Here is a 72,089-nt window from a genome sequence, read left to right as displayed (position 1 = left end):
TGTGGCCTGTCATCTCCGAATGATAATCGCAAACTTTGAAATAATCAGCCCATTTAGCATATGTATTCATTACAATTTTAGGAAGTGGAGTAATGTAGCCGTCAACCCTTAATCTCTCATAAAGTTGGTCTATAGGCTCAGCCAAAGGAGTGTACTATCTTGACTAATTTTTCTGAAGCTTGGCTTGAGGATTGATGAATTGATTAGGTCATATATTTTTTAGTGGATTTTGATAAGCTAATGGTTGCTGGATAGTAGTTGGAAGAATTTCTGAGAGCATAGGTTGTGCGAGATAGTTGGTAGGATTATAAGATAGTATGGGGTAATTGTATGTCGTTGTGGGGAATGAAGGTGCTTGATATATGGGTGTTTGGTATTGCAGTGGAGGAAGTGGTGTTTGTTTTTTAGGATTTTGTGTAGTCAAGACAGTATTTACCTCTTTTATGTTGTTGTTCTCATCAGCCTGTGAAGACTTAATCGCTTGCAGAGCCTCCAAATTTGTTATCATGCTGTTTTTAATGCCTTCTTCAATTCTCTCACCCAATTTGATGATGTCAACAAGCTTTCAATCCTCTATAAGAATAATCCTTTCATAATATTGTGGCTCTTGGGCATGTATGGAAAATTCTTTTATTTGACTTACCTCTAAATGAGGATGCACTTTAAAAGCTTCACGTATCTATCTTATTCCATATTCTCAAAATGCTTCTGTAGGTTTCTTTTTTATCTTCTGAATGTAGAACCAATCAGGCATATTCTCAATATTAAACCCAAATCTTTCTATGAAATCAGAGGCTATATCGGTCCATTTTGACCATTTTGTTGCATCTTGTGTGACATACCATGATAAAGCATCTCCAGTGAGGCTCCTCATGAATAACTTCATAAGAATTTGCTCATTTTTACCAATTCCAACTAGCTTGTCGCAGTATAGTTTCAAATGGACTTTCGGGTCTCTAGTCCCACTATATAATTCAAATTTAGGAGGCTTGTATCCCTCCGGCAGTTCAACATCAGGGTGCATGCATAGGTCCTCGTAACTTAGCCAATTCGACCCCTTATTGCCTTCAAGTTGTTCCAATCTTTCAACCACATATTGCATAAGGGCTGTATTTTTTGGTGGTTTGGATTTGTATTAATGGTGGATAAATGGAGTCATTTTTCATAACTCAGATCTAAAGTATAGCTGCTTGGGTCATGAAAATGAGGCATATTTGTGGTAAACATTGGCGGTATATTGTGGACATATGATGTTGTTTGTGAATTTAGTGGGGCTGGATATGAGTTATGTTTAGGAGACGTGTATATGTGATTTAAATTAAGTAGGGGTTGTAAAATAGGAAGTGATTGTAAGGGATGACTCGTGAAGGTGGGATGGGATTTAATAACATTTTTACCCTCAACTTGTAGTTCGAGTGAAGCATTCAAAGCAAGGGGTAAATTAGATGAGTTATGGTCTTGTGACAATTTTCCTTATAGTTGAAGGATTCTTTGTTCCATTTGTAAGATCATCTCATTAGGCTCATTTCTAGTTTCTTTGTTATCACCCATTTACCTGTCTTGGCGATTAAGCTTTAAGAGAAGGAGACCGAGCCTTTTTCAATTGATGTGATGGGCAAGAGAATGCATAAATCAATCTTTAGGGTATGGGAGAAAATAAATAATCAAAAATAAAAAAGAGTCAAGTTAGTAAGGTAAAGGTGACATATAGGGAAAGAATAAACATGTTATTAAAATGTTCTGTAATGGAAAGAGCCTTATATTCCTATACCACTCAAAGAAAACATTAGTTCAAGAAAAATGGTCATTCTACATTTGAATATCTTAGCTTCAATTGTAATCTTCCCTTAATATGCTCTGGAGTTGGGCTTATTAGCCCAACACTTTGGAAGTGCAAGTATTGAAAGAAAGTGGGGAAAGAAAATGTTCTATTAGATTATGACCAGACCCAGAGTGGTCTTCCTACGTATCCAAATGAAAGTCAGGTCGAACGTAGTTTCTGAGTACAAAGAAAGGTAGAGGAAACAAGAAAATGTTCTAAGCCATAAGATGAATAAAGGAGAACAGTGATGGAAAACAATAAGGGTTTGCACGTCAACTCATGTAATCTGCTTTACGCTTCTTTTGTGAATGTCTTGGAAGTATTCTTGTTGGATCACCTTGAACATGGATTTCATTTGTAGTGACAGGATCATAGGATTGAAACCTCATTCTTTTCGATTGATGAAAAGAATTGCATACTAAGTAAGGCCCTTGTCGAAAGTTGGGTTGTGTTCAAGGTGCCTTATTTTGAGAACCTTGCTGGAGAGAGTAGGATTATATCTGATAAGCCTTATTTCGGGAATAAAAAACAGTGTGGTCTCTTCATTATTTCAATATTCTTGTGTTTGAGGTACGGAGGGTAATGAATCCTCTTTTTCTCCCTCGGATGGATTCTTCGTTTTATGTTCTAATTTCTTTCCAATCAAAATTAGACTCTCAAAGCTGTGACTGACCAGGAAGAACATTTTCTGAAAGTATATTCCATCTAGTGTCTTGAGGAATATTTGAACCAATTCCTCCTCAGGTACAGAAGGACATTTTGGAATCCTCTAGCCTCCATCGATTGGAATATTCCTCAAAAGATTCATGGGCCGTTCTCTTCATCTCAAGTAATTCCCGCATTGTTGGACCAATATTGATGTTAAACTTGTATTGCCTCACAAAATCTTATGCCAATTCTTCCCAATTTTTCCATTTGTTGAAGTCTTGTTGGGCTAACCATGTGAGTGCCATTCCTGACAAACTTTGAATAAACAATCTCATAAGGAGAGCCTCATTGTACCCTATGCCAATCAGTCTACCTCAATAGTCCTCCGAATACATGATTGGATCCCCAGGCCCAGCAAACATATTGAACTTGGGAACTTTGTATCCTGGAGGCAAGTTAATCCACGGATGTATACATAATTTCTCATACCTCAGGTCGTAGATACCCCTAGAATGCAATTCCTCAATTCACCTTTTTCTCTAAGTCACAAAGGCTTTGTCCACGTTAATCCAAATTGATCATTTCACTTTCAGAAATGTCATGTGTAAAAGAAAATTACTGAGAAAGTGTGTGGGTAAGGAAAGGATAAGGAGTCATAGTGTTTTGTCTTGGGCGATAAGAAAGGGGACTGAAAACTTTTTTGATATTGACCATATTTGTCATATTGCAGATTCTCACTTAAGTTCGATGTTCAAATGCTACACAACCCTTTAATAAAATAAGCAAATCAAACAAAAATTAATGTGTAAGTTCAAAGCGTAATAAATATAAAGCAAACGACATTCTAGGATGAATATTAAGCCTTAATAAGCACTCTAGGCATAAAGATTTGAGCTCCTAATGCACAAAACATGATAGCGATAAAATATGATATCGATTGCAAAGAGGATAAGAATGATAGGAAATGGACAAGTCGACTTTTGTTGAACATCAGATTTATTGATTCATAACATATTGTAGATTCATCCAACTCCATATAGAAAAAAAATTATAAAGCAGGGAAAAAGAAAATTTTATTATAGTAAGAACGAACTCATTAAATGAGCGTCTACGTATCCCTCTTAAACGAGAATTAGGTCGACTGTAGTTCACATTACATTAGCAAAGAAAACTGAAAATTGTAAAATTTGAAGGAATTTCAAATGTTGGAGAGCCTGGAGCAAAGAATCAACATGACATCCTCTTCACCATTGTCAACAAGTGTAATTTAAGTTTAGAAAATCAATCGTCAACAAGTGCAAGTCAAGCTTAGACAATCAATCTTTATCGAAATTTGAGCCCATCACATTTATCACTTTGGCATCAATAAACTTTTGGATTATGTTCTTCAACACAAAGCACGCCTTAGTTGGATGTCCTCTCATCCTAAAATGGTAGGCACACGTTAGGTTGGGGAAATACCTCATAGACTTGGTATCTTAAGGCATAGTAGCAATGGCCATGATGTAGCCCGCATTTTTGAGTCGTTCATAACACTATTCAATGGGTTCATTTAAAGTAGTGGATTGTTTTGGTGGATTTTTCTGAGGTTTATGTTGAGGTTTGGTTATTTGTTGCTTTGTTGATTTATGGGTAGGTTTTGACAAGAAACTAGAATATAGTTTGTTTTTGAAGCAGAGGATGGATATGGGTACCAAACAGTATAAGGAAGAGGTCTTGTGAAGGATTATGGATAATAGGCTTGGATGTAATTAGAGGTTGGGATGACTTCTGGAGCTGGGTACCATATCGGTTGATATTTGGGCATACTTACTTCAAGCTTTGAAGGTTTTGATGTCTCATTGATGATTATCTTACCCTTATCTCTGGATTGTGGCTTAACTAAATTTGCCTCGACTGTGAGCTTCCTTTTTAGCTTATTATCGAACCGCCTAACAAAGTCAATTGCCAAATGGTCCCAAGAAACCCATTTTCTAGTATCATTTTCAGCATACTACATCAATGCTGGACCTTTAAGTGAACTAACAAAGAGTTTCGCCTTCAGGCTATCACTTTTTCCTATAACCGATAGCTTGTGGAGGTACTCCTTCAAATGGGATGAGGGTTTCCCGACCCATCATAGAATGGAAAGTCCAAACCGTCGATTCTCGCCTTGTCTTCTTTCCTTGATTTAGATGACTTATTCATTTTGGGTTGTTGAGATGATCCTGCCTCATGGTTAGGAACCTGTCCTTCTGTCTCCTTGTTCTCACTCGTATTTGTTAACTCAATAAGTTCTTATAGTAATGCAATTGAAAACGGTCTTGGAGACATGTGTGTCACAATCAGGTATAGGTGAAGTTTTCAGTGCAGAGGACACCGTGGTGTGGATGGGAGGGTTGAGGTTTGCTTTAGGTAGCGGCTCTGGAAAACCTAACGGCATCTCGATCGAACATCAAATATCAGTCATTATTCCCCCAATTAGCTCTATTTTGCTTCCCAACCTTCTAATGCTCAAAATAACTCTACTTTGATGCAACCCCAAACTCTCGTGCTTAGCTTAGCTGTTGACAAGATCAATAAGCATCTGTAATACCCCGAATCTGGTACCTAGAATGTTATACGGTGCTCATGACCCCAAAAGGCCACAAGCTAGCCCATGACTGATATCTGTACCTAAACACTGCATAATATACTGTATAAATAAAGAAATAAAGGCTGAGAGGCCATAAGGTTCAAAAACTGATAAAACATAACATCTTAGAGTTCGGTATGTGAATACCAAAAAGAAAACTGAAATAAACTGTTTGAACATACTGTAGTCTAGAAGCCTCTAAACTATCTAAAAACTGTGGAGTTGATGGGATATGTCCCCAACTAACTCCAAACTACTAAAATAATAAAGTAATAAAATAATCATGCTATCCTCGAATGATGAGGACTCACTGCTAGTCTGGCTGCTGAACGGTTATGAGTGACCCTCATCTGGCAAGTACTCTAATGGGAACGGTTGGACCCTCATGTGACAGGCCAACACACTTCATCAATCCTCGACTGACAGGTTGATGTCTCAACTTACGCTGGCTACGCAGTTCTAGAATTCAAGGATTGTTTTTAAGAATCACACCCTCAACGTGCAGGTGAGTTCCCATCTTTGGGTTCACTCAGTGCTAAATCCTACTCCCATTTGAATAGACACTGAACATGATTATTTGAAATGAACTACACTGAGTTCATTGAGTTCCATTGACTAATGGAATACTACTGAGATTTCAAAATCACTGAGCTTTCTGAGGTTTCTGGATTTATTGAGTTTACTGAGTTTTCATGAGTCACATGACTGACAGAGTTCTATGGATCATGGCTTGACTGAGAGTATCTTGAAAACATGACACTGGCTCTAGGCACACAACTAAATTTTCAGGTACAAGTACCCCTAGGACTCGATAGAAGGAAACTAACAAGGCATGACATTCTTGAATACATGTCCAACAATCCATAATATAATAAGTTGGGGATTTCATGAAGTACATGGTTATCATAATCTTGTACTTGTTAGGAATGCAAATAATCAATGTCATAATTTCATACTCTAACATCATGAGCATTCCAACAAACATATTCATTGCACTACAATAGCATGGGAGTCATTACACCATAAGGGTAAAACATACATTTATCGTATGGGTCACAATTGAGCAATAATACACATAATTTATCCTCTTAGGCTTTTATCAAATACCATTCATGCACGATTTAGGGCATAGGTGTAATCATCAAATTACACATCATAAACAACTCAATTCATGGATTTCAACTTACATGTTAACATATTTCATGAAAAACACGTAAAAATTCCAACTTGGGAATCGTACAACAAGATAACCATGGTTACAAAACAACCCACAACATAAACATCATGATTTATAATTTGAAATAGGGTTCTTGAGCTTTATGGATGAAAGAAATCCATAAATCAACACTATGCATACCTTGGATGGAAGATTCTTGAAAAAAGATGGTGAAATTCTAGAAATTGGATCCTCAGTTGAAAACCCTGAACTTATTCTTGATGGATTTTGAGAGAGATAAGTGTATTTAGTTGAATTGGGGCTCAATCCCGTATTTTAGACTTATATAGGGGTGGGAAATTGACCCTTTTGCCCTTGAGGACACAGTCATTTAATGAATAAAAGTTGGGTGCCGACGCTACAAGCGACGCGACACGTTGATGGCTGTGATGCGATACTCAATGTGTTGCACTATGATCCTGTCGAGCCTCAGAAGTTTTGGCTCTGGCTGCCTACACAAATATTGACCAACACGGTTGGTGATGCGGTGCACTATGATCGCGTTAGTCCACTATTTTGGGACTCCGAACATGATATAAACGTGTTCCAAGAAAACCAAAAATTGCCCGAGAACACCTATTGACCTTCTTAATCATGAATTAATAAAAATACAGACTATTAAAGGACATTCAGGTGGCAAAATGAAATTGCCAACTTTGGAAGGCCAATAATAGGCTAAGTCTGGGAACCTAGCTAGAATTTTCCAAGTCTGGGACCCCTTGACAAGCTTAAAGGACTGAATTGAGCTTTGGGATTTTATGGGGACTTACAATATCTCCCCCTTGAGAACATTCATCCTCGAATGAGATGACTGAGAGGGGACAAAAGATAAACTGATGAATATACTGAACATGAACAACTGAAGCTTGATTCCATGACTGACATGACTGATAACTGAATACATCATACTGAGCATGCATATCTGATGCATGTGTAATTGATTCATGAATACATGATTGAGTATTCTAATGAACTGAGTTTCTCACAATGAGAATACATATCTGATGCAAGATCATATGACTGAACTGATACATGAATGCATGACTGGATATGTAATGATAATCGATGCCGAGTTTATAATGGAATTCTGATCATGAACTAGATACCAAGTTGTGGCTGAATTCTGAACATAAAACTTAAAGCTTAAGGATAACTATTACCTTGGGCTGAGTTTGAGTTAGCGGAGAAGAGTGAGGATACTTGGTACACATGTCAGCTTCTTCTTCCCAAGTAGCTCCCTCAACGGACTAATTCCACCTTAGAACTTTGACTAGAGGGACTTCTTTGTTCCTCAGTCGACGAGTCTGATAGTCAAGGATTTCGAATGGAATCTCCTCATAAAAGAGGCTATTCTGAACATCTATGCTCTGAATAGGGACTACAACTGTTGGGTTACCTATGCACTTCTTGAGCAAAGAGATATATAAAATTGGATAAACTTAGGCTAGATCTGAAGGCAACTCAAACTCATAAGATACTTTGCCGAAGCGACTGAGAATTTTGGAGGAACCGACATATCGGGGACTAAGCTTTCCCTTCTTACCGAATCTCTTCACTCCCTTCATAGGAGAGATCTTTAGATAGATATAGTCGCCAATCTCGAACTCGAGATCCTTTCTATGCACATCTGCATAAGACTTCTGTCGGCTCTGAGAAGCTCGGAGTCTTTCTCTGATCAACTGGACTTTTTCTAAGGCATCTAATACTAAGTCAGGCCCTATGACTGAGGACTTACTAACTTCAAACCAACCAAATGGAGATCTGCACATCCTACCATAAAGAGCTTTGAATGGAGCCATTCGAATGCTGGAATGATAGCTGTTATTGTATGCAAACTCAATCAAAGGCAAGTGGTCATCCCAACTAACCTTGAAATCAATATCACATGCCCTTAGCATATCTTCTAAAGTCTAAATGGTCCTTTCTACTTGACAATCTGTCTGAGGATAGAAGGTTATAATAAGATAAACTTGGGTGCCAAGACCCTTTTGGAATACTTTCAGCTATGAAAGAAGAACCGAGTACCTCTGTCTGAGATAACATACAATGGAACACCGTGTAAATTAACCAACTCCCTGATATAGAGTTTGGCATAATCCTTGGCTGCATAGGAGGTATGGACTGGAAGAAAATAAGCAAATTTGGTCAGCCTATCTACAGTGACCCAAACTGAATCATGTTGATGACGAGAACGAGGCAAACCTGTCACAAAGTCTATGTTCACTTCTTCCCACTTCCAAGTAGGAATGTTGAACCCCTGCATAGACCCACTAGGTTTCTAATTCTCTATCTTAACTTGTTGACATTTAGAGCACTAAGCCACAAACTCTGTAATATCTCTCTTCATCCTACTCCACTAATAGATCTCCCACAAATTGTAGTACATCTTTATGGACCCTGGATGAATAGAGTAACGCGCCCCATGCACTTCTATAAGAATCCGTTGCCTCCATTTACCTACACCAGGAACTCACATACGACCCTAAATACGCAATAAACCATCTCCCCCTTAGGAGAAAACCTCTACTTTCTGATCCTTGACTAACTCTTTCAACCTGAATAGACTAGGATCTCTTCCTGGCTTTTCTTTCACCTCGAAAACTAGAGATGATTCTGAACTACTCTAAACCCATATATTACCCTCTTCTGTATCGACTAAGTGAATACCTAGTCTGGAAAGCTAATGGACTTCCTGAGCTAGCTTCTTCTTATTGTCCTCAACATGATCAACACTACCCATAGATAGTCTACTAAGAGCGTCGGCCACTACATTGGCCTTGGCCGAATGATAAAAGAAACTTATGTTATAGTCTTTCAAGAGCTCTAACCACCTTCTCTGACGGAGGTTAAGATATTTTTTAGAGAATACATACTAAAGGCTTTTATGATTCGTGAACACATCTACATGAACACCGTACAACAAAAGCCTCTAAATCTTTAAGGCAAATACTAGGTTGCAAACTCAAGATCATGAGTTGGATAATTCTTCTCATGAGGTTTAATCTATCTGGAGGCGTAGGTTATGACCTTACCATGTTGAATGAGGAAATAACCCAAACCTACTTTGGAGGCATCACAATACATTACAAACCTATTTGAACAATCTGGAAGAGCCAAAACTAGAGTTGAGGTGACTCGACTCTTCAACTCCTGAAAACTCTTCTCACACTAAAACTTGACTTTCTTATGAGTCAATCTGGACATAGGGGATGCAATAGAAGATAATCCCTCAATAAACCATCTGTAACAGATAGCTAAACCTAAGAAACTCCTGATATCTGATAGAGAGATAGGTCTGGGCCAGTTTCTTACTACTTCAGTCTTTTAAGGATCTACTCTAATGCCATCATCGAAAATGATATGGCCAAGGAATGCTACTAACCTTAGCTAAAATTCACATATACTCAATTTAATGAACAAGTAATGATTTCTAAGAGTCTGAAGCACTATCCTGAGATGGTCTGCATGATTATACTAACTGCGAAAATAGACAAGGATGCCATCTATGAAGACTATGACGAACATATCCAATTACTACTTTAACACCCTGTTCATCAAGTCCATGAAAGTTGTTGGGGCATTGGTAAGACCAAAGGACATGACTAAGAATTTGAAATGACCATAGTGAGTTTGGAAGGCGATTTTTGGAATGTCACATTCCCCGACTCTGAACTGATGATAGCCCGATCTGAGGTCTATCTTACAGAAATAGCTAGCACCCTAAAGTTGGTCAAACAAGTCATCAATTCTGGGAAGTGGATACTTGTTCTTGACCATGACTTTATTGAGTTGGCGGTAATCAATACACATTCTGAGAGAACCGTCTTTCTTTTGCATGAATAAGACTGGTGCACCTCACGGGGAAATGCTGGGTCTGATGAATCCCTTATCTAAGAGATCATTCAACTGCTCTTTTAATTTTCTGAGTTTTGCTGGTGCCACTCTGTATAGTAAAATAGATATAGGCTGAGTATCTGGAAAATATCAATGCCGAAGTCTTTCCCTTTCGGGAGGAATTTCTGGAAGATCTTCGAGAAAGATATCTGAATATTCATTCACAACTGGGACTGATTCAAGACTGGAGTTTCAAAACTAGTATCTTTAACTCGAACAAGATGATAGACACATCCTTTAGATATCATTTTCCTTTCCCAAAGGTAGGAAATAAGTTGGCCTCTGAAAGCTAAAGTACTACCCCTCTATTCTAGGACAAGTTCATTCAAAAATTTAAACTAGACAACTCTATTTCTATAGTTCACTATGGCCTAGCAGGAATAAAGCCAATCTATGCTAAGAATGACATCAAAATTAGCCATCTCTAATTCGACTAAGTCTGCTGAAGTGACTTTTTGAGATATATTAACCGGGTAGTTCCTGTATACCCATCGGGCTATGATGGTTTTGCCCACTAGGGTAGATACTGAAAAGGGCTCTATTAGAATTTTGGGGCTGACTCCAAAATCAACTGCTATATAAGGAGTAACAAAGGACAAAGAAGCTCCTAGATCTAGCAAAGCATAAACAAGCAAGTGAAAAATCTATAACGTACCAGTAACCACACCAAGAGAATTTTCTTGATCTTGTCGGGACTGGAGAGCATAAAATCTGTTTAGGCGTTGCCCACTAGTAGCACTAGAAGTGGCACCCTGCTGATTTAGGCGATCGGTCTGAGTTGAGGAACAGTCTGCTGACTCTGGGAACTTATCAGAGGGCAATCTCTAACTCTGTGGCCTGGCTTGCCACATCCAAAAAAAATATCGCTGCCAGCTCTGCAAATACCCTGATGGTGTTTGCCACAAGTCTGACAAAGAGGATTGATTCGGGAACTGCTAACACTGCCCTGAGACTTTGAGCCCGGAGCCCTATCTCTGCTTCCATCCCTAAATTTCAGCACTGGTGCACTAGCTGAAGAAGGAGCTAAAATTGATGACTTAGGACGAAACTAAGAACGATTCCTCCCTCTGACTTAGGCTGAGAAAAGTTAAAACTACCTGTCCTTGTTCTCTTATTCTGCTTCTCTCTCATCTTCTCTGACTTAGGATGAGCAAAATTAAAACTACCTGTCCTTGTTCTCTTATTCTACTTCTCTCTCATCTTAATCTTTTGTTCTTCTATCTGCTGAGCATGCTTCATAAGCCTAGCTACGTTTATGTCACTATTTAACATCGTGGACCTAAACTCATTGACCACACCATCGTTCACTCCAGAAACAAACTTACTCATCTTGGCCCTGCTATCTGCAACCACATGAGGCGCATATCTAGCTAATTGAGTAAACTTAAGAGAATACTCTTTCACCGTCATGTTGCCCTGCCTGAGGTTCATAAATTCTATCACCTTAGCTTCTCTCAGCTCTAGGGGAAAGAATCTATCTAAGAATCTGATAACAAACTCCTCCCACTCTCTGGATCTTGCATCAACTGACCTCTCTGACTTCCACTGTTTGAACCAAGTGTGAGCAACGTCCTACAACTAATATCCAGCTAGCTCAGCACTTTCACTAAAAGTAAATTCCATGATGTCTGTAACTTTCTGAACTTGGTCAAGGAATTCCTAAGGATCCTCTTCTGACTTAAACCTTAAAAAGAATGAAGGATTCATTCGGGTGAAGTCCCGAATCTTGGCTGCTACTTAATTAGCCACTAGGTTGGTCAGAACACTAGTTAGTCATTCATTTTGAGCAGCAACTGACTGAGCAAGAGCAATGAATACAACTTTGAACTCTGCATGAGAGACATGTTCGCTCAAAGGATCTTTAGGCTGAGGGGCTGACTGATTTCCAGTTCTCTTCTTAGCAGGCGTGTTCTGTAAATGGAAGAGAAAAAGATTAGACTGAGATATTAACTTGAGACTATGCTCACTGGCATGACATGAACACTGAAAGAAGGGAATGTATTCCTAGAACATCTTATAGCCTCCTTCACATAAATAAGGCGTGCAACACACCATGTACAAGACTCTACTAGATGTGGCTTTCATACTTTCTAGGACACTGTTGAACCTTAGGCTCTGATACCAACTTTGTAACGCCTCGAATCTGGTACCTTGAACTCTACACGGTGCTTATGACCCTGAATCGCCATAAGCTAACCCATGACAAATATTTGTACCTGACGCGACAAGTGACGCGACACGTTGATGGTTGTGATGCGATACTCAACACATTGCACCATGATCCTGTTGAGCCTCAGAAGTTTTGGCTATGGCAGCCTGCACAAATATTGACCAACACCATTGGTGATGCGGCGCACCATGATCGCGTTGGTCCACTATTTTAAGACTCCGAACATGATCTAAACGTGTTCCAAAAAAAACAAAAATTGCCCAAGAACACCTATTGACCTTCCTAATCATGAATTAATAAAAATACGGACTATTAAAGGACATTAAGGTGGCGAAATGAGATTGCCATCTTTGGAAGGCTAATAATAGGCTAAGTCTGGGAACCTAGCTAGAATTTTCTAAGTCTGGGACCCCTTGACAAGCTTAAAGGACTGAATTAAGCTTTCGGATTTTATGGGGTCTTACAATATCTCCCCCTTAAGAACATTCATCCTCGAATGAGACGACTGAGAGGGGACAAAAGATAAACTGATGAACATACTGAACACGAACAACTGAAGCTTGATTCCATGACTGACATGACTGATAACTGAATACATCATACTGAGCATGCATATCTGATGCATGTGTAACTGATTCATGAATACATGACTGAGTATTCTAATGAACTGAGTTTCTTACAATGAGAATACATATCTGATGCATGATCATATGACTGAACTGATACATGAATGCATGACTGAATATCCAATGGTAATCGATACCGAGTTTATAATGGAATTCTGATCTTGAACTGGATACCAAGTTGTGGCTGAATTCTGAACATGAAACTTAAAACTTAAGGATAACTATTACCTTGGGCTGAGTCTGAGTTAGCGGAGAAGAGTGAGGATACTTGGTACACATGTCAGCTTCTTCTTCCCAAGTAGATCCTCCAACAGACTGATTCCACCTTAGAACTTTAACTAGAGGGACTTTTTTGTTCCTCAGTCTACGAGTCTGATAGTCAAGGATTTCGATTGGAATTTCCTCATAAAATAGGCTATTCTGAACATCTATGCTCTGAATAGGGACTACAACTATTGGGTCACCTATGCACTTCTTGATCAAAGAGACATGGAAAACTAGATGAACTGAGGCAAGATCTGAAGGCAACTCAAACTCATAAGCTACTTTGCCGAAGCGACTGAGAATTTTGAAGGGACCAACATATCGGGGACTAAGCTTTCCCTTCTTACCGAATCTCTTCACTCCCTTCATGGGAGAGATCTTTAGATTGACATAGTCACCAATCTCAAACTTCAGATCCTTTCTGCACACATCTGCATAAGACTTCTGTCGGCTTTGAGAAGCCCGGAGTCTTTCTCTGACCAACTGAACTTTTTCTAAGGCATCTAATACTAAGTCAGGCCCTATGACTGAGGACTCACTAACTTCAAACCAACCGACTCGAGATCTGAAACTCCTACCATAAAGAGCTTTGAATGGAGCCATCCGAATGCTGGAATAATAGTTGTTATTGTATGCAAACTCAATCAAAGGCAAGTGGTCATCCCAACTACCCTTGAAATCAATTGCACACGCCCTTAGCATATCTTCTAAAGTCTGAATGGTCCGTTTTGCTTGACCATCTGTCTAAGGATAAAAGGTTGTACTGAGATGAACTTGGGTACCAAGACTCTTTTGGAATTCTTTCAGAAATGAGAGGTGAACTGGGTACCTCTGTCTGAGATAACATACAATGGAACACCGTGTAAACTAACCAACTCCCTGATATAGAGTTTGCCATAATCCTTGGCTGCATAGGAGGTATGGAATGGAAGAAAATAAGATGATTTGGTCAGCCTATCTACAGTGACCCAAATTGAATCATGTTGATGATGAGAAAAAGGCAAACCTGTCATGAAGTCTATGTTCACTTCTTCCCACTTCCAAGTAGGAATATTGAACTCCTGCATAAACCCACTAGGCTTCTAATTCTCTATCTTAACTTGTTGATATTTAGAGCACTTAACCACAAACTCTGTAATATCTCTCTTCATCCCACTCCATTAATAGATCTCCCACAAATTGTAGTACATCATTGTGGCCCCTGGATGAATAGAGTAACGCGCCCCATGCACTTCTGCAAGAATTCATTGCCTCTAGTTATCTACACCAGGAACACACAGACGACCCTGAATACGCAATAAACCATCTCCTCCTTGGGAGAAAACCTCTACTTTTTGATCCTTGACTGACTCTTTCAACCTAACTAGACTGGGATCTCTACCTTGCTTTTCTTTCACCTCAGAAACTAGAGATGATTCTGAACTACTCTAAACCCATATATCACCCTCTTCTGTATCGACTAAGTGAATACCTAGTCTGGCAATCTGATGGACTTCCTGAGCTAGTTTCTTCTTATTGTCTCAACATAAGCAACACTACCCATAGATAGTCTACTAAGAGTGTCAGCCACTACATTGGCCTTGCCCGAATGATAAAAGAAACTCATGTCATAGTCTTTTAAGAACTCTAACCACCTTCTCTGACGGAGGTTAAGATCTTTTTGAGAGAATCCATACTGAAGGCTTTTATGATTTGTGAAAACATCTATATGAACACCGTACAACAAAAGTCTCTAAATCTTTAAGGCAAATACTAGGTTGCTAACTCAAGATCATGAGTTGGATAATTCTTCTCAAGGGGTTTAAGCTGTCTGGAGGTGTAAGTTATTACCTTACCATGTTGCATGAGGATACAACCCAAACCTACTTTGGATGCATCACAATACACTACGAACCTATTTGAACAATCTGGAAGAGCCAAAACTAGAGTTGAGGTGAGTCGACTCTTCAACTCCTGAAAACTCTTCTCACACTAAAACTGGACTTTCTTATGAGTCAATCTGGACATAGGGGATGCAATAGAAGATAATCCCTCAATAAACCATCTTTAATAGATAGCTAAACCTAAGAAACTCCTGATATCTGATGGAGAGATAGGTCTGGGCCAGTTTTTTATTACTTCAGTCTTTTAAGAATCTACTCTAATGCCATCACCAAAAATGATATGGCCAAGAAATGCTACTGACCTTAGCCAAAATTTACACATACTGAATTTAATGAACAACTAATGATTTCTGAGAGTCTGAAGCACTATTCCGAGATGGTCTGTATTATTATACTAACTGCGGAAATAGACAAGGATGTCATCTATGAAGACTATGACAAACATATCCAAGTACTACTTGAACACCCGGTTCATCAATTCCATAAAAGTTGTTGGGGAATTAGTAAGGCCAAAGGACATGACTAAGAATTTGAAATGACCATACCAAGTTCGGAAGGCTATTTTTGGAATGTCATATTCCCAAACTCTGAAATGATGATAGCTCGATCTGAGGTCTATCTTACAGAAATAGCTGGGAGCCTAAAGTTGGTCAAACAAGTCATCGATTCTGGAAAGTGGATACTTGTTCTTGACCGTGACTTTATTGAGTTGGCAGTAATCATTGCACATTCTGAGAGAACCATCTTTCCTTTACATAAATAAGACTGGTGCACCTCACGGGGAAACACTAGGTCTGATGAATCCCCCCTTATCTAAGAGATCCTTCAACTGTTTTTTTAATTCTCTGAGTTTTGCTGGTGCCGTTCTATATGGCAGAATAGATATAGGCTGAGTATATCAAAAAAATCAATGCTAAAGTCTTTCTCTTTCGGGAGGAATTTCTGGAAGATCTTCGAGAAAGACATCTGAATATTCATTTACAACTAGGACTGATTCAAGATTGGGAGTTTCAAAACTAGTGTCCTTAACTCGAACAAGATGATAGACACATCCTTTAGATATCATTTTCCTTTCCCGAAGGTAGGAAATGAGTTGGCTTCTGAAAGCTAAAGTACTACCTCTCCATTCTTAGACAGGTTCATTTGAAAATTTAAACTGGACAACTCTATTTCTATAGTTGACTGTGGCCTAGTATGAATAAAGCTAATCTATGCTAAGAATGACATCAAAATTAGTCATCTCTAATTCGACTAAGTCTGCTGAAGTGACTTTTTGAGATATATTAATCGGGCAGTTCCTGTATACCCATCGGGCTATGATAGTTTTGCCCTCTAGGGTAGATACTGAAAAGGGCTCTTCTAGAATTTTGGGCTGACACCAAAATCAACTACTATATGAGGAGTAACAAAGGACAAAGAGGCTCCTAGATCTAACAAAGCATAAACATGTAAGTGAAAAATCTATAACATACCAGTAACCACATCAAGAGAATTTTCCCGATCTTGCCAGGACTGGAGAGCATAAAATCTGTTTGGGTGTTGCCCACTAGTAGCACTAGAAGTAGCACCCTGCTGATTTAGACGATCGGTCTGAGTTGAGGAACAGTTCCGCTAACTCTAGAACCTATCTGAGGGAAATATCTAACTTTGTGGCCTGGCTTGCCACATCCAAATTAAATATCGCTGCCAGCTCTACAAATACCCTGACGGTGTTTGCCACAAGTCTAACAAAGAGGATTGGTTCAGGTACTGCTAACACTGCCCTGAGACTTAGAGCCTGGAGCCTTATCTCTGCTGTCATCCCTAAATTTCAGCACTGGTGCACTAGCTGAAGAAGGACCTAGAACTTATGACTTAGGATGAAACTAAGAACAGTTCCTCCTCTGACTTAGGCTGAGCAAAGTTAAAACTACCTATCCTTGTTCTTTTATTCTACTTCTCTCTCATCTTAATCTTTTGCTCTTCTATCTGCTGAGCATGGTTCATAAGCCTGGCTACGTTTATGTCACTATTTAACATCGTGGACCTAAACTCATTGACCACACTATAGTTCACCCCAAAAACAAACTTACTCATCTTGGCCCTGCTATCTGCAACCACATGAGGCGCATATCTAGCTAATTGAGTAAACTTAAGAGAATACTCTTTCACCGTCATGTTGCCCTGCCTGAGGTTCATAAATTCTATCACCTTAGCTTCTCTCAGCTCTAGGGGAAAGAATCTATCTAAGAATTCGATATCAAACTCCTCCCACTCTATGGATCCTACATCAACTGACCTCTCTGACTTCCACTGTTTGAACCAAGTATGAGCAACGTCTTACATCTAATATGCAGCTAGCTCAGCACTTTCACTAAAAGTAAACCCCATGATTTCTGTAACTTTCTGAACTTGGTCAAGGAATTCCTGAGGATCCTCTTCTAACTTAAACCCAGAAAAGAATGAAGGATTCATTCGGGTGAAGTCCCAAATCCTGGCAGCTGCTTAATTAGCCACAGGATTGGCCAGAACATTAGCTGGTCATTCATTTTGAGCAGCAACTGACTAAGCAAGAGTTGTGAATGTAGCTTTGAACTCTGCTGAGAGACATATTTGCCCAAAGGATCTTCGGGCTGAGGGGCTGACTGATTTCTAGTTCTCTTCTTGGCAGGCATATTCTGTAAATGGATGAGAAAAAGATTAGACTGAGAGATTAACATGAGACTATGCTCACTGGTATGACATGAATACTAAAAGAAGGGAAACTATTCCTAAAACATCTTATAGCCTCCTTCACATAAATAAGACGTGCAACACAGCCATGTACAAGACTCTACTAGATGTGGCTTTCATACTTTCTAGGACACTATTGAACCTTAGGCTCTGATACCAACTTTGTAACGCCTCGAATCTGGTACCTAGAACTCTACACGGTGCTTATGACCCTGAATCGCCACAAGCTAATCCATGACTGATATCTGTACCTGAACACTACATAATATACTGGATAAATACGGAAATGAAGGTTAAGAGGCTATAAGGTTTAAATAACTGATAAAAAATAACATTTGCGAGTACGATATATCAATACAAAAATGAAAACTAAAATAAACTGTCTAAACATACTGTAGTCTGGAAGCCCCTAAACTGTCTAAAAACTGTAGAGTTGATGGGACATGTCCCCAAATAACTCCAAACTATTGAAATAATAAAGTATTAAAATAATTATGCTATGCTCAAATGATGAGGACTCACTGCTAGTCTGGCTGCTGAACGTCTGATCTACTAAGAATGCTCTACATTGTTATCATAATCTAATATAATTAGTGACCAACAATCCATAATATAATTAGTTAGGGATTTCATAAAGCACATGGTTATCATAATCTTGTACTTGTTAGGAATACAAATAATCAATGTCATAATTTCAAACTCTAATATCATGAGCATCCCAACAAATATCTACATTGCACCACAATAGCATGGGAGTCTTTTGAACATAAGGGTAAAACATACATTTATCATATGGGTCACAATTAAGCTATAATACATAATTTCTATCCTCTTAGGCATTTTATCAAACACCATACGTGCAAAATTTAGGGCATAAGTGTAATCATCAAATTACATATCATAAATAACTCAATTTATGGATTTCAACTTGCATGCTAACGTAGTTTCATGAAAAACATGTAAAGATTCCAACTTGGGAATTGTACAACAAAATAAACATGGTTTCAAAAGAACCCACAACATAAACATCATGATTTATAATTTGAAATAGGGTTCTTGAGCTTTATGCACGAAAGGAATCCATAAATCAATACTATGCTTACCTTGGATGGAAGACTCTTGAAAACAAATGGTGAAATTCTGGAAATTGATCCTCAGTTGAAAACCTTAAGTTTGTTCTTGATGGATTTTGAGAGAGATTAGTGTATTTAGGTTGAATTGGGGCTTAATCCCGTGTTTTAGACTTATATAGGGGTGGGAAATTGACCCTATTTCTCTTGAGGACGTGGTCATTTAATGACTAAAAACTTAGTACCGACGCAACAAGCGACACAGTGCGTTGATAGCTGCGATGCGATACTTGACGCATCGCGCCATGATCGCGTCGAGACTCAGAAGTTTTGGCTCTGCCAGCCTGCACAAATATTGACTAACGCGATTGGCGATGCGGCGCGCCATGATTATTTTTTTCCACTATTTTGGGACTCCAAACATGATCTAAACCCGTTCCAAAATATCCAAAACTTGTTCGAGAACACCTATTGACCTTCCTGATCATAAATTAGTAAAAATACGGACCATTAAAGGACGTTAAGGTGGTAAAATAAGATTGTCAACTTTAGAAGGCCAATAACAGTCTAAGTCTGGGAACCTAGCTAGAATTTCTAAGTCTAGGACCCCTTGACAAGCTTAAAGGATTGAATTGAGCTTTAGGATTTTATGGGGTCATACAGTATCACTTGACTGGCCATTTCTCATGTTCAACTTTAGTCAAACTTAGAAGAAAGGATTTATAATTAGGAACAAAAAGCATGCGTGGATATCTAGAATAAATATTCTACTCATTTGAAGATAATGAGTTATGCTCATTCAGAGTGAATAGACGTTATGAGAGCTCTATGTAACTTAGAGGTTGTAAGAGCTGGAGTATGACATGGGTACGATAGTATCTAAAGGATCATGTGGGACATAGTATGTAAGCATTGAAAGCATTAAGAAGAGAAGATCCTAAAATGATAAGTTCCTAAAATGATAAGTTGTACTACAAGATTATGAATAAGACTAAACCCCTTTATTAAAGCAAGAATTGAGCCTAAAGATGATTAATATACTAATGGATGAGTCAGGAGGATAAATTGAAGGTAAGTATTGAATAGGACCTAAGAGTGTATTGTAGGGACCTATCATGATAAGAATTTTAAGTGTAACAAACTCTAAAGTGAGGAACACTAAATGTAAGGAGTGCTTAAGGCAAGAACGGAAACAACAAGATAGGCAAGACATCAATACATTCATAGAAATGCAAAACATAGCAAATAATTGTGAGTCCCTTTGAAGCCGTAAACCTCTTTAGACTTTGAATGAGACTAACATTCAACGCATCAAGGATGCCAAGGCATCCTACATTGAATGGGACATATATTCTTTAGTGGAAGAAATATGTAGCCAGACCAAAAGGACAAGAGTGAGTTTGTGATATGGTTCCCTCGAGTGGACTACTAGAGAGTGGGAAAGCTTATGGCTATCGATGAACCACTGATCGATCGATCCAAAAGGCATTTCCCGAAGGGCGTTTTAGAAAAGAATGTCTATGTATCCACACAACCATTTATAAACGAAAAATAAAAGAGGCTCAAAGTGGAGGAAAGTATGAACGGAATGTCAATTAAATAAAATAGTAACACATAGCACATAGCAAAATGTAACATGCTAAACAATATATATATATATATATATATATATATATATATATATAAACATGATAACACATAAGAAATAAAAGGGAAAAAGAAAAAGGGATAGACATAGGGACAAATGAAAAACACGTAAAAAGGGAAAAATGAGAAAGGACTAATAAATCATGATGCAAGTGAACAATAAAAGAATAAATCAAGATGTCAAAAAACAAACATAATCAAAACGAATAAAGAGAATCCCACATAAAGCACAAATTCATAGTGGTTAAAACCTAAGATCACCAATAGAGTCGTCATTCTGTCGCACCCTATTTTTCTCGTAAAAAGCGAAATTCGACGTGACCACTCTTTTTGGGATTGTTTGAAGGGTGAATGTGAAAATTCGCCACCTAGCGAATTAAGGTGTGTTAGGGCACCGATCTAGGCCAACTACGAACCTATTTTGTTGTTTTATCTTAGTTCACCAGAAATTCAGGTAAGGGTTCAAATTACCTCGAAAGAAAGGTTTTAGGTACCTTTCGAGGTCCACAAAGGTGGTTCCCGACCGAATGCATATTTTATGTGGGGATTCTACGTGATCAAATAAAGGTCGCTATTTTATTAACTTAAATGTTAACTAAGTGATAAAGTAATTAATAAACAAACACATGTTATTTTATTATTTCTAATTTTTGATTATCTAAGTGATAAAATCAGAAAACATATAATAAGACAAGCGAGGGGAAAGAAATGACATAATTTATAACAAAATGGAACTACTTATGTAACGATCTAATTACCCCAAATAAATAAGCATGTAAGGTAAATAAAAGAATAAAAAGAAATCATCAAATCAAACAAATAAATGTTTTAGATCTTATTCGGATCAGAACCCAACTTGTTTAGTCATCATCTGACCATTGGCCGAACTCTTTGACAAGTCATATGTCTTACCTTTAATATATGTTGGAGATCATCATTTCTGAATGTCCGCCCCACCTCACCTAGGCTGGTAGTTAACTCTAAAGGCAATCTAAGACAAGGATAAAACTAGCGTCTTTAGTAATTCCTATCATCCCACCTATAGTCCAAGAGGCATTGGACTTTGCTATTTTGATTTTGTGGTCTAAACAAAATAAAGTTATGTTACCTAAGACTCGAAACATGTAACAAGTAGGACATCACGTAGCACATAATTGTCCCAAGTTAGCCTCTTGGTTAATTAAAATTGATTAATGTGATAAACATGCAAAGACAAATAATAGCTTGTTTTTGTGTCATTAATCTATAGGCATGATATCTAAGTGTTCAACAAGTGTTAGTGTGACAAAAATGTAACTGTGATTCGTGTATGTAACAATATATTGTCAAGTTGTTAAAATAGAATGTCAAAGTGTGGTAAATATGTGAAAAAGTTGTGCTCACGAATTTCATTGTGCAAGACATATTATAGACTAATGGTAAGTGAGAAATTATGAAAACACATGGGAATTTCCTTTCAAATATTTTAATTCTAAAAGTCTATTAACATGCTGAAAATTAGTTCTAATATGCTAGAAATTAAATCTAACATGCTGGAAATTAATTTGTTATGCTGAAATTGTACTTTTTAATGTGGGAACATACTGAAATTGAATGCGAATATGCTAGAAAGTGTATTATCATGCAGAATATGCCTTAACATGTTGATTATTATATTAATAGTGCAGGAATTTTATATTGACATGCTGAAAATGCGATAACATGCAAAAATTGGTGTTAACATGTTCGAAAAGCTTTAACCTACTGTAATCTATATTGACGTGCTAAAGTATTACTATTTAGCATATTTAATTTAACATGTTGAAACTGTATCGACAGGATCAAATGCATATTAATGTGCATAAATTTAATGTGCAATGTAGATTAAGTATTTGACATGAAATGCTAACATGTTCTAACACTATTAACTTGCTGAAATTTTGTGTCAATGCGCAAGGTCATGTTTAATCTAGTATTTGACAGTTTTAACATGCAGAAGAATACATTAATATGCAAAAAGAATGCTCAGAATATGATCATACTTAAATTCGTGTTAACATGTTGGACATACAATGACATATTAAAATAGTTTAAGCCTAATGTTCAACATGCTAAAGATGTGTTAGTATGCCAAAATTGAATTAAATTAGTTAATAAATAGATTAAACATCGCATGTGTTAATAAATACTAAATTTGTGTGCCTAGATGATCCACATAACACGTATCACACATAAAACTAAGTTGTGCCTACCTATATTATTCATAGAGCACATAAATTCCCACCCCTCGAAGCAATCCCTAAATTTTATTATTACAATAATAATATTTGTACAAGATTATTACAGGTCATATGAATAATACACTAAAATTAAGAGAAAACAAAAGAACATTCCGCCCTCATAAATTCCCGCGGCAACTCTTCAAATCCCATAATCGTCAATTTAAACTTGCGAGATAGGATGTAACAGCAAATGAAGGAAACATATAGTAGCAAATGTTCCTATAGACATGCTTTCTAAAGGTTTTCACAACATGATGCAGTCAGCACACAAACAATGAAAAATTATATTGATTTGAGGACTTACCAATAAGCGGCAAATAAAAGAAATAATGAGAATAATAAGGTCAAACACTTGTAAGAATAATAGCAGGGTGCTCCAGTAAGCCTCGAAGGAAAACCAAAAGAACCTTTAAAGTATCTAATTGCTTTGTATTAAAATAGATGATGAATTTTATATAAGAGAGTAGTGATTGTAATTGAAGAGCTACCCCTTAAATACAAAGAGGGGGGCTTTATATAGTGTGAAAAAGAAATCCACCTAAGTGCAAAAAAGGAAAGAAAAACATATATCAATTAACGAAAATTTTTCTATCAATATAAAATTATATTTATGTCAATTGACTATTAAGAAATAATCACAAAATCAATCCAAGCAAGTAAAAGGAAAAGAAATATTAGTCAACCAAATTTCCTTTCCAACATAATATCAAAGACAACCATATATGCACAATACCAACAATTATGTACCAAAAGGTTGACAACCAATAGAAATTTTATGAAATCACTGAACATCATTAAGACAAAAATTTGGGGCGTAAAATGGGCAAATAATGCTCAACATTAATGCTTACCATATGTGACTAAATCAGTAAAATAATTAAAATTATTTCCTGATTTAATTTAGCAAAGTGCAAAATCAAATCCAAAATACCAAAAATATATTATACACCATGTCAAAGTAAATCAGATGTTCAAGATTGCCGCAAACTTATCCATTTCAAAGCTAGAGTGACGGGAATTAGGGATAGAGCATAAAATCAGTCAAGACATCAGAACAACATGATTTAAGGCATATTACTATTGAAAAAATAGAAGAATTAAAGTTTACGAGAATTATGGCTTTTAACATGTGATAATTTGAATAAGTTAACTAACTGAAATCACAATAAATTAGAACAAAAATGCCTAATGAGTTTCGTTAACTTCAAATCACAGATTTTGTCAAAAGAAAGATAAAAGAAGGGGGTGGAATATGAAATTAAACCTAGAAACCAAACCTGGAACAAATCTGGAACATATTCTAATAAATCCATCATTTCCCGATGACGAATGGATTGCATGGTCAGTCGAATTTGGTGGTGGTGTTCTGGCGGTTTGGGCTATTGCACAGCGGAAACGGGCCAACTTCTTTTCTGGTGGAACGGTGGAGACGTGGAGAAAGGAACGGCGGTGCGGCTGGTTACTGCCCGAAGAGCCTAGCTCTGGTTGATAGCAGTAAAGGCTGGCTCACCGGTGGCTATTCATCGCTGGCGACAGCGACTTGAGGGATTTCACTGGGAAAGGGGTAAGGCAACAAGGAGGAGAGAGAGGGGGGAGCATTTTGTGGGACTAATCTTTAAAGAATGGGAAGTTAGGCTTTTTGTTTTGAATTTTAAAAAAAAAGAGTGGGATAGATCTCAACCATTAGACCAATCTTGAACAATGGTTGAGATTAAAAGGATAATAAGGTGAATTAGAATTTTTAAAATTGAGTTAAATATGGCTAAAATTGTAATAAGTTGGATAAAATTAGGCTAAGGGTGTTATAAATTGGATAAAAAGGCTAGAATTTAAATAAATTAGGCAACCAAATTAAAATTGACTGCTATTTGATAAATGTTATAAATATATAATAATAATAATAATAATGATAATAACAATGAAAAACTTAGGCATTGTATTTGTAAGTCGTGAGTGTGTACATTTACGAGAAAAAATAATTCAATAAAATTATATAAAATGTTGTATTTGAATTGATAATTTATAAAAAATGATAATAAAATAATTTGTATACTTTCAAATCATAAATGTGACATATCAATATCCGCTCGAGATAAGGATAATGGGTAAAAAATAATAATAATTAAAATTAAATAATTTTAATAAAATAACAGCCTAAATGGAGTATCGAGAGGTCAAAATTGGGTGTCAATAACATGTAAGGAAAATAACGGATAAGTCAATAAGGTTTAGATTATGAAAATATAACTGAATTTACAAGTCTGGAAACATCTGTCAAGACTGATAAAGCTGATAAAACTAACTGACTGTTTGAATGTCTAAAAAGCCTCTAACTGACTGACTGTGGATTTGATGGGAAAACCCCCCAACTAACTCCAACTAACTGTAATAAATGAATACTGAAATAACTGGATGAAAGATAAAGTTATCATCGAAGGATGAGGACTCACCACTACTGCTGCTGCTTTATCGTTGAACTATCTAAGTGCGGTTAGGAAGCTGAGCGTCTGAATCTATGATATAAGACATCATAGTGCAAAAAAAGTATATGATCAGTACTTTCAACGTACTAGTATATAAGATAAGGTTAGGCTAAAATGCATGGGTTAACTATGCATGAAGTAATGACGGACTAAATAGCATGAGATAAGTGAGTACGCATACATGAAAACTAAAATACTCAGAATGCAAAACCAAGAATATAATTTTTCTAAAATAAACTATAAACTGAATTACTGAAATATGATAACTAAATAACTGGAAGTCTGCATGCTATGGTCAAGCAAAACTGAACTGAATTCTATACTGAACACTGAACTAAGACTGTGGGAGGTATCATCTATTCGACATGCCCCAATCTGAGCTAATTGGGGTCCAACCTACAATCCTAGTTAGAAGGGTGTCAGTACCATGCCACAGGTACTAACATATGGCTATGTGAATCCACTAAACTGGTGTCTCGAAGGACTAAGGAGTAACCCAATACTGGCAGAAAACTCATGAGATATATGTCAACCCTAAGCTGGCAAGAAGACATCTCAAACCTATGCTAGTTACGTAGTTCTATAACTCAAGGATTGCTACTAAGGATCAAACTCTAAACTGGCAAGAATGACCCCATCCATAGGTTCCCTCGGTGCTGAATCCTACTCCCAACTGAACTGACACTGATTATTGGATGAACTAAGCTTAACTGAGCAAACAACTTATCATAATAACTGACTGAATAATAATGCTCATGGTATATCTGAAATTATTCTGAAGATACTAAAATTATGTAAACATCTAAGTATTGGGTATTCATAACCCTCCAGAACTAAATGGAAATAAAAATACAGACATATAAAAGCATTGAAACCATAGTAGGGAATCATTATTCAAAATCCAACACTTAGGCATTTCATCAAACACTTGAGAGTCATGAATTTAAGCATGGGAATGAGTAAGTCATGTGATAATAACATAGTTGCAATACTAAAACCATGAATTAAGTTTTTAAATGACAAGAGTTCAATGTTCAAAATAGGCAATGGCTTCCATCAAAAACACGTGTAATCATAACTTGAAATTAAATTATCAAGATGTTCCTGGGCATAATTCAACTTAATCATGTAAAATTCATAAATTAAAACAGAAAAAGAGATTCTTGGAATCCATGGGTGAAAAGGGCCCATGGATGAACATCACACATACCTTAAACCCTTAAGCTTGAAAGAGAAACACCAATCTTAATGCTTTCTTGAATGTTCTTGGATTGGAAACTTGAATTCTTAGTTTTCTTGGAGAGAAAATAATGAAATTGGATGATCTTAGGGGAGGATAGGGTTTGTTTTTGAGAGAAAATTAGAGATGATGGGCAAATAATACCCTAACTGAAGCTTTAAGTCATGAATTTATGAAATTGGTTAAGGGGGAAAAGACATAATTTCCCCTCAGACATTTAAATTCGCAACTGAAGTGTGGATTATAAGGTCAGCATGATGCGATGAGAGATCCATAGCTATAACCATCACGACGCGACGCTATCGCGATGAGCTACTTGAATTGTGATCCAAACATGACCTAATCCTCATTCAAAAAATTCAAAACTTCTCCGAGATATGCTCATTACACCCCTGAACATAAATTAACTCAAAAACCAACATCTCGGGGTTGGGCAGACTAATTTAAAAATTCTTGAAGTTGAGGGGCCTTAAAAATGACTAAGTCCCCAACACTTAGTGAAATTTTCAGGCTTTAAGCCTCTTATGCATACAATTAGGAGCTGAAATAAACTAAGAATAGTACGAGGTATTACATTAATGATATGTATAGGCTGTCAGATGCCAATAAGAGACTGTTCAAAGAAAAAATTTGTGCTCAAAAGAGTTAGTTTCCTGCACAATAGAGCCCGGGAAGGGAAGAACCTTGGGCAGCCATGGAGATAGGGATTTACTTGAATGATTTCATAGCTGAGGTGAGAATTTGGATGACCACCATTTGTAGCTGTGTGTCTTTAACCACTAATATGACAAATATCCCTGTCATGAGAGCCCAAATGGTAGCATACATCCTAGACAATATTCTATTGAATATTGGTCAATTTATGGTCTCAGAGCTGAGGTACTACAAAAATCAAGGAGGGCCATAACTCATGTTTCCATACCTTATCATTGAACTATGATGGAGGGCCGGAGTTAAGGAATATTTGGGGGATAATTGGATATCTCCAAAAGCATCCACATACACATTGAAGATGGGCGGTGAGAGCGCCACATCTAAGAGCAAGAAATGGATGATTAATTTGGGTAAGTTAGTGAATGATGATGATAACTCTTGCAGGCCATCCTCGAAAGGGCCATTTGAGGAGCTCTCTAGTTAGATGTGAATAATGTGGGAGTTGGTATCTAATTTTTCTTAGAGACCAGATGTATCTTCTAGAGGTTGCACTTCATATGTCTCCAGGGGTAATTATGAGATTCTCTTCAAGGACCAGAGAGAAAATAGAGGTTTACTATATCTAGGATGAAGCAGACCTACACATCTTTGGCACAGTCACATCGACATTTGTTCGACTCTCATGACAAGATGAGGAGAAAGGAGTAGGAGAGATATAAGTTTTTCACCAATATTTGGAAAGAGGTGAAGGGATTGTTGAAAGTCCTGAATCTATGAGAGATAATTCCTTCCCTAAGAGCAGGTGCTGATGATGAGGTCCCGATAAGTGGTCCGACGATGAGGAGCTGGATGCTGATGAAGTTGATGATGCTGATGAGAAGACAGAGAGTAATGGATGCACTTGATGTAGTTTCAGGAAGCACTTTTTACTTTCTTATTCTTTCATTCTATGCAGTAAGGACACTATAGCTTTTTAGTTGGGGGTGTCCGTCTCTTCGTATTTTATATTCATTATTTGGTTTATATTATTTGGATAATTACTTATATATTTTTTATGTTAGTTGGACGATTTGTCTTTTATTTGTTATGGATAATTTGATGATTTCTTGTTGCAATATTGGGTATCCTGATGGTGCCTATGTTTTGAGGATTAGTCATTTTTGTTTTTCATTTTTAGATTTTTATGTTTCTCTGATAATAATGTTGGACGAGCATTTCTTTATCATTGATTGAGTGACAACATTCTTAAGGAAAATCATTGCGTTTTGGCATTGAGGCATAGATGCAGGGGAAGTCTAAGTACCTATGGGAATATAGATTGGGATTGCCTTCATTTCTATGGTAAATTCTGAGTAGCCATATGGTTTTCCCTTGCGAGATCCAAAATGTGAGTTAGAAGCTTGATTTGCTGCTAACGATATCTAATCTTGCATGGTAAAATGTGAAACAAGAATCCCCCTCTATCTAAATTTTTTTGTGAATCAAGGGCATATAGTTGAATGATTATGTAACAACGCTTTACCTTTTTTAGTGACTCTAAATTCTTTAGTTGGTAGTGATGTGATAAATAACTCTTTTTGCTCTCACGTAGGAAATGGAATTGATCCTCCTAGAAAAGTTTGCATTCCAAGTGTGGTGAGCATTAGTTAAATAATTATTGTACCTACTTGTGTCTTCTATAGCTTGACTCGTTGGTCCTTCAAAGCTAATATTGATTACACGTGGTTGGTTAAATAATCTTAGGCCTTCTTTGTGATTATTGAAAACCACTTTAGCCAAAAAAGGCCTACCCATATGCGAACATTATCCCTAGTCACCCCTCTTGAGTTAATCAACCTTTCTTTGGCAACTTCATTACAAGCCTTGAATCATTTGAATTTATACCTCTGTTGAACCACACCCTCCTTGAACTTAAAAGTTCCAACTTAAGGCTAAAAGCCTAAGCTAAGGGTGGTGTATCTTAGAAGAGGTGATCATGGTCCATGGTCTTGTAAGTGAGTGCCTAGTATCAAATTAATGATGAAAATTAAAAGAGAAAAGAAGGGAGTAACAAAAGAAAGAAAAATCATTAACTTACAAATAGGAAATATATGAAAAGAGAGTAATTTCAAAAGGTGGACGAACTAATATGGTAAAATAGGCACATGTGTGATTTAGAAATGAATTAAGTGGACAATGATCCAAAGTTTGATCTAAGCTAGAGTGTTATGTGGAGTTTAAGGAGGGTGTAGTCATTTTATCCCAAATGTTTATCCTACCTTTTGCCGAGCCTACATTATAATCTTGAAAAAGTCCTTCGAGATCTCCAACCAAGTGTCTTCAAGTTAGTAATGATTTAAAATAAAGGAAAGCATATGGCATGATACTTGTAAGCATTAAGAAATTCTTTTTGAGTATGAGTTCTTTCACATTAGTCCCTTGTTGCATGATTGAAATTATGGTGTGTTGGGACTTTCTTTCGTGCGAAGGCATGTAAACTAAGCTAGTTTGGCGATATTTCATGTTCCAATAATAAGGCAAAGGAGTGTAGTTGAGTTACTTTTGATAGAGACCCACCTCTTGAGAGTTAGTAGTTGTTACTTGATTATTTGTAAAAGTCCTTTACATCCTTGAGAATGTGATTGATTTTGAGGGGAGTTGTATGGATATAACTTCTCATTCTTGGTGACTAATTGTTAGTGCTAATCAAGTTTGGTGATTATTTGGTTAAAAGTGTGGGCTTAAAAGTTAGATAGTCTCATTGAGTGTGAAGTAGTGTTGCTTGAGGACAAGCAAAATCTATAAGTTAGGGTTGTTGGTGAGTGGTACATTTTCCACTCATTGGTACCTCATTTCTTGCACTATGGTAACTAAATCCTACAGGGAAATCTAATGAAAATGAGTCGAGGCTAAGATGGAAAGGAAGAAAAGTGAACAAAGTTGGAACAAGGGTTAAAAGTGAAGCTTAGGTTGGGGTATGTTTACTTTAGGCTTTGAAGGTTTTGATGTCTCATCAATAATCGTATTTCCACTATCCAAATTGGTCACGACTGTGAGCTTTCTCTTAAGCTTATTGTCGAACCGCCTAATAAAGTTACTTGCCAAATTGTTCCAAGAGATCTATTTGCTAGTATCATGTTCGGTTTACCATATCAATGCTGGACCCTTGAGTGAACTAACAAAGATTTTCATCTTAAGGTTATCACTTTGCCCTATAATCGATAGCTTGTCAACGTACTCCTTTAAGTGGGAATGGGGGTTTCTAGACCCATCATTTAATGGGAAGTTCAAGTCCTTAATTTTATTATTATCTTCTTCCTTAGCTTTAGGCGACTTATTCATCTTAGGCTGTTGAGACAACCATGCCTCATGGTTAGGAATTTGTCCTTCCATTTCTTTTTCTTTGCCCATAGTGGTCAACCCATTGAGGGCTTTCAGCAGTGCAACTGAATACCGACTTGAAGATCCTTGTGCCCCATAATCAGCATGGGTGAGGTTGCCAATATAGGAGATGACACAGTGTAAGTGACAACAATGAAGTCAGTTTCGGATAGTGGCTCAGGAAAATCTGGTGGCATCTCAGCTAAACCTTGGAGATCAGTCATTATCCCCCTAATTCTCTCTATTTTTCCCTCTATTCTTCTAATGCTCGAAATAACTTTGTTTTGACGCCATCCCAAATTCTCATGCTCATCGTCGCTATTGACAAGATCGATACACATTACTTGACTAGCCATTTTGATGTTCAACTTTAGTTAGCTTTAGAGAAAAGGATTTACGATTAGAAACAAAGAGTACGCACAGAAGTCTAGGATGAATATTCTACTCAATCGAAATTAATGAGTTATGCTTATTCAGAGTGAATAAAAGTTATGACAGCTCTATGTAACTTAGAGATTGCGAAAGCTAAGGTACGACACGTATATGATGATATTAATGTACGAGGATCGTGGTAGTACAATAGTATGTAAACGTTAGAAGCATTAGGAAATAGATATCCTAAAATGATATGTTGCATAAGAGGTAGTAAATGAGACTGAAGCTCTTTATCGAAGCGAGAGTTGAGCCTGAAAATGAGTAATGTACTAATAAATGAGTCAAGAGGATAATTTGAAGGGAAGTTTTTGGATAGACCCTAAGAGTGTTTGTAGGGTCCTAACATGACAAGATTTTTTAGAGTAACGAGCTCTAAAGTGAGGAACACTAAATGTAAGGAATGACTAAGGTAAGAACGGAAACAACAAAATAAGTACGATGTCAATACATACATAGAAATACAATACATAGCAAATAATTGTGAGTTCCTTTGAGGTCGTAAACCTCTTTAGACTTTGAATGAGACTAGCATTCAACGCATCAAGGATGCCAGGGCATCCTACGTTGAATGGAACGCATATTCCTTAGTGAAAGAAATATGTAGCCAAGACCTAAAGGACAAGAGTGGGTTTATGACATGGTTCCCTCAAGTGGACAACTCGAGAGTGGGAAAGCTTGTGACTGTCAATGCACCGCAGCTCAACCAATCCATAAGGCATTTCCCGAAGGATGTTTTAGGAAAGAATGTTCGTACAACCACGCAACTGTTCATAAAAGAAAAATAAAAGAGGTTCCAAGTGTAGGAAAGTATGAGCGGAATGCCAGTTATATAAAGCAATAACATATAACACATAGCAAAATATAATAGCATGCTTAGCAAACTAATAATTATTAAAACATATAGCTAACAAAAGGGAGAAGAGGGAAAGGGACAGGTGTGGAGAAACATGAACAACACATAAAAGGAAAAGGAGACGAGACTAACATGCATAAATGAATCATGATATAAACAATAAAAGAGAAAGAGCAAAATTAATTACGAAAAAATAAATAAACAAAACTAAAGAATCCCATATAAAACACAAACTCTCAATGGTTAGAACCTAAGATCCCCAGCAGAGTCGTCATTTTATCGCTCCCCATTTTCCTCACGAAAAGAGGGATTCAACGTAACAAACTCTTTTTAGGATTGTTTTGAAGGAAGAGTGTAAAGAGTCGCCACCTAACGAGTTAAGGTTCGTTAGGGCACCGGTCTAGACTACTACGAACGTATTTTGTTTAGTTTTAGTTCACGAGAAATTCGAAAAAGGGTTCAAATTACCTCAAAAGAAAGGTTTTATGCACCTTCCGAGGTCCACAAAGGTGGTTCCCAACCGAATTCGTATTTTACGTGGGGATTCTATATGATTAAATAAAGGTCTCTAATTTTATTATTAATTTAATGTTTAACTAAGTGATAAATCAATTAATGAACAAAACACATGTTATTTTATTATTTCTAGTTGTTAATTAGCTAAGTGATAAAAATAGTAAACACACATAATAAGACAAGCGAGGAGAAAGAAATGACATAACTTGTAATAAAAGAGGACTACTTATATAATAAATTAACTACCCCAAATAAATAAGCATTCAAAGTAAATAAAAGGATAACAGAAATTGTCAAATCAAACAAAGGAATGTTTTGGTCTCATTCAGATAAGAAACCCAACTTGTTTAATCATCACCCAACCCTCCAGCTGAACTCTTAGACAAGTAACAATGTAATTAGTCTTACCGTCAATATCTGTTGGGATCATCACTTCCGAATGACTACCCGCCACACCACACCAAGGCTGGATGTCAAGTCTAAAAGTTTTCTACAACAAGGATAAAACTATTATCTTTAATAATACTTATCGTCCCACCTATCGTCCAAGAGGCACTAAACTTCGCTATTTTAGTTTGGTGGTCTAGACAAAGTAAAGCTATGTTGCCTAGGACTCAAAGCGCGTAACAAATAGGACATCACATAGCACATAATTGTCTCAAGTTAACCTCTTGATTAATTAAGAAGTTAATGTGATTGACATGCAAAGACAAATAATTACTTATGTTGACGTCATTAACCTATAGGCATGATATCTAAGTGTTCAACAATAGTTAACGTGACAAAAGACAACTATGATTCGTGGGTGTAACAATGTGTTGTCAAATTGTTAAAAGAGGGTGTCTGAAGTGTGGTAAATGTATCAAGAAATTGTGCTCACGAAGTGTTATGAACTAATGAGAATTTAAAAAATTAACAAAATATTAAAATGCATTAACATGCTAAGAATGCAATGTACTTAATCTAGTGTTAACACGTTGAAAACGCTCAGAATCTATATTTTAATATACGGGCAGTTTTGTTGGTGCAGGAACATAATGCAATAACATGCTAAAATGCCCAACACTTAGTTTTTACATGCTAAAATACATTTGTAATGCAGGAAATTAATATTAACATGCTGGAAAATCCAAAAGGAGCCTACAATCTAATTTTAAAATGCTGAAATTTATATTCAATATGCTGAAATTCTCATTAAACATACTAAAAATAATGTTAAGGCGTAGTGATTTCATGTTGATATGCTGAAACATAACAAGTGTGTTTAGTCTAATGTTCAACATGTTGAAAATGTAGTGTTATAGCATGCTGGACACTAATGATTTATGCCTAAAAATGCAATTTAACACGCTAGAATTCAATTGAACAAGCTGGAAATTTAATTTAGACATGCTGAAATTTATATTTAATATGCCAAAGATTTAATTAAACAGCTGAAAAATTAATTGCAGATGCTGGAAAATTGTTTAAATAAGATGGAAATTGATTTAAAACCTAATATCCCATATTAACATGCCGAGATTTATTTTGATGCATGACAATTTGATACTAACACGATCTAACAATGCTAAAATTCATTTTAATGCGTAGAAACGTGCTCAAATAATGCTGAAAATTCGTTTTAATGCTATTTAACATATTAACATGTCAAAATCTATTTTAGTATACCATACGACGTTAAATCCTAAAAGCATGATTTCTAATCAGATTATAAGTAGATTAATTGTCTAAGCGGGTTTATATGATAATAAATCCTAGTTTTATGGGCCTAAATGACTCACGTAGCATGTAACACACAACACATGTAAAGCCTAAATTGTGCCTATCTATACTATTCACTGAGCACGTAAGTCCCCGCCCCAAAAGCAGTCCCCAAATTTTATTATTACATCAATAATAATGTCTGTACAAAAATATTACACACCAAATAATAAGAAAACAAAACTAAGTAGGACTACTACAATTTAATTATAAATGTCCCGGCGACTCTTCGGAACCCGTAATTGTCTATTTAAACCTGCGAGACGAGATATGATGGCAAGCAAACAGGAACATATAATAACAACATCGAAATATTTCTATAGACATGCTTTCTAAAGGTTTTCACAACGTGATGCAGTCAACACACAGAGAATGAAAATTACATCGTTTCAAGAACTTACCAGTGAACAGCAGTAAGTGAGATAATAAGAATAATAAAAGCCAAGCACTTGTGACAGTGACAATGAAATATGCAAGATGCTTTCAGTAAGCCTCGAAGGAAAACCAAAGAACCTTTAGAGTTCCTAATTGCTTTATATTAAAATAACTGACATTTTGTCTAAGATAGTAGTAGTAATTGTGATTGTAGAACTCTTTTTCAATTGAGAAGAGGGGTTGTTATACAGACTGAGTATTGTGAAACTAAACCAACATAAAAATGGTAAAACAATATTTCTGTAAAATCAATCAAGGGAAAATTTCTCGACTGGATCAATCATATATATCAATCAATAACAGAATAAAAGAAAAGTCAATATTTAGAAAAGTCATCCACAATATTGTTTTCCTTAGGCCAAATCCAATAAAAAAAATATCAAGACTCTCATGATTGAAAATCAAATCCCCTAATATTGAAAGTTACCGTATATAGGCGAGTACCGAGTTATCGCATATTCAGTAGAAGGAAAGTAATAAACGTGCCAGTGTCAATAACTAATGACTCATGAGTCAAAGTTTGTCATAAATAAATGTAAAAATTGTCCTAATGAGCAATTAAAGGAAAAAAAAATAAATGAAAAGAAATTTTGTCTAATGATTAAATTAATTAATTAAAGCTTTGCCTAATTTAATCAAAATCGATATTAAATCTCCAAATCATTTTTGTATCAACATCTCAACTGACGTCAATATTCTCGAACAGAAATGAATCAATGCCATATAGACCAATTCCTCTTCAAAAATTTGTTAATTTTCACTAACAGTATAAGTTGAACAAATTTAAACTGACAAAATCTGACTCGGAATGAAATCAAGGTCATTCAAAGTCTCCCAAAAGTAAATAATCATGCAATCAAACAAACTACTTAGAATCATATCACAAGCATTGTGAATATTAGGTTTAGGCAAGAAATTTAGTAAGAAAACTAACCTGGGGTGAGTTCGTAAGAGTTCGTATTACGAACTCACCCCTTGCCGATGTCGTTTAAATATCTCTTGCTGGTGGCGGCTGATTTTATGACTGGAGGGTGGCGGGAAAGGTGGACCAGTGACGGCATCGGGGTCATCACCAGTGATGACGACGAAGGCGGCTCGGCTGGGGGTGCTGGCCGTTGTTGTCGTTGCTACCGTTGGTGGCGCCGACGGACTGGTCGCCTTCCGATGGCGAAGAAATAGAGGGAGCGGGGGGAAGAGATCTGGCAGCGCTGCTCAGAGGAGAAAAGGTTGGTGGCGGTCAAATGGTGGTTTGCTGTCTCTTCGGCTGGTGCTGCTGCTTCGTGGTGGCGCTGGTTCACCGCAGGAGAGGGACAACGGGGAGAAGGAGGAGGCGAGGGAGGCGGCGCCACTGTTGATGTTGCCGTTGATGGCTGGTACATCCACCAACCATGGTGACCGGTGATGGCTTCATTTAGAAAGAGGAGAGAGAGAAGAGAGGTAGAGAGAGAAGAGATGTTAGAGAGAGAGAATGGGCGGCTGGTAGATGGAAAAATGGTTAGGGTATGGGTTCTTTAGGTTTAAAAAAGAAAGAGGGGAGGGTTTAATTTCGGCCATTAGATCAAATTTGATCGATGGCTGAGATTGAAATCTGATTTCAAAGTTTAGCTATTGTAAAAGAATGAATTGAACAAAATGTGGCCAAAATTAACATTAATTTAGCATAGAAGTGATTAGAAATTAAATGCAGGAGAGTTACATTAAATTGGCTCCTATTATAATTATGACAATATAATAAGATATCGTTATTAAAATAGACAGTATATGTAAAAGATTTTGCAAAATTATCGTTAATAGTGTAAAATGATTAGTTATAAAAATTTTAAAATAATAATAATAATAATAATAATAATAATAATAATAACAATAATAATAATAACAACAAAACTAGACAAAGTATTTATAAATTGTGAGTGTGCATATTTTAATAAATATTAGTAAAATTATGTAAATTGTTGTATCTGAATTAATAGATTATAAAAATGATATAGAAATTTAATAAAATAATTTGTGCATTTTAAATTATGAATATGACACATCAAAAATCTGTTTGATGCAAGAAAAATGTGTAAAAAGATACTAACATTTAAAAATTAATAATTTTGTTAAAATAGCAGCCTAAAAGTAGTATTGGGAGGTCAAAATCGGATGTCAACAGGGTATCTCGAGGACTTCAAGGTGGTATTAACATCGTCTGAATCTCGTAAGTTTCGAGCTTCTATCCCATTGATTCCTCTATTAGAACTATTATTTTCCCTTTATGTTGGGACTAATTTGAGTGGGCTATAGATAAGTATTTATCACTCCACACTTCCTCTTGAAAAGTTGACATATCAAGAAAAGGATGAAAACAAAAGAAGAAAACTCGATAACTTCAACAAATTCAATCAATAACTTCGAAACTGTATTTTCCGAAAATGGTGCCAAAATTTTGATGTCGTCCAAACTATACCTCCAAAGAAGGATAAAATGATCGATGTCAAAATATTGTAACCCAACTAGCTTTGGGTCGATCCCATAGGGAATAGGCAAGAACTATCTCTCAAACTTGATGAAATCACCGAGAAGTACAGAAAAGTAAATAGAGGGATTTGTTGTAGTAAGAAAGTAACAAGATTTGGTTGGTTTTGGTTGTAAACAATCTAAGACGAATACTAGGATTGTGTTCCCCTGTCTTCTAACTCCGTAGATTTATTATGCATTTTTGAACTATTCTAATACCTTGCATGTAGAATCTAACAATTTACGTTTCACCAAATGTCTTATGGACTCATTGGCTAATATCACCCTTTACCTTTTGAGTCTCAGAGTGTCACGTTACTAACCCTTGCCCTGGATCCCAGATTGACTATTACCTTTTGGATCTCAAGTTAATTATATAAGAAGGCAGAAATTATTAGATAGAAGGGGTCTCAAATTACTATTGTGATGCCATTTCATAATTCTACCTTTCTTTTGAAGCAAGTAGTGAATACATGTGGGTTTTTAACGTTGTCCACCATTAAGAAATCAATTAAACCGAAGAACACAACAATACATGCAAGAATCTTTATCAAGAATGACTTGACACTTTTTCTACTTCGTTAATCTACGAGGGTTCCCACAACCCTATCTAAGGGAATTAGTCACTCACAGTTGCGAGATAATTCATGGAATTCATAGACAAAATACAGAATCAATCTCACAATAATGAATGAAGAAAACTCAAAGACTCAAATTGAATAACAAACCAAAAACCAAGAATACAAGAGTATATGGTGTGTAAACTTAGCCCCAAATGGCATAAACAAACCTCTCTTTTAGACCCTCACTAAGAAAATGTAAAAAAGGTATCTATAGATTACATGAAAGTCCTAGAAGTCAAATCCTAAATAAAAGTGAAAAACTTGAGAAAACATACATAATAATGACTAAAAACATCATAGAAGTCTATATAGGTTACATGAAAATCCTAGAAAACAAATCTAAAATAATTCAGGAAAAGTACATCGGCGACCACCTGCGAGCCATAGGTATTACCTACGGTGCATAGGTGCCAAGGTAAGTGGTCATTTTTCAGCTTTTCATTCTGTTTTTTTTTCGGTTAGCTTCCAGCACCTAGTTTCCTACAACATCACTCCAAAAAAACATCAAATCCAATAAAATAGCCCTATATAATTTTCATAATATCAAATTTTTGTCATGTAAAGAATTGAATAAGCATTCCATCGATATCAAATTCTCCCAAATCTGACACTTGGGCGAAGAGTTAGAGCCATTTTAGTGAGACAGTGTGCCACCTGGCACTTTAGCGTATCGCAGAGCCAGCCAAAATGGCAATTGTCAAATTCCAATGAGCCTCCGCGATTCCACCACATCACAGTGTATTTCCAATTCCCAACCAAGGTGGCAACGCAATTTTCACCGCATCGTGTCAAGGCTCAGTTTCCCAATTGTCCAAATTGTTGTAAGTTGATGCGATTATGGCGCGTCGCACAAGCATATAAAATTAGGATTTTTTTCAGTTTTGGATTTTAATTCAAAGGGCAAAAATAGTCTTTTCCAAACCCCTATATATACTCCTTAACACGAGATTCATCCACATTAAACCCAAATATCATTATTTTCTCTCAATTTTCTTTAAGAAAAAGACCTAGGGTTTCTAATCCAAGACCCAAATCATCAAGTTTTCACCATGATTCTTTCAAGAATTACATAGCAAGGTATTTTAGATGTTGATTCTTGGTTCCTTCCACCCAAGAAGTTCAAGATTCCTTTTCTAAATTGAAAGATCTTATATTTATGAGTTTTCAAGATTCTTGTGAATTGAAATTGAAGTTCATGTTATTATTGAGTTTTAATTCATGATTTAGACAACCAATTTCAAGAGTTGATTCTAGTATATGATGAATTGTATGATGTTCATGATAAACCTTCTTCAAGTTGCATGATATTGGTGTATTCTTGATGATTAAGTATAGAATTTATGGTATAACCAAAGCATGCTCCCCATATGTTTGATTAAATGCTTATGTGAAGGAATTAGAGTCATTATAGCATGTTGACTAGAAATCCCCAATTGTGTGAAAGCTCATGCATGCCAAGTGTTTGTTGAAAAGCCTTAATGACTGAATTGTGACATGTTAGCATGAAATCCACCAATTATATGCTATTCAATGTATGTTAAATGTTTGTTGCAAGACCTTGTTAAATGGAGTATGAGCCAATAGCATATCTCCCTATACTATCACATGTTTATGATTTCCAAGTGCTTGAAGAGATGCTTTAATGATTGTAATGGTGAATGAATGTCCATGGTCATGATTATTCAAGAATGTTTATGTTTTACTTTTATGTTATCGAGTTCTAGGGGTATTTATACCCGATAATTTAGCTGCAAGTTTAGAGCCCGTGTCAGTTTTTACGGTAATCTCAGTCAAGCCATGATTTTTAGAACTCAGTGAGTTACAGAACTCAGTACTCTCAGACAGTTACTGAACTTAAAAAATCTCAGTAATCTAAGTATCATTAGTATTCTAGCTTCAGTTCAATACTCAGCTCAGATCTTAGTAGTATTCAAGTGTTTAGTTCAGACCTTAGTAACATTCAATTAATCAAATCAGAACTTAGTATCATCCATTCAGATAACAAGATTCAGTAGTATTCCATTAGATAACGGAACCAAGTGAACTCAGTCAGATCAGTCAAGAAATATGAACCATAAGAGATTCAACCTAGTACAATCTAAGTATTAGTTCAGTGTCTATTCAGTTGGGAGTAGGATTCAACACCGAGCGAGGGCAGGGATGGCGGCTTCCCCGTTATTTAGGCAGAGTCATAAGTATAAATCCCTATACCTCCAGAACTTCATATCCAGCGTAGGATGAGAAGTCACCCATTATATTAGTCTTGACTACCTCCTAGGAGTCATCGATTATATTAGGCTTGGCTCCAACTAGGTGTCACCCGTTATATTAGGCATGGTATCTTGGGTTCAGAGAGAAATATATTTACTCGTGGCACGGTACTGACACCCTTCCAACTAGTTATAGGTTGGACCCCAAAGAAGCTAGAAGGGGCATGTCGATTGGATGACTACCTCCTATAGTCTCAGTTTCAAATTCAGTCTTAGTAAGAAAATTCAGTTGAGGAGTCACCCGTTATACTAGGCTTGACTACCTCTCAGAGATCACCCGTTATATAGTCTTGATCTTAGATTCAGACAATCATATTCAATATCAGTAGACTCAGATATCACCCATTATATAGGCTTGATCTCAGATTCAGACAATCATATTCAATATCAGTATACTCAGAGATCACCTGTTATATAGGCTTGATCTCAGATTCAGACAATCATATTCATTATCAGTAAACTCAGTGGTCACCCATTATATAGGCTTAATCTCAGATTCAAACAATTATATTCATTATCAGTAAACTCAGAGGTCACCCGTTATATAGGCTTGATCTCAGATTTAGTTTATCAAGTATCAGGCATTATTATCAGTAAACTCAGAGGTCATCCGTTATATAGGCTTGATCTCAGGTATAATAAATTAGTATTAGTATCAGGAAGATTAGAGATCAATCTCAATAGACTCAGTTATTCAGTATCTCAATATTAGTAGTGAGTTCAGATGTCAGTAAAATAGTATTCGAGTATCAGTATTCAGAGTCACGATGATTTCAGTTATAGTTTGTGCATTTATACATAAGTCCTCATTCAGTACTTTTATGATTATTCAGTTAAGTTATGTCCATGCATAAACCCTTGCATTTAGCCTTACCTCATCTAGTATACCAGTATATTCAAAGTATTGATTCATACTTTTCTCTAGCGTTATGGTGTCTCATACCATAGGTTCTAAAGCGCGAGATCTAGAGAACCCTTAGCAGTCTAGACTCAGTCAGCAGCAGTAGATGTAGCAGTGAGTCCTCTTCATTTGAGGATGAACCTTATTTTTATTATTGCATTAGATTAAGTTTATTTTTAGTAGACAAAGTTAGTTGGGGACATATCCCATCAGCTCCACAGTTTAGACAGCTAGAGGCTTTTCGGACAGATGTATTAGTATTCAGTTTTCAGTATTGATTATTTTAGATGTTTTGAACCTTATGGCAAGTTTTCAGCCAGTTTATCGCATTATTCAGTATTTATATACAGTTATTGCAGCAGGTACCAGATAAGGGTTAGATTGTGATCCTTCGAGATTATGAGCACCGTGTGGCATTCTGGTTCTAAAAAATTGGGGTATTACAACATGCATATTCTCTAAGTTTAAAAATTATAAATGCCATGAAATCATGGCAAATCAACTATTGAGCTCGGATTGTGCCCTAATTTTGGGCACACATTCCTTGAGTCATGAGGGACCTAATGACGGGTATAATTTTGGGATTTTATGCATGATTCCCACGATCTTATTTTAGATTAGAATTTTAGTGCGGATTGCATCATTTTTTATATAGGTATATTTTTATTGTACAAGCACATAAACTATGATTTTTATAGCATGACGCATTCCAGTATCATGGAGTAAAGACACGTAGTTCATGGAAAATTTAGGATTTGTGGTTCGGCTGTGAGGTAGGCTTCGGTCTTCATTTCTTTATGAGATTGTGTATTGTATAGATCATATGCTAGGTAGGGATTATATGATAGGTTTATACCTATTTGTACTATGACTTGACCTATTTTGAAGATTTAGAATTGAAATATTACCTGAATCTTTGCCTAGAATACTTGTTAAGGTTGTAGGGTCCTATTACACGTGATTATAGAATTAGTTAACCATAGGTTGCAATGAATGATTATTTAGTATAAGACTTATCGTATTACTTAGGGAAATTAGATAATATCCCCAATTAGTTCCTTCTAGTAGTTAATTTATATATTGTTAGGTTTGAGGTCGTGGTTACAATACCAGTTAGATACCAGGTTAGTTCTCTATTCTATGATAGGTGTGGTTTTAGTTAATAGACCTTAGAAACTTGTATTTGTACTATTTGAATATTAGTGATGATATGCAGACATTAGGATGCATTTATACTTATTTAGTGGTACTATTCCAACTAAAATCTTTATTTTACTATGAGTTTCTAAAAAGAGATTTATTCTCACTTTTAAACAATAAAATTGATTCTTTAAAAATGAAAGTTGTACCATCCTTATTATTGGACTATGATATTTTAAACTAAACCTATCACTTTGAAAACTTAGACCGAGGCTGATTTTGGTTCATTTTTGACCGCTATTTTTTAATATTTACTTACTTTGGCCGAGGGAGATTTTGACCCTTTCTTCTTTATTATACCGCTTTAGTCTCAAATTCAATTGAATTTATATATTTATACTTATTTAGCCTCGCTTTGATTTTAAAATCTTTCTTCACTCTTCTTTTCCCTTAGGTACTGGATGGAGTGGTTTTGGATAAAAATTATGAAGTCCTAGTTAAGAACCAGACTATGTGCACGGATATCTTGACCCCCCTATAGGCCTCTTCATTTGATGAGCCATAGTACTTGAGAAGGGTAATCATTGTAGGTCCAGCCTTAACAAGCTACTAAGCTGAAGAAGGTGCGTACACTTATGTTGGATATGGTACTTGGGTCATCATGCATCACCTAATTTTCATGACTCTGATCCATTCATATGCATCACCTATCACGAGTATAACTGTTTGATGCTTAGATTTATCGATCTTATGGGTGGGCTGTATAGGTACATATTATGATTGTTGTTTGTTAAAGGTTTAGTTCTGTCTTTTAAGCTTATGAGGTCCCGATTAGGTTAATGGTTGTTCGAGATAGACCGTTACATATTTATTGGTTATTATTACGTAGTTTATAGCAGACAGGTTATGGATTGGTATCTGAGATTGTTAGTATATTTCTGGTCACTTTTTCTTTATTATGGTGAGATTTAATATGGTTAGATTTTGATTATTCATGTTTCGTTTAGAGATCCTGATTATGCTAGAGTTAACTACCTTCTTAATATTGTAACCCTTGTGATATTTAGGTTATTAGGCCAGTTTCCTCAGATTAGCTCTTTCAGGTTTAGCTAATCTTATGTTATGTGATCGGTTTCCTCCATATTATTATTATTATGTATATACCCTTTCTTCATATTACTATTATATATAAAACACCTCAAACTTTGGCCATTGCCAAATTTCATGAGTCTTGAACCCTCTGTACATTATATAACTCACACCATACTACTGGTATGGTATGGATATGGGTCTAAGACCCTAGTCATACGTTAGTCAATGTCACATTATCCAAGTTATGTTCAACGTACGAGAAGACTTCATACTATTGTATGATCATGATATGAGAGGTAGGGTCTAAACCATATGGTATCTAGTGTCTAGCCTTTGATATTCTACTTACGGTACAACTTGAAAGGTACTAGTCATATGGTGATGGTACGATTTATGCTAAGGAATCATATGTTGGAAAAAATATGGTGTCCAACTTCTTGATCAAGTTATGAGTTTACGATACCACTTGTATGATGTGGATACGAGTTAAGGGGTCTAATCGTACCCTCTTGTGTTCTTTCTATAGCTTTTAAGCTGAGGGCCATGAAAGTGGAGTCCAAAGGACTAATACTGGAAATCGCACTAGCCAGTGCAGGTGTCTATATAACTGGGACATTTGAGTCCCTCGAATGGATATACATGGGATATTTGAGTCCCATTTATTATATACATTGGTGCTTAAGTCACCTGGATTATGCCGAGAGGTTCGAGTCCGCAATAATGGCATATACGGTTATGGATATTCTATAGTTCGTGCAGCTATATGCACTAGGGCCCTTTCAGCTAGGAGAGAGTTGGGGCCATATAGCTCATGGGTTCCTTATTATATGACGGTTATGCTACACAACCCAGGTTAAGGTTTTAAAATTTCATACTAAGCCTTGCTCCCTATCCCGACACTATATATATATATATATGTATACATGTGATTTCATATGATGATTTGACTTGATTTTGAATGATGGAATTATTTTATTCCTTTATCCCTGAGTTACATGCTAGCGTTCCAACTTCTAACTATCTCCAAATGTTGTATCCCCATGCGATACAAGAACCAGAGCTTCTTTTACCTTTCCTATGCAGTGATTAGGTGTTCGAGTTGGTTTGTGAGTTGACATTAAAGTGGTGAGCTTCCATACTTCTATGTTTCAGACTTTGTTTAGACATGGTTTTGGCTATGGTCGGAGGCATTTCCTGATCGAATACTCTTTGGATTGGATTAGAGGCTTTATCAAACTACTATTGGTATGGACGGTATCAGTAGTGGTATCATAATTGGTATTAGTATTGGCATTAACGTCGATACTCGATAGTGTTGATTATGATTATACTTTGACGTATTTATATAATTAAACTCGTCTCTTGTTATATGTTTGGAATTCATCTGACTCTGAGACGTGTTGTGTTAGATTGATTAGATTAAGGGGGAAATGTACATTCTATGTACGACTTGGGATTCCCATCATGGCGAGACCCTGGTTTAGGCGTGATAATATATCTCTCATATGTATCTTCCTTCCTACTTCTATTGCACATTGTATAAACTTCACTATACCATCTTACAATGACTAGCTACTTATAACATTGTGTTTTTATTCCTGATTACTAGTAGTACATGATAACTTATCCTTACAAATAAGACAAGTCCGCACTCCATCTTCGATCTCCTCTCTTATTTGCGACCAATAATATGCCGACTCCAAGAGTGCTCGCATGCCTTGTTGCCCCGGATGACCTGCCCACTTTGTATCATGACATTTCTTTTAGAAGAGTGTGCGTCCAATGCTTCCGCTGGTTTTCAGATAGAAACTCCAATTTCTCTTTCTAAGCATATCTTCATCCCATCTTACTTACAAGGTATGATATTCCTCTTTTTTCCTTAGTATTATTATGTGTCATTTTTTAGATAGTTGCTTTTAGTTTATTTTCTTACTTTACATATTATTTATACTTGTATTTTCTTTGAAGATCAGTCGGCCGATGACTACTGTGTACCGCATGTTTGGTACTCATACTATACTTCTGTTTCTTGCAAATCATAGTATGGATTCTCGTCATTGATGTATGCATCGTGCAGAGCAGCCATGAACCGGAAATTTATGGTGAGTTCTCAATGTTTGAAGTCATTTCTCTACTTCTTATTGTTAGATTGATCTCTATTTTTATAATTTGGAGATAGATTTATACATGTTTTATACTTATTTGGTACTCCGTATCACAAGCTCTTATACTGACTTATCAGGTTTTAGGGATGTACTTACTTCCTTCTTGTCTTCTTTCTCTTTTATTTACTTTTGATTCTGCCTTTCTTATTACTCTATTTCTATTATGATTTGATAAATTAGGTCATGACATGAAACTTATTAATCCATATTAGGGGTTTCTTATCTTATAGATAGAAGGCAATTCTGATAAAGCATAAGCTTTAAAATATACCTATATATTGCTTATCAACTATGAATCCTCCTCAAAATGTATTGAACCAAATTCAATAACTTATGGCATAAGTATTTTGGAGAAAAGGGGAGGTACTGGATTAAGTGGAGTAATTTATGCCTACTAGAAGAAGAAGAAGGACTGGTATTTCGATTACTGCAGGATTGTCCATGGCTTTGTTCTGTAAACTTTGGTGGAACTTTAGGATAAAAAACACCGTCTGGAGTGAGTATATGAAATTAAGTATTGTAGGAAAATTCATTATAGTTTGGTAATATAGAAATAGAGAGGTAGAGGGTCATAGGCATAGAAAAAAATATTGCAGGATAGAGACTTGATTAAGCATCAAATCTAGTGGAATGCCAAAAAAGGATCCTCTATGGTGTGACATAATAATTGGACAGGTTTGGGAGATTTGTATACTTATACAGGGGATAAAGCAGAATGGATGATTCTTATGAAAAAATCATTGATTTAACAAAGAATAGAAAGTGGGACTTAAAAGTATTAAGAGAAATCTTTACTAATGAGGTAATAAAGCATATAGTGCAAAATGTTAAGCCTTCTAATCAAGAAAGGGACCGTGACAAACCATATTGGATGTTGAATATAAAAAGGGTATCCAAAGTTAAGTCAGTCTGGTGGTATGTTAGACATAAGGAAGATTCAAACAAGGTTTAAAAGTAGATGTGGCTCAAAGGGTTACCATTTAAGATGGTCTTTTTCATATGGAAACTTTGAAAGATTAAAATTTCAGTGGATGACAGATTAAGGAGATAGGGAATAGTAGACCCTTCAAGATGTTGGTGTTGTGCTAATCCTGATCAAGAGACATTAGCATATGTGTTTTTGATCAATTATTGCTAACAGGACATGGTCCTACTTTTGTTCTTTTGCAAGGTTGAATGTGGAAAGCCTCAGTCTGAGAGAGGTTATCATGCTATGGTAGAGAGCTGAAGTGAAGAAAGATCTTAAGCCATACTTTAAGGCTCTTCCAAGAATTTTAGTATGGGAACTGTGGAAGCATAGAAACCTCAGGAAACATAAAGAAAAGAGGATGACACTTCAGATGATAATTCAAAATGTGGTTAGAGATATGCATATACTACTTAGAGTGAGAAAGCCTGACATGAAATTTCCAGGAACTTTGCCAGGAAAGCTAAAGGATCTAGATGAGTTTAAACCTAGGGTGAAGGTCACTAAAGTGTTGTTGGAGTTTCCACTAGATGGGTGAGTTAAATATAATACTGATGGAGCATTTAGAGAAAATCCAGTGATAAGATCTTATGTATTTTTCTTAAGAGATGCTAATGGTGATTTACTATATGCACAGGGGACTACCTTAGAGAGCAATACTAATACAGTGGGAGAAGCAATAGCTATCCTAGAAGCTAGTAAACATTGCAAGCAGACACAAAACAATAATGTTATAGTACAACAAATTCTTTGCTACTGAAAAGGATGTTAGAGGGTGAGTGGTCTCATCTATAGAGCATTACAAATATGATTGCAGATATAAAGTTAAATCTTGTAAGAAAGAAAATAATGTTTCGACATATTCTGAGAAAAGGCAATCAACTAGCAGATTACCTAGTAAATCTAGCAATAGACAAAGATAACTATAGTTTTTTGTATTTTAACAACATGGAAACAACAGGAACGGAACTCATCAATAGCGATAGATTAAATTGTTGTACTTCAGAAGTATCACCTATCCAGGGATAATGGGGTAGGGAAAACTAAAACACAAGTTTTTTCACTTGACAAATATTCACATATCCACATGGGTTTAAAAAAAAAGTGAATCGCCATATAGCCTACACTACTTTATCCATCAAAAGGACTCGGTAAAATGAGAGGAATCCAGGGTCAAATTAGTAGTTGGAAACCTGGAGTTGGCCTATACACTATGGGGTAAAAGTGCCGAGCTTCCCATGCACTCAACTTCAGTTCCACTAGGACGATTTGTTAGAGTAACACTGAAAAAATGCAAAGTGAGGAGTATTGAAACTTACCCAGTGATACAAGACAACTTCCATAAATAGGAATCCTCAACAAAATATATAGAGCATATCTACCCACATGAGAACATAAATATGAAGGAAGCAGAAGTCAATAAAGCAAATCAAAAGATGCGGAGAAAATAAAAAGTGGAATACTCTTGAAAGTTGATTTACCAGCCCCTCAAAATCCCAGAGAAAGCAAATTGATGAACCAAAACAAAATGAGGAGGAGGTCACGTACGATTGACATGTGGTGGCAACGTCGTTCAGATGTGGAGCGAAAGAGTCAATGTTAGAAGAAAAATGGGATTAGGAAACCTTCATTCTTGCTTCTATATAATAAAGAGAAACGGGTTTGGGCCTCTTCTGGTTGGACTGAGTGGTTCTTTTTTGTGTGTATTGTTTTATTTTGGGATGTTTGACCTATAGGTTTGTATTCTTTTATTTTGAATGAGTAATAAATGCCCAAAATTTGTATTACAAAAATCATATTAGGGGTTCCTTTTGATCGATTTGATTCGACCTCATATATTCTCAATTCGGTTTATTCGCTGTCGATTTGTAAACATGCTAAATTGATAACCAAATCAAAGATAATTGAAATTGATTTACAATTAATCGATTAGCGGTCCTTAATAGTTTGATTTTTGATTCAATTGATAAGAAGATATATATATATATATATTTATTTATTTATTTATTTATTTATTTTGTCTTGTTTTCATGTTTGCATATATGCAATCTCCTCGGGTATTTATTGCTAAAACAAACTTCATGAACTTATTACTATGAGGCCAAAGAATAAAGGATCATTTGTCTAAACAGAACTATTATTAAAAAGAAATATTATAAATAACTTGTGAAAAATGTAATTCAAAGACTCAAATTCATATGCTTTCGGTCGCAATCTTATTACTGTTACTAGTACTTATTCATTTTATGACGAAGAAGATTGTAAAAGGTCCAAAAATATTCTTCCGCCATCTAAATAAAAGAGATCGCAAACATATTAACCTTAGAGAAACGGCTTCATATACACATGGACTTAAATGCGGTAGCATTCTCTCAAATCTGTCTTTACTAACAAACAACTATTTAAACTATAATGCAAAACCGCAAATTAAAGCTGTTCATAAGTCTAATACCTCACCCGGAAGAAATAGAATTAAGGAAATAATAAGAGCAAGAGTTTTATTTAAGCTCTAAAGTCACCTTTGTATAATTAAAGATAAAAAATAATTTTTATATGATCTTATTGGATGGTTGACTTAGCTATTACCAAAGCATAAAAAACCAAAAATTAATAACCCCTAATCTCCATAGAACTTCAACCAAAAATTTACAAAATCATTTAAAATTTGGTAACTCAATAACTCGATATAAATTAACAGCATTTTTCTTCCTATTTATCAGTTACATTAATTTTTGAAGGCGTGCCCCTCACCCATAATAAATGAAAACAATAAACAACACACCTTGTTACATAGTAATTATATTCAGATTAATTAAAGAGTATATGTAAATGACTAGAAAAAGGTATTTTATCTAGATAGTATTAGAACAGTTCTCTTTATTTGTCATATATACCTTCATAATATCATACTATCACAATAATAAAAAATGAAACCTTTTGTATAATCAAGTTAAATTACATTAATTTAATTTTATATTATAATTATAGCGATGAAATGCCAACTGTTAGCGTATATTATATATTTAAACCTTATAATTTATACGAATCGATAATTTGAGTTTTTAATGTACGAGTTCTATTTGTTATATGAACTACAATTTACTTTATAAGGGGGCATTCACGACAAACAATAATTAATGATCTATTTAATATAAAATTTAATTAAATGGAAGAGACAATTGCTTTAGAAAAGATACTACATTTACACGCATGATTACGGAGTAGTATATAGAAATGATATCCCAAAATTAAGTTCTATTACGATAAAGTATTATCTCAGTAAATCACTTCTATTCTTACATGGGCAATGTATACATGACAAAATGAGAAACAGAAAAGACAACCAGCCTGGAAACAATGTGCATGGTACGCTATCCAACACACAGGTCACAAGGTGCATAATCGAGTTGCCACGTTAATGGAAAACTCGTCCGATTCAAACAAAATCGGTTTTGTATTGTTCTTAGTAGGATGAAGCCACCTAAAACTCTGTATGCATGAGTATATAACTTTATTAGGTGTAAGGCAGCATGCTTTGATAGCCATGCATAGCGCAAAATGGCACCTTAATTGCTATGTGTCACTCCCTTGCCTACCTCTCCTTCCTACAAATACCATCAATTCCCGTTCGCCACTTCCCATCAGCAATATATAACTCTTCTTTCTTCTTACATACATTAGCAATAATCAATCAATCATGGGTTCTAGCTTGCTTTGTTTCTCCCTTAGTCTTCTTCTAGTGTTGCATGGTACCTTTGCTCAACAAAGATTCCAACAGCAACAAGGTCAGTGTCAGCTCAATAGACTTAGCCCTCAGGAACCCAATGTTCGGATTCAAGCCGAAGCTGGGTTAACGGATGTATGGGACCCAAATAACCAGCAGTTCCAATGTACCGGTATCTCCCTCATTCGACATGTCATCCAGCCTAGAGGCATGCTGTTGCCTTCCTACCTTAATGCTCCTCTCCTTGCCTATGTTGAACAAGGTACATACGTACATACATTCTGTTTCTTTGTTTAAACTTAATTTCCGTTAGTTAATAGATGAATTGTTAACGTTTTGCGGGGGTAATTGATTGATTAATGATCAGGTAGGGGATTTTTTGGCATCATGAATTCTGGATGCCCTGAAACTTTCCAGTCGTCACAGCAATTTCAGCAAGGTGAAAGGGGTGCAGGATCAAGGTTCCAAGATCATCACCAGAAGATTGGACAGTTCAGACAGGGTGACATTATTGCCTTCCCTGCTGGAGCTGCTCACTGGGCTTATAACGAAGGAAATGAGGAGCTCGTTCTTGTTGGTTTCGAGGATAGCGGTAACAGTGCTAACCAGCTCGATCAAACTTCAAGAGTACGTTAGATATAAAGTGTATATCATTCTAAACTTTTGTTTGGCCATAGATTTTGAAATTTGAAGTTATGTTTGAACAAATATTACTTGGAAAAAATTAAAAATTTTTCAACGTCTCAACAATTGGTCCGAGCCAGTTTTGGGAAGTTATATTTGGTGCTGACTAAAATGGTTTTGCGTTATTTGCAGAGATTCTTCATAGCTGGAAACCCACAACAAGGAGAACGACAACAGGGACAACAAGAAGGAGCCCGCAGGGAGCAATTCCAATCTGGAAATGTGTTCAGCGGCTTTGAACAAGAGTTGTTGGCGGAGGCATTCGGCGTAGACAGGGAGACAGCAAGGAAGCTTCAGGGACAAGAGGACCAAAGAGGCCACATAGTTAACATTGACCAGGGGCTTAGGGTTGTGAGGCCACCACTCTCACAAGAACAAGAGGAGCGTGAGGAGAGACAAGAGCAAGGACAATGCGGTGGTCCTCGCATGAACGGAATTGAAGAAACCATCTGCTCCGCTAGACTAAGGCAGAACATCGACAACCCTGCTCGTGCTGATGTCTACAATCCACAAGCTGGACGCTTCACCACTGTCAACAGCTTCACTCTCCCCATCCTCGGCTTCCTCCGCCTCAGCGCTGCCAGAGGAGTCCTCTACAGAGTAAACCACAAATTTGCTAATTTGAAATTTGAGATTCTTTCAATTAAATTATGTATGTAGACTAATTGCGAATTTAATGGGCAGAATTCTATCATGGCACCACACTGGGTGACAAATGCACACAGCATAATCTACATAACAAAGGGAGAAGCAAGGATGCAGGTTGTGGACCACAGAGGACAAGCAGTGCTAGATGACAGAGTGCGACAGGGGCAGGTTGTGGTAGTGCCACAGAACTATGCCGTGGTGAAACACGCTGAAAACGAAGTGTTCGAGTGGGTAGAATTCAACACCAATGACAATGCCATGTTGAACACACTGGCTGGCCGCACTTCGGCTATTCGAGGATTGCCCCTGGATGTGATTGCCAATTCTTACCAAATCTCAAGGGAAGAGGCAAGGAGGCTGAAGTTCAATAGAGAGGAAACTCTCATTTTCGGTGCTTCAGGAAGATCCCGCTCGTCAGAGAGAGGAATTGCCGCTGCTTAATATTGCGTTTTTCCAATGTAAAAAGCTAAACTTTAATAAAACAGAGGATCTTATGGGGTCATATTTCTAATGATGTAATGGCAACTGTTATGTAAATGTACTAAAAGCGGCAAGTTCTTGTATTTTGGGAAATAAAAGGAGAACTACTTAGCTTTTGCCTTTATTTGATCTAATGATGCTTGCCATAATTTGGACTGCCATTCCTCTTTCTCTTTCGAGTGTTTTTTTTTTTTTGGCTTTCCTTAATCCTTTTTTAGGACAGCATAACAATGCAAATGTGATCTATGGTCTGGTAAGAGTATCAAGAGAACTTTTATAATCTTCAACATTCAAATATGCGAAAACATTTTTAAAAGTAATTATTTTATCAAAATATGAATCAAATTTAGTCCTGTTCACTTTGGATTTAATAACTCAAATGGTCACTCAACTTCGAACTTTTATCTTAGAAAGTCACTCAACTTCGGACTTTTATCACAGAAAGCCACTCAACTTTCTTCGGACTTTTATCACAGAAAGTCACTCAACTTTGATGTTTTCTGACTTCGGACTTTCTTTTATCTTAGAAAGTCACTTAACTTCGGACTTTTATCACAAAAAGCCACTCAACTTTCTTCGGACTTTTATCACAGAAAGTCACTCAACTTTGATGTTTTCTGACTTTAGACTTTTATCAGTTGATGTTTTCTGACTTCGGACTTTTATCACAGAAAGTCACTCAATTTTGATATTTACTCAGAAAGTCACTTAACTTTCACATTTTTACTCAGAAAGTCATTCAACTTTCACATTTTTACTTAGAAAGTTACTCAATTTTCTGAGACTTTCTACGTAAAAATGTAAAAGTCAGACTTTTTACGTAAAAATGTAAAAGTTGAGTGACTTTTTGAGAGAGAAATATTTGATTGACTATGATGATTACTGATTTCACGTCCCAAAAATAATCTTTAGATGGTATCCGTTAACACCTCGTGTTGGGGAAAGCAATCTTTCTTACACTTTATGAGTTAATAAACACCACCACTTTATCAATTAATAAACACCACCCAACACAATCTTTCTTACACTTTATGAGTTAATAAACACCACCACTTTATCAATTAATAAACACCACGATAAGATGTGCAACTCCAACGCATCAATAAATAATGAAATATTATTCAATAAAAATTCATAATTAAGCTATAAAATCAACAAATCACTGGAGAACTAAATCTTTGTTTCAAATCCCATACTAAGACATGGAGCATCTAAAATAGAGTTACATGAGTTCAATCTTCGAGCATGAAAACTCAATGAAAAGAAACATAAATCAGATAGTCAAAGCTAAAACGAAAGCCTCCACGAATAATGCGAAGGCTCACCTTCATAATAGAACCCTTACAAAGAAATCGTCACCCACTCGTGGTAGAATCTGCAGACATATAAGTAAGGAGTGAGCTATATATAAAATATAACCTAGCGACTTGCTCCTTTAAGTATTCCTGGACAAGTATTAGAAAATACAATAACACTAAGAGCATAAAGTTATTACACACAGGAAGCATATCATGATAAGGTGACCAACGAGGCTCAACAATCATTCATCAAGAACTATATACCTCAATACAATTCATATAAAGCACTTATCATAATTTGTAATTAAAGTAATTAGCCAACACCAGGAGTTTTGGGCAATATACACAATGCGTTAAATATATCAAGAGTACACACAATACTTAGGGGAGTATATACAATGTCCCATATCAAATCAACAAGCATACACAATGCTCAAAGAAAACATACACAATGTCTCATATCAAATCAACAAACATACACAATGCCCCAAATGAATTAAGAAGCATACACAATGCCTCAATCTCATAGTACACAATTATATCACTTCACGAAATAATTTATAAAGGGAGAATTAGTATTCTTAAACATACAATATATATGGCTGGCCTTGAAAACCATCGAATCTGCCAAGCACATGCTCGTCCCAACGCATGAACTAGATAGATAAAAATATATTTTGAGAATAAATTTAAAAAGCAAGCACCCAAAGCTTAAAGTCTCACTTACCTCGATAATGATAAAATTTTCAACCTTGCAACGCGCAGAACACCAACCAAACAACCTCTAATAGCCTCAATCTATACCAAAATATTAATTAACGATATTAATTTAGCAAATGCGATCAAGTCTCAATATCCCTAACTTTTTATCTTAAAACTAAACCTTACTATCTCACATATTAAACCCTAAAATTAAAGTGAAGATCTTAATCTCACTATTCAAACTTAATTGGTGAAAGTTTCGCTCAATATAATAATACTCATACTTCGAAGTAGTACCTCATACAAAAAAACAATATAAAAACTCAAGATCCCATAGAAACACTATTCCAACATTAACTTTAACGAATAAAAATAATGGCTTGAACCCTTGTCAATGTTCTAAGATTGCTAAGCAATCATTCACCAATCATAATGTAATCGTGACATGCTTTTACCATTGATTAGTAATCATTACTCTAATAATTTTTTCCCACACTAACATACAATTAGAGATAGGATACTACTAGTATTCATTGAATTTTTTCTTTTCCAAAACATAACAAGATGCATAAACTATCTTCGTGCCAAAGAATTAAGGGAGAATTTCATACCTGCTCCTTATGAAAACTTGTTTTGCTCCCTTCTAAAGTTGTCTGCATTCTCCAAACTTTTTTTGTTATTTTTTTCTCTTTAACGTGTTTTCTTCTTGCTCTCTCTAAAAATAATGGGACCAAAAATAAAATCCTATATATTCTACTCCTTCAGTTATTAAGTTGTGAAAAGCAAAGTAAGGGAATGAATTTTGACTTTTAGATTACTCATTTTAATTCTATTAACTAATACTAATAATATAGACTAAATTACCCATTTACCCCTCATTAAAAGTTTGGGCTGTTACAACAGACCATCGACCTTGGGATCTGAAAAATCTTTTGATGATAAAATTGCAACTACTTAGGAATCAGCTTTATCATGTCTATGTGGCATACACTCAGTTAGCATTATAACTCGAAAAGTATCGGGTGGTACAATTGGAAAAGTATTGGGTGGCACAAAGTTGGTGGTAAAGAAACACTATTTTGCTCCAGTCAATCAGAGAAGTCCAAGGTTTTGTTGTCTCATATATACACAATATGTTACAATAAGAAAACCAAAGCTAAATAACATTAAATCTCTCTTGAACCAATTTTTTCAACTAAAGCCTCAGTTGCTACTGGGACCTACTCAGTCATTTGTGTTTTAAGCTTTTGTTGTATTTGAGTCTTTATTTTGTGGTTTGTAAACATTTAACCTACTTTTCTTGTCCATCTATTAATTGTAGGTGTGTTCTCAGTGTATTCTTGTTGTTTGTTGTGTCATCTAGAGTTAATTAACATAGAAGTTAGACTTATCTTTGTACTTATCTATGTCATGCCTCAAATCCTATTAGGGCAGACAGCCACCCGTAGCCGTGAAGGCCTGGGAGAACCAATCCATAACCTTACACTTCTCATGCATGTAACTATGACAACCAAAGGTTGTAACAATATGATATAATGCATTGATGAGAATAATTACGTATGTAAGTGCAAAATTATATATACAAGACATGGCCGTTTGGGCCACACATTTAAAAGACAATATGCTACCATGTTTAACGTTATATTAGTCTACAAAGCCTCTAAAAGATACATAGACTTAGCTAGGGTTGGGACAAACCCCTGCCCTAGTCTTGACTACTGCACAATACCAAAACATATGGAACAAACTCGAAATGCCCCGAATCAACCTGGTGCTCACCAATAGTCACTAAATAGCCTGTGCTTCTACTAGCGAGGTGTATTAGCTAAAGCACCTATGCCTGCAACATGAAATACAGGTCCCCCATGAGAGACGTCAGTACAAAAATATGTACTTAATATGTAAGGCTAAAGGTAACAACACATGATACAAGAGCTCAATAGAAATCAGATACAAGTTAACAAATAGTTCTAGTAGACCACCTTTATATATTTGTAAGATCAGGTACATTACATTCCTTTCTTCATTTTACCTTTCTTACTTCATAATCTTTGTAAGTCATATAATACAAATGACCAGCTGATCAGTGGTAAATAGACAAATCGAGATCGGCCCATGCTAGGCTTATGTCCCTGAGCTGCCACCCATAAATAAACATTGGGATCAGCTTATGCTAGGCTTATGCCCCTGAGATTCGACCACATATAAAGGTATCGAGATCAGTCCATGCTAGGCTTATGCCCTTGAGCTTCCACTCATTTTACAGATTTGCGTTACTTAGTTTATTTAGCCTTTGAGATGATTACTTTGGTGGTCATAATATGAAGGTAACTTGAGCCTATAATCTACTAATAAGAGACATGTAAATGGACACTTAATAAGACAACAATGAGGTAGGGAGCTATTGGCATACAAATGAAGTGTTTAGGAGCTGAAAATAACACATGGGCCTTATTTGAATAAATAGAGAACTTTTGAATTTTTCTAATGAAGATAGCTGTGCAGTTTAATAATAAGCATGAATTGAGGTGTTTTAACATGTTAGAGAGTGGGAACAAGGTCATTGGCTTTATGGGATATGCTGCCATTATGTGTCACTTGTTATAGGATAACCTTGGAAACTTACTTGATGGAATAAATATTAGATTTCATGCCAAAGAGTACAAAATAGAGTATGCCTTACATACCTGGTTATATAACTCCAAAACTAACCCGACTTGACTTACCACCTTTTAGATTACTTATCTATAATAGAATATATGATAAACTAGTATTAGCAACCAACCCACACATTTAGGCTACTTAACTTCACCCAAAATAGTAACCGGGCAGTAAGCCATTAATATATTAATCAAGGGTGTTATTTTAACCCTTTTCTCCTCCAATTACACCTACATACCATACAGGTCCTTATAAGGTTCACCGAAACCACCTCAACTTCATTACACATTCCAAACAATACGCATAACAGATTGGGCAGTAAACAAATGTATAATTAGTTCGGTGGTGTACCACCACTCTTTTTTTCTATATTTAATTACAAACTAATCATACCTTTCTCCAATATCAACCTGGCAGTCCATAACATATACATACAAAACAGTCCATAAAATAGTCCCAAATCCCTTTTACTGTAGCAATCACTTTTTGAACTCATTATCTTTTGAGTTCTCAATAACAACACATTCATAATTTTCTCTCAAATTCATATATAAGGAGAACAAAATAGAGAAGTCACCTTACCTTACTTCTGCAACTTATTCTTTTAATTAGAACTCCTCAATAATATCAACTTTCACTTTCCTTTCACACTTGAAACCAAAGAAGAAAAGAGATCTCTTAATAATATAGAAAAAATGAGCAAGTAGTTTGTTCTATATTCTGCCATGAATTAATAATTAAGAACTTGTAGCATGTTTTCCTAATCTTCCATGAGATAATTAAGCTAAATCATAAGTGTTTTCACCTACCTTAGGCTGCAAAAGTGGGGTTTCTCCAAGAACCCTAGAAGGAATTTTAGGGGTGCTGTCCCTATCCTTGTTAAGAAGGGAGAAAGCTGAAATTTAAAAGGGTAAATATTGTGTTTAAAATGAGTAAAATTACCAGCTATATTGATCTTATATTGAGCCCTCTAGAACTTCTCTTATTGACCTCATTTTCAGCCACAAACTAGTCCAAGTAGATGATGCACCTACTTAAGGATTCAAGCTGCTCAAAATTTCAAAGTAGGTGATGCACCTATTTGCTTAGTTTCTTATTTTGGGCTCGATTAACTTGGGCCTTTGGCATATTTAGGTGTTGGGACATTTCTCCATTTTTTTCCTCTTTTATTCAATTTCGGCCCAAATTAGTTCATTAGTATAGGCCCAAATCTGGTCCATAGCCAGGGGTCCATTAATTTGGTCCAACTAGCTTAAGTAGGTGACTCACCTACTAGCTCAATTAAGTCAAGCAAGCACCTCAATATTTTATTCTATTTCCAGCTCCTAATCCCTTTAATCTAACCTTCAACTTGTACACACTTGGTCACTTTAAACTTTAGATTCAAATACTAGCTTATGATCCCAAGTTTAAATAGTTGTAATGACGTTAACTTGGTTGCATCACATTAAAATGTACGAGTAACATCTATAATTCCATCTACACCATTAATACTTACATAACAAATCTCATCCGTTATCTCTACCACGAGGCTATACCAAGTTCCATATAATTAGAACAAGTACAAGAAAAATATGGGGTGTTACATCCTTCCCCCCTTAGGAACATTCATCCTCGAATGTTAGCATAACTATCCGACCACAACAAGTTCAAGCCTAAGTTTAATATCCCTATTATCAAATAGTACTTATATATTATACTTACTTGTTATTACTCCAATTCAGCATCTTGGACTTTCTCTTAGTATTTGAACAAATGGAGGTACTTAGATTTTATCACTTCTTCAGCTTCCCATATTATCTCTTCTACTTGTTGGTTTCTCCAAAGCACTTTTACCGAAGTTATTTCTTTATTCCTTAACTTCTTAACTTGTTGATCTAGGATAGAAATAGGTATTTCTTCATAGGTGATATCTCCTGTAACTTATAAATCTTCAGTAGAAGTAATATGAGATGGATCTCCGATGTATTTTCGAAGCACTAAGACGTGGAACACTGGATGGACTATTAAAATCTCTTGGGATAGTTCTAACTCATAAGAGACTTGGCCAAACCTCCGAGTAATCATATATGGGCCTATATAATATGGACTTAGCTTTCCTTTCTTACCAAATCTCATTACTCCTTTCATTGGTGACACCTTCAAAAACACCCAATCACCGACATTAAACTCTAGCCCCCTTCTTCTAATATCCGTTTATGATTTATGTCGACTTTGGGCTACTTCCAACTGCTTTTGGATCACTTTAACCTTTTCCACAGCTTGATGAACAAGATCTGGCCTGAACAAGGCAGTTTCACCCGCTTTAAACCATCCAATTGGTGATCTATACTTTCTTCCATATAAAGCTTTATATGGTGCCATTTTGATGCTTGAATAATAGCTATTATTGTAGGCAAACTCGATGAGACGTAAATGATCATCCAAACTACCTTTAAATTCCAATACACAAGCTCATAGCATATCTTCAAGTGTTTGAATGGTACGTTCTGCTTGTCCATCTGTTTGAGGGTGAAAAGCTGTGCTTAAAGTAACTTTTGTTCCCAAATTTCTCTGAAAGGACATCCAAAAATTTGCAGTAAATTGGGCTCCCCTATCTGATATAATAGAGGTTGGTACTCCGTGTAGTAGAACTATCTCTTTGATATACAATTTAGCATACTTTTCAACTATATAAGTGGTCCTAACAGGTAGGAAGTGTGCTAATTTTGTAAGCCTATCAACTATCATCCATATGGAATAAAACTTTTGAGATGTACGAGGCAAACCAATGATGAAATCTATGTTGATCATGTCCTACTTCCAGATTGGAAGATCTAAACATTGCATATAACCCCAGGGCTTTTGATGCTCTACTTTAACTCTTTGACAATTTGGACATTCGTCTAAAAATTCTGCAATGTTCTTCTTCATGTCACCCCACTAATACATTTCTTTGAAATTATGATACATTTTAGTTGACCCCAGGTGGATGGAATACCTTGAATGATATGCCTATGTCATAATCCTCTTTTTTAGACCATCTACATTAGGCACACATAATCTGTTTTGGCACCGAAGTACTCCCTCTTGCATTAGCTCAAATGACTTTGTCATACCACATTGTACATTCTCCTTAAGTTGTAATAGTATGGGATCTGCATATTGCTTCTCTTTCACTTCAACTACTAATGAGGATTCTGCCGTATTATGCACAATAAACCCTTCATCTGGAGTTTCAAGAAGGCAAACTCTCAAATTTGATAGTTGGTACAGATCTTTAGTCATACCTTGTCTTTCTATAAATGGTGCCATGGTCTTCTGACTTAATGCATCTGCTACCACATTTGCTTTCCCTGGATGATACAAGATATCAATGTCATAGTCTTTTAATAAATTAAGCCATCTTCGCTGCCTCAAATTTAGGTCCTTCTGATTAAAGATATATTGCAAACTCTTGTGGTTGGTATATATGTCAACATGAATCCCATACAAGTAGTGACACTATATCTTTAAGGCAAATATAACCGTTGCTAGTTCTAAATCATGCGTCGGCTAATTCTTCTTATGTGGCCGTAATTTTCTTGAGGCATATGCTATGACTTTATCATGTTGTATCAATACACACCCTAAGCCAATTCTTAAAGTATCACAACACACTGCATACCCCTCTGTGCCTTTTGGAAGCACCAATATGGGTGTAGAAGTCAATTTATCCTTCAGATCTTGGAAACTTCTTTTATATGCATCATTCCATTAAAACTTGGAAGTTTTGTGTGTTAGCTTTGTTAAAGGTGCAGAAATTGAGAGAATCTAGTATATTTTGAGTGAAGAATGGATAAATCATATGTTATTGGGTTTAAATAGGGGTGGGAAATTGACATTTTAGAAGCACGAGCTCTAGAGCATCAGTAGCATTCCAGTCTCTGCAGTCAGAGTTAACAGTGAGTCCTCATCTTTAGAGGACATGATCATTTCTTTATTATCTCATTAATTAGTTTATTTATTAGAGTTGGTTGGGGACATGTCCTATCAACTCCCTATTCAGACAGTCATATTTTAGAGGCTTTTCAGACTACAGTATGTTTAGACAGTTTTGTTTTGGGCATTTATACCCCATCTCAGTTGTTATATTTTATCAGAGATTATGTTACAGTTTGAACCTTATGGCCTTTCAGTTCATGTTTTCACATTATACAGTATACATGCAGTATATAAGTACAGATATTAGTCATGGATTAGCTTGTGGTCCTTCAGGGTCATGAACATTGTGTAGCATTTCGGGTACCAGATTTGGGGCATTACAAACTTGGTATCAGAGCCTAAGGTTCAATAGTGTCCTAGGAAGTCTGAAAGCTGTATTTAGTAGAGTCTTATGCATGGGTGTGTTGCGTGCCACATTTATGTACAAGAGGCTATGAGATGTTTTATGAACAGTTTCCTTTCTTTTAGTATTCATGTCATGCTAGTGAGCATAATTTCAAGTCAATCTCTTAGCCTAATCCATTTCTCCCTTTCTTCTACAGAACATACTTCCTAAAAGAAGAAATGGGAATTAGTCATCCCCTCAGCCCGAAGATCCTTTGGGCGAACATGTTTCTCATACAAATTTAGAGTTGTATTTACTACTCTTGCTAAGTCAGTTGCTGCTCAGAATGAATGACCAACTTTCGTTCTGGCCAACCCAGTGGCCAATTCAGCTATAACTAGGATTCAGGACTTTACCCGAATAAATTCTCCATTCTTTCTCGGGTTTAAGTCAGATGAGGACCCTCAGGAATTCATCGATTAGGTTTAGAAGGTTGCTAACATTATGGGGGTGTCAGCTATTGAGAGTGCTGAGCTAGTTGCATATCAGTTGCAGGATATTGTTCACACTTGGTTTAAACAGTGGAATTCAGAAAGGCCAGATGATGCAAGGCCTATTGAGTGGGAAGAGTTTCTCACTGTATTCTTAGATAAATTCTTTCCCCAAGAGCTAAGGGAGGCTAAGGTGTTAGAATTTATCAACCTCAGGTAGGGAAACATGACGGTGAAAGAGTATCCTCTTAGTTTACTCAATTATCCAGATATGCCCCTCATGTGGTTGTAGATAGCATAGCTAAGATGAGTAAGTTTGTTTCTGGGGTGAATGATAGTTTGGTCAATAAGTGTAGGTCTGCGAAGTTGAATAGTGATATAACTTTAGCTAGGCTCATGACTCATGCTCAACAGATAGAAGAGCAAAAGTTTAAGATAAGGGAGAAGCAGAATTAGAAAGTAAGGATAGGTAGTTTGAACTTTGCTCAACCCAAATCAGAAGGAGGAAACCGTTCTCAATTTTGTCCTAAGTCATCAGTTCCAGCTCCTTCTTCAGCTAGTGCTCCAGCTCCTAAGTTCACGGATGGTAATAAAGATAGGGTGTCAGCTGTAAGTCTCAAGTGTTAGCAGTACCCACACCTATCCTCTTTGCCAGACTTATAGCAAACACCATCAGGGTATTTGAAGAGCTGGCAGTGGTATTTATTTAGGATGTGGAAAGAGAGGCCACAGATTCAGAGACTATCCTCAACCAGGTTCTCAGAGTCAGCAGAACCATTCCTCAGCTCAGAGTTGTCATCCAAATCAGCAGGGTGCCACTTCCAGCGGTACTAGTGGGTAGCGTCCAAATTGAATTTATGCTCTACAGTCCTAGCAAGATCCGTAAAATTCTCCTGATGTGGTTACTGGTACGTTACAGATCGTTCATGTGCATGTTTATGCTTTTCTAGATCCAGGAGCTTCATGTGCATGTTTATGCTTTTCTAGATCCAGGAGCTTCTTTGTCTTTTGTTACTCCCTATATAACATTTGATTTTGAAGTCAGTACCAAAATTTTAGCAGAGTTCTTTTCAATCTCTACCCTAGTAGGTAAAACCATCATAGCCCGTTAGGTATACAGAAACTGCTTGGTTATGATATTTCAGAAAGTCACTTCAGCAGACTTAGTCGAATTAGAGATGACTAATTTTGATGTCCTTCTCGGCATGGATTGGCTTCATTCTTGCTATGCCATAGTTAACTACAGAAACAGAATAGTCTAGTTTTAGTTTCCGACTGAACCCGTCCTAGAGTGGAAGGGTAGTGTATCTGCTTTCAGAGGTCAGCTTGTTTTCTACCTTCGAGCACAGAAAATAATATCTAATGGATGTGTCTGTCATCTTATCCGATTTAAGTACACTAGTTCTAAAACTCCCAGCCTTGATTCAGTCTGGTCGTGAATGAATATTCAGATGTCTTTCCTGAAGATCTTTCAGGAATTTCTCCCGAAAGGGAAATAGACTTGGGCATTGATCTTTTTTCAGACACTCAGCCTATATCTATTCTTCCATATAGAATGGCACCAGGAGAACTCAAAGAGCTAAAAGAGCAGTTGAAGGATATCTTAGATAAGGGATTTATCGACCCAGTGTGTCCCCGTGGGGCGCACCAATCTTATTCATGCAAAATAAAGATGGTTTTATCAGAATTTGTATTGATTACCGTCAGCTCAGTAAAGTCATGATTAATAACAAGTATCCTCTTCACATAATCAGTGACTTATTTGGACAACTTCAGGGTGCCGGCTATTTCTCTAAGATAGACCTCAGGTTAGGCTACCATCAGCTCAGTGTCAGAGAATGTGACATTCCAGAGACAACCTTTCATACTCGGTATGGTCACTTTGAGTTTCTGGTCATGTCCTTTGGTCTTACTAATGCCCTAACAACTTTCATGGACTTGATGAACCGTGTGTTCAAGTAGTACTTAGATATGTTCGTCATAGTCTTTATTGATGATATTCTGGTCTATTTCTACTATGAGCGTGATCATGCAGACCATCTCAGAACCATACTTTAACCGTCATAGATCATCAGCTGTTCGCCAAATTCAGTAAGTGTGAATTTTGGCTAATGTTAGTAGCATTCCTTGGTCATATAATATTCTGTGATGGCATTAGAGTAGATCCTCAAAAGATTGAAGCAGTAAGAAACTGGTCCATACCTGTCTCTCCATTAGATATTAGGAGTTTCTTGGCTTTGGCTAGCTATTACAGATGGTTTGTGGAGGGATTTTTCTCTATTGCATCCTTTATGTCCATATTGACTCAGAAAAAAGTCAAGTTTCATTGTCAGATCTTTGCGAGAAGAGTTTTCAGGAGTTGAAGACTCGACTCACCTCAGTTCCAGTCTTAGCCCTTCCAGATAGTTCAGACGGGTTTGTAGTGTATTTTGATGCATCCAGAATAGGTTTGGGTTGTTTCCTCATGCAACATGGTAAGTCATAGACAACGCCTCCAGACAACTTAAACCCCATGAGAAGAATTTCCTACTTATGATCTTGAGTTAGCAGTCGTAGTATTTACCTTTAAGATTTAGAGACATTATTTATACAGTGTTCATGTAGATGTGTTCACAGACCATAAGAGCCTTCAGTATGTCTTTTCTCAGAAAGATCTCAATCTTTATTAGAGAAGGTGGTTAGAGCTCTTGAAAAATTATAACATGAGTGTCCTTTATCATTCGGGAAAGGCCAACATAGTGGCTGATGCTCTTAGTATACTGTGTATGGGTAGTGTTGTTCATGTTGAGGACATTAAGAACAAGTTAGCTTAGGAATTCCATCAGTTTTCTAGACTAGGTTTTCACTTAGTCAATACAGAAGAGGGTGATATATGGGTTTAGTGTAGTTTAGAATCATCTCTAGGTTTTGAGGTGAAAGAAAATCAAGATAGAGACCCCAGTTTAGTCAAGTTGAAAGAGTCAGTAAAGGATCAGAAAGTAGAGGTTTTCTCCCAAGGGGGAGATAGTATCCTACGTTGCCAGGATCGTCTATATGTTCCATGTGTAGATGACTTAAGGCAGCAAATTCTTATAGAAGCGCATGGTGCGCGCTATTCTATTCATCCAGGGGCTATAAAGATGTACCACAATTTGTGGGAAATATATTGGTGGAGTGGGATGAAGAGAGATATTGCAGAGTTTGTGGCTAAGTGCTCTATATGTCAGCAGGTTAAGATAGAGCATCAGAAACCTAGTAGGTCCATGCAGGAGTTTAGTATTCCTACTTAGAAGTGGGAAGAAGTGAACATGGACTTTATGATGGGTTTGTCTCGAACTCGTCATCAGAATGATTCAGTGTGGGTCATTGTAGATAGAATGATTAAATCAGCTCATTTTCTTCCAGTTCATACCTCTCATTTAATTGATGATCACGCCAAACTCTACATCAGAGAGTTAGTTAGATTGCACAGTGTTCCATTATCTATCATCTCAGAATGCGGTACCCAGTTCACCTCTCATTTTTGGAAAGCATTCTAAAAGGGTATTGGTACCCAAGTTTATCTTAGTACAGTCTTCCATCCTTAGACAGATGGTCAAGAAAAAAGGGCCATTCAGACCCTAGAAGATATGCTAAGGGCATGTGCAATTGATTTTAAGGGTAGTTGGGATGACCACTTGCCTTTGATTGAGTTTGCATACAATAATAGTTATCATTCTAATATTAATATGGATCCATTTGAAGCTCTCTATGGTTGGAGATGCAGATCTCCAGTTGGTTGGTTTGAAGTTAGTGAGGTTTCAGTCAGAGGGCCTCACTTAGTATTCGATGCCTTAGAGAAAGTCCAGTTGATTAGAGAAAGACTTCGGGCTGCTCAGAGCCGACAGAAGTCTTATGTAGATGTACGCAAAAAGGATCTCAAGTTTGAGATTAGTGACTATGTCTATCAAAAAATCTCTCCCATGAAGGGAGTGAAGAGGTTCGGCAAGAAGGGAAAGCTTAGTCCTCGATATGTCGGTCCCTTCAAAATTCTCAGTCACTTTGGCAAAGTAGCTCATGATCTCGAATTGCCTTCAGATCTAGCCATAGTTTATCCAGTATTCTATGTCTCTTTACTCAAGAAATGCATAGGTGACCCAGTAGTTGTAGTCCTTATTCAGAGCATAGATGTTCAAAACAACCTCTCTTATGAAGAGATTTCAGTCAAAATCCTAGACTATCAGACTCTTAGACTAAGGAATAAAGAAATCCCTCTAGTCAAAGTTCTTTGGCGAAATCAGTACATTGAGGGAGCTACTTGGGAAGCAGAAGTAGATATGCAAACCAAGTATCCTCACCTTTTTCCTGCTAACTAAGATCAAGCTCAAGGTAACAGTTCTTCTTAAGCTTTTCGATTTTCATGTCTAGATTTTAGTTATGACTTGGTATTAGTCTCATGTTCAGGATTCCATTTTAAACTTAATACTAAGTACCATTAAATATTCAGTCATATGTTCATGCATCAGATTAGTCATATGTCAATGCATCAGACAAACATTCTCCTTGTGAGAAACTCAATTATCAGAAATCTCAGTCATTTGTTCATGAGCCAGTTAAGTCATGAAATCATGCATCAAACATGCTTGCATAGTGTAAATCTCAGAAACGTTAGTCATGTTTTAGTTGTTCGTGTTTAGTATATAGTATAGCTCATCATTTCTCTTATCTCAGTCAGTCTCATTCGAGGACGAATGTTCCCAAGGGGGAGATATTGTAATACCCCAAAGTTTTCTAATTAATTTCATCCCAAGAATGTCAAGTATTAGCTTCTAAATTGATTGATTTTTATTTTATGGAGAATTTTTAAGATTTTCACTTTTTGACATATGGGAAATTCAGTAAGCTTTTCATCGATATAAGATTCACCTAAATCTGATAATCGGGTAAGAAGTTATCATATTTCAAGTTCCCATTATAAAAAAGCACCATATTAGTCAGTGGCGCACCGCTCCACAAGAGAAAGTGGCATTTGTCAAATTCCAGTTAGGGTCCGCGATAGTGGCACATCATGCCAAACTTCTAGGTCGTAAATAAAGTGGCAACACGATGACTCCGCATCACGCCATCCCCCAATTTTCCAGTTGTCAAATTCCAGTGACACAACGTGATAGCGCTGCGTCGTGCCAGGGGTCCAGGTCGGAAAATTTTCACCAATTTTAAAAGACGCATCCAGGGTTAAAAGGGTCAATTTTTCATCCCTATTTAAACCCAATAACACGTGATTTAACCATTCTTCACCTAAAATATACTAGTTTCTCTCAATTTTCTCTCAAGAACAAACTAGGGTTTCAATCAAGGATTCAATTTCAAGAAAATCTCTCCATCAATCTTCGCTAAATCAAGAACTAAGGTATGCATTGTGTTGATTTATGGATTCCTTTCATCCATAAAGCTTAAGAACCCTATTTTAAATTATGAATCATGATTATTATGTTGAGGGTTGCTCAAGTTATGTGATGGTTGTTAGTTGATTCCTATGTTGGGATCCTTATGTGAAATTATGTAAACTACGTTAGCATATAAATTGAAATCCATGAATTTGGTGGTTTATGATTTATGAAATTGGATGATTTCACCTATGCCTTAAGTTGTGCATATAAGGGGTTTGATAAAATACCTAGGAGGATAGAAATTATGCACTATAGCTAAATTGTGATCCAAAATGACTTCCATGTTATTCTTATGTATTGAAATTGTTGTTGGATTGATCAAGAGTTAGCCTTATGAAATTATGCTATGTATACATGCTATCTTATTCACGTATCAAGCTATGTTAATCAAATGCCCATAAAATATCTCCAATTATTGTATTATGGATTGTTGATATTGGTCATGTATTCAAGAATGTCATGCCTTGTCAGATTCCTTCAATCGAGTCCTGGGGGTACTTGTACCCGAAGAATATAGTTGTGTGCCTAGATTTAGTGTCATGTTTTCACGATATCCTCAGTCAAGCCATGGTCTATAGAACCCAGTCAGTCATCTGACTCAGGAAAGCTTAGTAATTCAGTAATCTAAATAGTATTCCATCAGCTAATGAAACTCCATGAATTAAGCCTAGTCTAGTTCAGTTAATCATGTTCAGTGTCTATTTAGATCGGAGTAGGAATTAGCACCGAGTAAACCCAAGGATGGGAACTCATTTATTATATGAGGGTGTGATTCTTAGAAGTAATCCTTGCATTCCAGAACTACGTAGCCAGCGTAGGTTGAGACATCATAGCCTGTTATATGAGGGTAGATGAGGTGGCTTAACCTGTTATATGAGGGTTCCCACCGTTCTCACTAGAGTTACCTATTATATGAGGGTTCCCACCATTCTCACTAGAGTTACCTATTATATGAGGGTTACTTACAGATTGTCTTTACTAGTGGCGCAGTATTGACACCCTTCCAATTAGGGTTACATATTGGACCCCAACTCAGCCATAATAGCATATTAGGGGCATATCGGTTAGATGACTACTTTCCACAGTTTTGGTTACAGAATTCAAGGTTGTCAGATACAGTCAACTCAGAATAATGCAAAACTCAGCTAGTTCCATCTAAAACTAGACTGTCAGATACAATTGCTCAGTATTAATTATTTCAGTTATACAGTTATCAATATCTCATGTTATCAGTACTCAAACTCAGTAATCATGTTATCAGGACCCTAGTTACAGTTATTATGTATTCTTTCATGTATTCTCACATTCATATTAATCAGTCAGTTAGTACAGATAGTGCATGTAAACCCTTTTCATTTATCCTACCTCACATGTATGCCAGTACATTCAAAGTACAGACGCATTTACGCTATGGTATTTTATACCATAGGTTTAGAAGCACGAGCTCAAGAGCATCAGTAGCATTCCAGTCTCCGCAGTCAGAGTTAGCAGTGAGTCCTCATCTTTTGAGGACATGATTATTTCTTTATTATCTCATTAATTAGTTTATTTGTTTGAGTTAGTTGGGGACATGTCCTATCAACTCCCTATTCAGATAGTTATGTTTTGGAGGCTTTTCAGACTATAGTATATTTAGATAATATTTTTTGGGCATTTATACCCCATCACAGTTGTTATATTTTATCCGAGATTATGTTATAGTTTGAACCTTATGGCATTTCAGTTCATTTTTTCGTATTATACAGTATATCATGCAATATACAGGCACAGATATCAGTCATGGGTTAGCTTGTGGTCCTTCGGGGTCATGAGCATCGTGTAGAATTCTGGGTACCAGATTCAGGGCGTTACAGCACACATCTAAGAATGGCTTGAACAACCTATTCATCAAATCCATAAAAGCTGTGGGTGAATTAGTTAGCCCAAAGGGCATGACTAGAAACTCATAATGACTGTACCATGTTCAAAAGTCTGTCTTGGGTATGTCCTTCCCTTTGACCCTCACTTGGTGGTAACCTGACCTTAAATCAATCTTTGAAAAGCACTTGGCGCCTTGCAACAAGTTGAATAAGTCATCAATTCTTGGGAAGGGATATTTGTTCTTAATAGTCACCTTATGAAGTTATCGGTAGTTAATACACATTCTCAATGAGCCATTTTTCTTACGCATAAATAACACTGGTGCGCCCCTGGGGGACATACTAGGACTTATGAATCCTTTTTCTAGCAAGTCTTTCAATTGCTCTTTTAACTCCCATAATTCTACTGGGGCCATTCTATATGGAGGAATTGAGATTGGTTGAGTACCTAGAATTACATCAATACCAAACTCCATTTCTCATTCTTGTGGCAAACCTGGAAGATCTTCAGCAAATACATCGGAAAATTCATTTACCATTGGAATAGTTTAAAGAGTTGGTGGCTCCATATCTGTATCTTTCACTCTAACAAGATGATATATATAACCCTTGGAAATTATCCTTTTTGCCTTAAAATAAGAAATAAATTTACCTCTTGGCGCACAAATGTTACCCTTTCATTCAAGGACTTCTTCCCTTGGAAAATAGAAATACACCCTCTTAGTTTGGCAATCTACTGTGGCATAACAAGAAGCCAACCAATCCATACCCATTATAGCATCAAAATCTACCATTTTTTAACTCAACCAGGTCATCCTTTGTATCCTGACCACAAATAGTTATTATACAATTCCGATATACTCTTCTTACTATAATAGATTCACCAACCGGCATAGATACTTCAAATGGCTTAACTAGCAACTCTGGTGTTCTTTTGAACTTTCCAGCAACCAATGGAGTGACATGTAATAATGTAGAACCCGGATCAATTAATACATATACGTCATATGAAAGAATGGATAGTGTACCTGTAGCCACATCTAGAGAAGCCTATAAATTTTGTCGATCCACTAGAGCATATGTACGATTTTGAACTCCGCTAGAGCTAGATGATCCTTTAGCACCTCTACCATGACCCATAGGCTTTACATATCTACCCAAATAAGGCACCGATGGTGATGATGCAATGGATGATCCAGTAGGTCGTGCCATACCACCAATGCCCCTTTGTGGGCATTCTTTCATCATATGTCCCGACGTACCACAACAAAAGCAAGCATTTGTCCTGAACTGACATGTGCCAAAATAAAGCTTTCCACATTATTTACATGGCTACCAAGGAGGACTTAATTTGGCTTATACTCCTTTTCTCTTGATACCTCTCTGTTTCTGAACTCTGATTCTCACTTCTTTGTCCAAACTGATTGCCTTTGGCCCCCTGAAACTGTGGTGGGGTACCAGCTGCAAAATAAAAAGATAATGGCCTAGGTGGTCAATTAGAAAACTGAGGTCTAAACTGTAACACCCGAAAATTGGGTCCCGAGATGTCACACGGTGCTTAGGGGCATAAGTGACCCTAAGTTAACCCTTCTATTGGCATAACTCATAAGCAATTGAATAAAATGCTCAAGTCTACATGAGATCCGCGAAAATATAGAACTTATCAGAACTTTATCAATACAATTATGAACATTACAAGGTTACAACTCTACTTTTACAAATGAAACTGAAACTGAATACATCGACTTCTACTGACTGTCTATGAAGCCTCTACTGGTACTGATTTCAGAAAGATGGGTCATGAATCCCAACTACCCAATATCAATACGACTAAAATAAGAAAATACGATACTCCTCGAATTGTATAACGAATCAAGCCCTCGAATCAAAAGGACTTATCACCTGCTGACTGGAAGCTGCAAACTGACTGAATACGGTATTTGCGCTATAACTTGTACCTACATTATAAGGCACTTTAGCATATAGAAATATATGGAGGTCAGTACTTTAAAGAATGTACTGAGTATGTGAGGGTGCAATGCAACATTATAAATAATATCATAAATGATTATGAAAATCATGCATCCTGATGATAACGACTTTCTTTGCTTGAATTAATTGAAATATATTCCTTGAAACTTATCATTAGTAATGAAAGCATTATATATCTTATAAATCATTAGACTCAACACAAACTCTTTAAATCATGACTTAGAGTGACTCGGTAACTCATGAAACTTGAACTCTTATGGACTTGGGAGTTTCTTATAACCGACATGACTACACCGTGTGAGCCGTATGGAGTCCAACGTTTTGCCCTCCTAAGGAGAGGACCCCACATTGGCGGGGGTGTTGTACTCTTTTCAGGGAGTACAACCTCAATATCATTGTCACAATCCCATACTCGACCTCTAGCCCACAATTATCAACATAATCCTATGATGGCACGTAGTTTTGGGGAAATACCACATTTCTCGCTCGGTGCTAAATAATCCTCCCAGACTTAGCTTAGAACGCGTTAGGAAATCCACCTTAATCAATATCAACTCATGGGTCTATTAGAAAGACCAAAACATAAATATATATCTCATCTGTAAATCATAAACATCTTGTGGATTCCTAACTCGATTCAACTCAACACAATCTTTATCAACATCAAGTACATTTGCTTTTCAAATCATTTTCAAATATCAAAAGCTTCAAGGAAACATCGTAGGACTCATTCTTGACTTTCAATCTCAAATATCGATATATATTCAATAGTCAAATTTCTCATCAAAATGAATAACTCATGAAACCTTTTTTAAATCGCTTAGAAATCATCGCTACATAATGACAATATATAACTCATGAAATGAATTCTCAATTTATGAACCAAAATGATGAAATAGTCATGTGTATCAATCTTGATTTGATCAAATATCATAAATCATTAATAAAGTAATTTGGGTGTAAACCCACTTTGCAAAACATGGATTTCAATAGTAGAAATTAAATCTTTGGACATAAGAACAAAAGAAGTGTTATTGTTCAAACCCCACATACCTTGAATTATAAATTTGAGAATAAGAGACTTGATTGGAACTTCTTTCTCGCACTTTTTGGATAAGATTCTTGATGCCTTTGACTAGGAAAGCTTGATTCTTGAACCACTTGGAGAAATCTATGGGAGATTCTTGAATTTCTTGGAAGAAGATTGAATTTTTTTGGGTCTTGGAAGAAAACCCTAGCTTCTAGAGAGTTCTTGGAGAGATTGGAGAGAAATAAGAGAAAATGATCTTCACTTTACTACTTGGATATATTTATAATACCAAAATGGGCAAAAAAAAAAACCAAAATGCCCTTTTGAAAAAGCTGAAATTCACTGATCGGGGCCTGTGACGGTTGACCTGACGGTCTGTCAGAGGGACTGACGGTCCACCAAGTCGTCCGTCACTTGAGTTCCAAAACTAGGATGTTCTGCCTCAGAGTGATGGTCTAAGTGATGGTCCGTTAGGAATCTGACGGTCCACCAGATCGTCCGTCACTCAGGGGCCAAAAATGGAACATTCTGCCTCAACCTGACGAACCCATTAATGGTCCATCAACTTTTTGACGGTCCAACACTTTGGCCATCACACGATGA

The 72,089-nt window shown here is 36.4% G+C and overlaps 1 protein-coding gene across 1 annotated transcript; it reads left to right on the top strand.

The window, feature by feature from the left end:
* Positions 1-49,853: 49,853 nt before the first annotated feature.
* Positions 49,854-51,881, top strand: LOC107863827 (11S globulin seed storage protein Jug r 4). Its single transcript, XM_016709988.2, has 4 exons — positions 49,854-50,207; positions 50,313-50,572; positions 50,762-51,229; positions 51,314-51,881. Exons 1-4 carry the CDS (start codon positions 49,919-49,921, stop codon positions 51,716-51,718), a joined length of 1,422 nt encoding a protein of 473 aa, XP_016565474.2. The 5' UTR covers positions 49,854-49,918; the 3' UTR covers positions 51,719-51,881.
* The last annotated feature ends 20,208 nt before the right edge of the window (positions 51,882-72,089 follow it).

This window comes from Capsicum annuum, chromosome 3 (assembly GCF_002878395.1).
Source record: "Capsicum annuum cultivar UCD-10X-F1 chromosome 3, UCD10Xv1.1, whole genome shotgun sequence".
In the NCBI taxonomy this organism is placed as follows: Eukaryota; Viridiplantae; Streptophyta; class Magnoliopsida; order Solanales; family Solanaceae; genus Capsicum; species Capsicum annuum.
This window is presented reverse-complemented; position numbering and strand designations above follow the sequence as displayed.

What these genes read in the sequence shown, in the direction of transcription:
- LOC107863827 (XM_016709988.2), top strand. Translation starts at nt 49,919, where the DNA reads ATGGGTTCTAGCTTGCTTTGTTTCTCCCTTAGTCTTCTTCTAGTGTTG. An exon ending in CCTTGCCTATGTTGAACAAG is followed by an intron (nt 50,208 to 50,312) that starts GTACATACGTAC and finishes ATTAATGATCAG; the next exon opens with GTAGGGGATTTTTTGGCATC. An exon ending in AGCTCGATCAAACTTCAAGA is followed by an intron (nt 50,573 to 50,761) that starts GTACGTTAGATA and finishes CGTTATTTGCAG; the next exon opens with AGATTCTTCATAGCTGGAAA.